Source organism: Amblyomma mixtum, chromosome 6 (assembly GCF_055824585.1).
Source record: "Amblyomma mixtum isolate Tamu chromosome 6, ASM5582458v1, whole genome shotgun sequence".
NCBI classification, from domain to species: Eukaryota; Metazoa; Arthropoda; class Arachnida; order Ixodida; family Ixodidae; genus Amblyomma; species Amblyomma mixtum.
In genome coordinates, this window is record NC_143017.1 from 61,451,069 (window position 1) to 61,503,272 (window position 52,204).

The following is a 52,204-nucleotide window of genomic DNA, read 5'->3' on the forward strand; positions in this document are numbered from 1 at the left end:
GTTCACATTCGCAAATTTATCTGACCAGTTTCCACCTTCTTCCCTTTCAGTTATTTCGCAATGCAGTTTACGCTCATAACGTTGCTCTATATACAAACACGTAGACTAGTACTCACTGCACAACACAGAGAATCACGTGGCCACAGAGAATCTTTCATCCCAAACGCAGGTTCCACACTGAGAAAATTTTGTACTGCTCGCGCCGTCTGTTATGGTAGCGGTGTACTTCAGATTACGGGAGTTTTCCAGTGGCGGCCGCATGCCAGTGCCACTATGCCAATTAAAGGATATGAAACACCAGCATGCACTTTTCTGCTCGCTTATTTAGTATTTCGGTAATTAGAAAACCTCCATTCGCACACATAATCCTTATCATGGACTCGTAGATACCGCTTCAAGTGTAGGACCACAACGCATACATATAAAACCTGGCTTGTGCCTGTAACCGCAGTAGCATTACTTTCGAAATAATGTATATGTCTCTTTCCTTCATATAAAGGCATGTAATAAATACCATGCCGAAAAAAAAGCGCCTGTGCACTCCCAGAACTCCTATACAAGGGTAATTGTTAATCAGGAGGTAACGAAACCAATTCCACTAGAAGCATTTGTTCGTCAAGGATGACCACTGTCTCCATTGTTGTTTGCCCTATATCTGGAACCCCTCTGTCTCAGTATAATTAACACCGCAGCTATCCGCGGTTTCTCTCTGGCTCAATGTGAAGTTAAAGTTTTAGCCTACGCTGATGATGTCGCCCTCTTTTGTTCTGACAAAAAGAGTGTACTTGAGGCTTTACACTTGACTAAACAGTTCTGTGATGTATCAGGCGCGGCTCTTAATTTAGGGAAATCCAAAGGCTTTTGGGTGGGTCATTGGGGAACTAGGCCAAGCCAGTTCGGTGGCATATGCTGGGTTTGTAGGCCTCTTGAGTACCTAGGCGTTCCGCTGCACCAAGTTTGCAACAGTACAGCCTACTGGGATTCACAAATTGTAACTCTACGGCGGCAAACACAGGCTTGGATGGGTAGGGAACTCTCAGTGTTTGCGAGGGCACAGGCCTGCAACATATTTTTGTTTGCAGAGCTCGCGTATGTCCTTCAAGTCCTGCATTGTGCGAGGAAGAAGGTGCAAGCAATACACAGAGTATTTGCAACATTCGTGTGGCGCTCTCAATGGGAGGCCATGAGGCGTGACAACTTGTTCCTTCCCTTAGAGGGTGGTGGAGTGGGTCTTGTTCACCTGTTCGTGCATCAACTTGTTTCCCGTTTTTCTTTTTCAAATCGGCAAACCACCCGTTTCTGGTAGCTGTGCTCATTAGGCGGCTTAGTTTTCATTTGCCTTACTTATTCGCACCGACTGTGCAGGCTCGTGAGGGGACTTTACGGGGATTCCTTAAGGAGGTTGCTGACACTTTCAATATCCTCACTGTGCGCTTCTCTTTAGATTACCTCTATAGGCTCTCGAGGAAACAGATGACTCAGGCTCTCACTGAGTCTTTGTTCCCTACACCATTGTATCGGCAGCCTTATCTGGGGTCTTCGGACATCAGTGTTCTAAAGCGTGTTAGGCGGATGTGCATTCAGGCAGCCGCTAAAACGTTCTTTTTCAAACTACACACAGCGACGCTGCCTGTCAAGACATTTCTTAATGACAAGGGGCTGTTTGTACCCTGGAATGTGAATTGCCGTCTGTGTAACGTGCCTGAGACAATTGATCATTGCTTCATCTTGTGCCGTGATGCCATGTTCTTTTGGGACATACTACAACGAATTCTTAAGAAGGATATTGAAATTACACCATACACTATTAGATTTCTGCCTATTGGCAAAAACTCTGTTGTGCCTTATGACCTGTTCGTGTTGATGGGACTATTCAGTCTTTGGAAAAGCCGTATGATGGACAGACATGCCGAGCCACCAAGATCGTCCAAATCTGTGTTTCGTGAACAGTGTGCTTTGGTGAGGAGTGTATATGCTGCACGCGAAGAACCTCCAAACTGGCTGCCGTGCTAGATGCATGTGTGTGCCTCCCTCAATTTTGACGTTTTGATGGGGATGCAGTGTTGAGTTAGGGCTATGGCGGGCTCCTATTAAGCAGCCCGGTAACTTCAGACGCGAACTAGTTTCCTTGAAGTTTTCCCCCTTTTTACGGAAGTTGTTCCAAGCTATAAAGAAAAAAGAAAGCGCCTGCCCTGCACTCCCAGAACTCCTATACAAGGGTAATTGTTAATCAGGAGGTAACGAACCCAATTCCACTAGAAGCATCTGTTCGTCAAGGATGACCACTGTCTCCATTGTTGTTTGCCCTATATCTGGAACCCCTCTGTCTCAGTATAATTAACACCGCAGCTATCCGCGGTTTCTCTCTGGCTCAATGTGAAGTTAAAGTTTTAGCCTACGCTGATGATGTCGCCCTCTTTTGTTCTGACAAAAAGAGTGTACTTGAGGCTTTACACTTGACTAAACAGTTCTGTGATGTATCAGGCGCGGCTCTTAATTTAGGGAAATCCAAAGGCTTTTGGGTGGGTCATTGGGGAACTAGGCCAAGCCAGTTCGGTGGCATATGCTGGGTCTGTAGGCCTCTTGAGTACCTAGGCGTTCCGCTGCACCAAGTTTGCAACAGTACAGCCTACTGGGATTCACAAATTGTAACTCTACGGCGGCAAACACAGGCTTGGATGGGTAGGGAACTCTCAGTGTTTGCGAGGGCACAGGCCTGCAACATATTTTTGTTTGCAGAGCTCGCGTATGTCCTTCAAGTCCTGCATTGTGCGAGGAAGAAGGTGCAAGCAATACACAGAGTATTTGCAACATTCGTGTGGCGCTCTCAATGGGAGGCCATGAGGCGTGACAACTTGTTCCTTCCCTTAGAGGGTGGTGGAGTGGGTCTTGTTCACCTGTTCGTGCATCAACTTGTTTCCCATTTTTCTTTTTCAAATCGGCAAACCACCCGTTTCTGGTAGCTGTGCTCATTAGGCGGCTTAGTTTTCATTTGCCTTACTTATTCGCACCGACTGTGCAGGCTCGTGAGGGGACTTTATGGGGATTCCTTAAGGAGGTTGCTGACACTTTCAATATCCTCACTGTGCGCTTCTCTTTAGATTACCTCTATAGGCTCTCGAGGAAACAGATGACTCAGGCTCTCACTGAGTCTTTGTTCCCTACATCATTGTATGGCAGCCTTTTCTGGGGTCTTCGGACATCAGTGTTCTAAAGCGTGTTAGGCGGATGTGCATTCAGGCAGCCGCTAAAACATTCTTTTTCAAACTACACACAGCGACGCTGCCTGTCAAGACATTTCTTAATGACAAGGGGCTATTTGTACCCTGGAATGTGAATTGCCGTCTGTGTAACGTGCCTGAGACAATTGATCATTGCTTCATCCTGTGCCGTGATGCCATGTTCTTTTGGGACATACTACAACGAATTCTTAAGAAGGATATTGAAATTACACCATACACTTTTAGATTTCTGCCTATTGGCAAAAACTCTGTTGTGCCTTATGACCGGTTCGTGTTGATGGGACTATTCAGTCTTTGGAAAAGCCGTATGATGGACAGACATGCCGAGCCACCAAGATCGTCCAAATCTGTGTTTCGTGAACAGTGTGCTTTGGTGAGGAGTGTATATGCTGCACGCGAAGAACCTCCAAGCTGGCTGCCGTGCCTAGATGCATGTGTGTGCCTCCCTCAATTTTGACGTTTTGATGGGGATGCAGTGTTGAGTTAGGGCTATGGCGGGCTCCTATTAAGCAGCCCGGTAACTTCAGACGCGAACTAGTTTCCTTGAAGTTTTCCCCCTTTTTACGGAAGTTCTTCCAAGCAATAAAGAAAAAAAAAGCGCCTGCCCTGCCTAGTCGGCAGTGTGTCTAGCTGTTGACCGAAGGGTCGTGGGTTCGAATCCTGGAGGAAGTGTATCGCAATTTTTTTTTACGTAAAAGCAATCACCTTTAAAGGGTAAGTCCTTGTATCTATGTGCCGACCTTTCATTCATAATATAAGCACACTTCAACTATTTTCAGCCCTGGCATCCACGTGTGACTTTGGTATTTAGGAACGTGCGCAACGAGGTTTTCAACGAGAGGGGCGTGGGCTTCTCGACTAGACTTGAAAGCCGCCTTTTCCGCTGAACCGGAGCATCTAAGCTGTCGCTTTGACAATAGACAGTTCACAACAGACCACTTCACATGCGTAAAGCTCTTACGGGTGATCAGTGCGCATGCACAGAGCACAAAGGGTATGCGTGAGTCTCACGGACGTACGTGAGGTTCGGATCTTTAAGGTGTTTGCGTTGCTTGCGTATTTAGCGTTGGCAACATGGCGGTGCCCTGCGCGCCTGCTTCACAGTGGTAACAGCTTCATCGTTACTCCCTCGATGCCATACCGTGTTCTAAAATGTTGTATTCGCTTTCAAATTTCCCATTCTTACCCTCGCATAAAGTTACAAGCGACGACTAACTTCTGTTTTTCAACAGAATGCCGATTTTCAGCTGTTATGCCTCACGAAATATCGTTTGTCGTCGTTATATCAGTTCTCGACGCAGTTCGACTGGCTTGGTTTGGACTAGTATTGTATTTGAGTTGCTACAGCAGTGTGTGTGTATCTTGGTACATAGCACTAGAAACAACGCGCGGCGTGCGTCGCATACATCTACGTGTGGGCTACGCACACTTCTCAGGTTTGCGGATGTAAACTCTGTACGTACTTGAAACTAAAACTGGGTAATGATTGCTTGATACATGTTAATGGAGATTCCACTTGTGCGCTTCCGTGCAGAAGGAGCAAATCGTAATGTTTATTATGCGCAATGCAAGGGAAGGGCTGGAACGCGGAAAGGTGACTGCTATTATTCTGTTCGCGAGTGTGCGTGCATGTATCCACACCGATCAAGAGCGTCGTCTAACCGTCGCTGAAGTGCAACGCTAGGCAGTGTGGCCCCAGCCCTGGTATATGGCAAGCGCCAAAACTTACACATATGGAGGGAGTCCGAGACAAGACAGCGCCGTAGTCGTCGAAAATAAAGATGCGGAACCTTGTCTCGAGTCAGATTTTATGGAAATACTTAATACTTATACTTTTACGGAAATGCTTAAGGCAGTGGCCCATTCTTTTCATGTGTAGCACAATATTTCTTTTAAAGTGTTTCTATCAATTGCATTGAACAGCTTAGAGTGGCACGAAAAAACAATGGGGCACATTTGATGGCAGCAAAATAGTCAATAAAAAAGCGTAAAACTGCCGTCGCGTGATCTTTGGATATATTGATTGTTATAGAGATATGATACACTATATCAAAAAAAAAATTACCGACGATTACGTTACTTCCTAATGCGAAATTTGAGCGCAGCAAATAAGCTGTTTCACCTTTTCGATAGATTGAGGCAAAGAAATCGAGCAACACATGTATGCGCTATCACAGAATTTTTTTTTTATTTTTCACACGTATTCCTTTAACAAAGACTCCACTAACAGTTCTTGACAGTCATGAAGGAAGCTTTGTGGTCGGAGAAATAGACTGATATATGTTCGACTTGGTACACCAATACTTGATTCTCAAAGACGAGATGTATACAAGTGCCTCGCGAGGTTGTCACAGCCGTGGGACGCGTTACGAGCGAGAGGAACGGGATGGTCTCCCGCATAAGTGTTAGGAAATTGCTGTTTGTCTTTATGTCAACATTAAAGTCCCCCACTACTAACATCGGTGTGGATCGATGGACGGTTAATGCGAGTTGCAGGAAGTGCACGACGTCTTTCGTGAGTGCGGTAGGGGCGAAGTAGGCAGCTACTACCAGCAAGCCGTTGGGCAACTTTGCGGCGCACAGTTCGCCAACTTCATGTGGCGTTGCCAAACATTTCGAGCGGTATTGCAGAGAGACCTGTGCGCAAGTAGATAGCGACTCCCGCCGCTCTGTTGTGGTCTCTGCGAGCACCACAGCAGTATAGGAAATCTATGATTTCGAGAGGCTCTTCGGGATCCATCCAGGTTTCAGCAAAGCAAAGTACAGAGGAATGGCGCAGAATGTGATCGTGGTGTACGTCCTTGGCATGTGCGGCAAGGGAGCGTACGTTAAGAATGTGGTTGTGAATGATGAATCAAGTGCTGCCAGCGAATGACGCGTCCATTGGCTGTCTGCGTGTGTTACTGATATGTGGTTAACATGTTAAGCTTCGCCTGTAAGAGTGGAACGCGACAGCGTCTTGCAACGCTGCCAGGGAGTCCACAGAATGCCATCGCCAATTCGGCTGTACGCCTTGCTGGACGGTAAATTTATTTTTTGAGGAAAGGAAATGTATCTCTCTCGCATATCTGGGTGGACACCTGCACCTCGCCGTAAGGGAAAGGGGGAAGATGGGAGTGAACGAAGACGCCGTATTAGCTAGACGCGCCTTTGTTCATTCGAAACCATTCAGCTGGCATTACGGAGTGGCTAGCGTGCTCGTATCGCACTCCGGAGACCCTGGTTCGATTCCCCAACTCGACCAATTTCGTTCTCGGTTTTCTTGATTTATGCGGTCTAACTAGAAAGGTTAATTAGGCTATTTCATATTTATATTATTGTATTTCTGTCCATCGTGTTCTGTCATTAACCTGTCAATTGTTGGAACTGTCTAGAATGTTCGACACAACGTATATGAAACGAGCAACGTCTTACTGAGTGGGGAAGTGCGTGGTGGTGGAGGGAACGCGGCTTCGTACTTATGTTTTTTTTTCAGCAGCGTCTCCTTTCGCGGACGCTGTTGTCGCTGCGGCGCGCGTCTTTCTTTTCTTTTCTTTTCTTCTGACCTCTTCATTCTACTCTATATTTATTAGGGTAATTGATTAATTAAGCAATTAACTAAACTCAGTCCAACTTAGTTGCAGCATCACTATACGATCCCTTTGATTGGTTGCATGGTTACTAGCCAAAGTACAATTGGCCCCATTTGAAATTCGCGCACTGTGACGTCACGAGCATTTCGACCAATTGAAAAGCGTGACATTGGGGGCGGAGCTGGTTACGAGGCCGACGCCGACGCCGACGACGACGCGAAACCCAGGAACGGACGCCAAAGACCTGCGCTCTAAAAATTCTGATAAAAGGTTTCCCCCTCAAAAATGTTTCTGTCCAGAATTGCTGGGCATGCAGTCGAGATGGATGATACTCAGATCAGCGCGGAAATAAATTTACCGACCGAAATCTTGAAAGAATCCATGCATTTTGTTTTACCTCGGCTACTGATCGTTCATTAACACAAAGCACGCTTCTGTATCCATGAGGGGTTAAGGATTGTATTTATCCAACGTGTTCTAAGGCATACGCACTCAGAGGTGGCGACGTTACTTTTTCACGCCACCAGAGCTATCTTTAGCAGCTTTTCTGTCCATCCCAAGAGGTTTTGTTTGGATTAATAGGTTTTAACGTCCCAAAGCGACTCACTTTATGAGGTACGCCGTAGCGAAGGGCTCCGGAAATTTCGGACACGTGGAGTTCTTAACGTGCACGGACATCGCACAGTACACGTGCCTCAGAATTTCGCCTCCATGAAAAATTTGACCGCCGGAGCTGGGATTGAACTGGCGTCTTTCGGATCAGCAGCCGTGCGCCATAACCACTGAGTCACCGCGGCGGCTCATACCAAAAGGATACAAATGTGCCTCGTGCTGCGGCAAAAATAGTCGAAGGGCTTGCGGGCTGTTCTTTTTTGTATGGATAGAATAAAGGCGCGAAAACACAGGCACGCTTACTTGTGCCAGCCAGTGTGTATGGCCGGCGAGCACACCTAGCTTTCAAAACGTGCCGTGCGCAGCGCGCACACCAAGCGACCAAGGAAAATCGTGGAGAAAACAAGGGGCCCGGAGGAAAGTGTCGTTAGTTTAAGTGTCAAGGGCCATTACAAGCACCTGGAAAGCTGCTCCTGGGTACCGTTACTTTTTGCAGCAGAGTTTCTCAAAGCATATGATCTAACATCTCCCAAATCTTGTTATCTCTTCTATATAAAGACGAAGGAGACGCACTCGACAACGCGTTCAAGGGCGGGAGACTCCAGCGCCATATCTTTGTTCTCTATAGGCGGCGACAGGCGCCTTAATGCGCTGCATCTAGTACATAGCAAATATGGGCGACGAAAACTTCAGCCGCGCTGGAGCCACACCTCCAAGCCGTTTCGCGCATCTGTTCCTGCGACTTTCTTACTGAATAATGTGTGTAGAAAGGGCCTGCTAACAAGTCTCCACCACCGTTGCAACCACACCCATGCCTGATTGCTACCCCGCAGTGCTATATACAAGTCCTGGAACTGAGTACCCTCAAGTCCATGAGCGCAGGGACCCGTGCATGCATACACATATGATACTTCTATCTGAGATTTATTTTCGCTTTTTAGTTCCTTAAAGACGCCAGAAACGCTTTTAAATTCAGCAATAAAAAATATTCTCAATATTCACGAGTTCAGGGAACCGTGCATGGCTCAGTGGTTATGGTACTCGGCTGCTGACTCGAAAGACGCGGGTTCGACCCCGGCCGCGGCAGTCGAATTTCTTTGGAGGAGAAATTCTATAGGCCCGTGTGCTGTGCGATGTCAGTGCACGTTAAAGAGCCCCAGGTGGTCGAAATTTCCGGAGCCCTTCATTACGGCGTCTCTTATAGCCTGAGTCGCTTTGGGACATTAAACCCCATAAACTAAACTAAACTAAACTAAACTAAACTAAACTAAACTAAACTAAACTAAACTACATATAATACTTCTATTAGAGATTTATTTTCGCTTCTTAGTTTCCTAAAGACGCCAGAAACGTTTTTAAATTCAGCAATAAAATATATTCTCAAGTCCCAAGTACTAATCACATGTATACAGGCCATCCGTCATGAAGCGCTTCTAATTAACATGAGGGTGCCTTATGTGTACCCTGTAAAGAAAAAGGCTATTTCGGGAGTGAGGACCTCTATGCTGTAGACGGTGTGGCACCTTATGCACCATCTCATTTCAGTGTGGTCAACGCTGTCCGAAAAGGCGTCGTTCTGAGCTGGCACTGCTTTTATGAAAGGTGCAGCGAGCCTCGGTCTGAATAGAAAGAGAAAAAAAGAAAAAAAAAACAAAAACGAAAACATTCTTTTTCGGTTCCACGTCGCTGCCGCTGCGTATGCACCGGCTGGTTCGCCGACGTGCCTGCAGTGTCATAGCTGTAGCGCCGACGCCAGAAACTCGAGTCTACGGCCACGACGGCGCCTTACCTGCTACCCGGGGACACGCTCTTCTCCCTCGCTTGACGTGACACGACCGGCTTCTCGCCGCTAATGTTCTGCCCTGTTTTGTTTGGGGTGGCTGGAAGCAAGGAAAAGGCGGTGCTATCCGCTGGTGATCTGTTATGAACAGTGCAGGAGCGGGGCGAGTGGCTGTTTTGTTTCCTGCAAGTTAACGTAGCTACTATGAGGCGCCTAGTTGTCTTTTACCATGACCGTAGTGTATAGCCACTCTGTTTATTTTTGTTTTTCTGTAGAAAAAATGACTAGGAAATGTGTACAAAACACTTCAATAAAGCGCGGCGTAGCGAGGTCAACGAACCCCATAAAGACGGTTAATATTTTCGGAACCTAATTTGCAGAAACGCAGCCCCAACAAAGAGCTAAGAAGTATAAAATAGAAAAAATATAAAATATACAACATGCTGCAGCGAAACCTAGAAAAATCAGAAATTTTGGCCTGCACTCTGTGATATTAAAAGCGTCGCTGGTCCCCTGCCTTTGTGATTTCGATATTTTGCGGTGAAGCAAGTCTCGAGAGCGGTGCCCATTTTTGAGATGCGCGGAGGACCATCAGACTTAATAACCCTTTCACATTTTGCGCAAACATGGAGGGAAAGACACAGGCACACCACTTTCCAGAAAATCTAGGGAGCGTATGAAAACTCTGGCGCCAAAGAGGGCGGCAAAAGGGATTGCTACACTGCATGAAGAACTAAACAAAAGCGTCAACCTGTATGAGTTATGATAACAATTTGCCTCTTCAACGCCACATTCTCGTCTCCCCACAACTTATGAAGCAGCTGGACACAGAATAAAATAATTTGTTCATGGCTCTGGAAACCCGCATTTTAATGAAAGAAAACGACAGAACTGATATTGCAGATTCACTCGAGTTTTTCCCGCCACTTGTTTGGCTATCAACTAATAAAATTGGGTGGAATCTCTGTTTAAAATACAATTCACTGCCATAGGCTCATCTCCAAGTGTTGTATGTTATTTGTGGTCAGGTTGGCTTGAGAAATGCTTTAGCGTCTTCGTCTCAGACAATGAATCCCCATTTTTTCAACGCTGGTATATTGCCAATGCTGCACGTCTTTCAGGCGCATATTTTTCAACGAAATGAAGTTAACAAAAGCATGACTAAAATGATACGAAAATTTATTAGTTGCGATTTTAGTTAAAAATCCGACGCTAAGCCTCTTGCTGCTCTTGTTAACGAGGCTTGTTTCTATCCAGTTTGGGCTACTTGTAAAACCAACCTTGCGCTATAATTTATATCGACATAGAGAGTTTCAAAATATTGAAATTACCGAATTATATAGAAGCTTGCTTTTTTGCCCGTAAAGTGCCCAACACTATCGCAGAGAAAGTCTGTTCTTAGAAATTTCTTTGATTAATGCAACCAATTTTACGCCTTCAGGCAATTGTACGACGAAGAGTGAGATCTCGGATTTTTTCATGTTGGAATAAGAAAATATATGTTTAAAATGTGTGTTTAACAACTAACAAGCTGCTATTGCGGAAGGAAATCTGCGTGGCGAAAAGCGCAGTTTTCTGTCTTCTTACTGACATTGATTCCTTACGGCTTTCAGTTGTCAAAGGAAAGATTGCATTGGACACCATTTCTCTTCGACAGTGTTGATAACCCTGAGTGTTAGCCATAATGAAGTTGATAAGGTACTTCAGGACAGGCGACAGAATACATACATGTGCACAGATGTTTGCCGCCAAAATTAAGGTCTTTGTATATAAAGAATAGTCTTATCTTACATAGTGTAAAATTGCACTTACATTGTTGCGTGTATCCGTGACAATTACGTGAAGGAGAAGTCTGATCGGCATCAGCAATCTAGAGGTCTTTCTAAAGGTGGAAGGCTGTAATGCAACCCAAGATTCTCTCTGGCATAACCTATTACACTGCATTTCACCAGTAACAGGTCGTGAGTCTATTGTTTCTTTGATGGTTCTGGTCATTCTATCGTAGGGTGGAAGGTGACAACTGCCAACTTTTTACATCAAAAAACCATTTTCTTCATCGTCTACCCGAAGTGGCACAGTGGTTATGGTGGTCGGCTACTGACCAAAAAGACGCGGGTTCGATCTCGGCTGTGGCGGTTGAATTTCGATGTAGGCGAAATTCTAGAGGCGCGTGTACTGTGTTATGTCAGAGCACGTTAAAAAACCCCAGGTGGTCGAAATTTCCGGAGCCCTCCACTACGGCGTATCTCATAGCCTGAGTCGCTGTGGGACGTTAAACCTCATAAACCAAACCAAACCAAACCATCTTCATCGTCTACTTCGATAAACAACAGCGGTACAGGCCATTGTCTACTGTCCCAAAATATTGGCGTTCGATTCCTGCCACGGCGGTAGAATTTCGATGGAGGCGAAATTCTAAAGGCCCACCTATTGTGCGCTGTCAGTGCACGTTAAAGATCTTCAGGTGGTCGAAATTTCCTGAGCCCTCCACTACGGCATCCTTCATAGAATGAGTCGCTTTGGGACGTTAAACACCCATAAACAACAGTGGTTTTTCGCGTACGCAATTTATTTCAATCGGGGATAAAAGTAAGCAACACGGCTTCTTGGTAAAAAATTATTTAGAGCATTTAAAGCTGCACCTTAAACTGCACCCTACTGGCTGCCGAGAGGATGCACCGTCATGAACGAATGAAATGCGATATTTTTAAGGCGTGGTTCTTGCATTGATGGTGCGTTGTCAACATTGTCTCTATGGTTTCAAACAAAAGCCTTTTCAATGAACAATTTGGCAGGCTTGTGCTACGTGCGCGTTCTTCAGTGTTTTCCACAGCGTGTATACTTGACCGTGAGGCAGAATGGCTCGAAAGGCACGGGACTGCACTATCACGTATCCTTCATTAACTACATTACCGAATGTAGCGCATCCCTAATGTTGGTCGTAGCTCTAATGTGAAGTATTACTTCATTGCTCAACAAGAAAGCTTGTGTAAGTCACCAGTGTTCAAGGCATGTGGAGCAGCTCCTTTCTTGAGCTCGTGTTTGGTCACCTGAACGTGAGTTAAATGGAAACTCGTTAATGGAATCTATCTCGGTTTCTTGTCATTCGCCTTTTTTCTCTTCGTGTTCAATTTGAAACCATATTCTAAACTGTTGAACACCCAGGCCATCAGGCTGTGCATTTCTGTTTTCGGCTGACAAGAATCCACAAGAGCCACGTCTTCAAATCTCTTAAATTATGCAGAGCGCTAATATCTTTTTCCATTAGAACCCTCCGATGCCACTAGAAATGTACTCCTACTGAGCATTAAAAAAAATATTGCGAAAACGGTATTTTTAACAGGATAAATAAACTCTTTTTTGCGCCACCACTTTATTTACGACTGACAAAAAGGTTCCCGTAAAAAAAAAAGAGAACGCTTGGTTCGGCACATGTAAATAGCAGCGACAAAGCCACATTGCAGGATTTCGCATCTCAGCGATATTCTGCGCTGTGCTCATGAAGTACCGTACAAACGGGTGCTGCAACAATGAAAAAACGAGCTTTCAAACGCTACCAGCTCACCGTGAACAGTATTTGGTATATATTGCGGCAACATGAGACATTGTCTGCCGCCCGTAAAGCCGCAATACATTCACTTTCTTCTCAGTGAAGCCAATTTGTCTGCACTTTGAAATTCGGTCAGTACGCTGTTGCGCTGTGTCCATATCTTTTTCATCATACTTGATGCTTTCAAACCAGTGAAAAATTTGCTTTTTGCATTTGGAGAGCGTCATTGTTGCGCAGAGTCCACCTGTGGTTGTTTTTCTTTTTGTTCCAAGTTTGTTAAACTTCTATCAATACACCAGTGGTGGTCTGATACTGTACAGTGGAAAATCATTAAAGCGACTGCACCCTTGCAACTACCTGAGGCCTCCTTGTTTTTTACTTCCGTGGGCACTTTATATAAGTCCTGTGCTTCAGGTGCATCACGAAGGTGGTATAAATTTATAGCAGGTGGAGAATGACTTGTTAGCACCCATCCAAGACCAGCCATGCGGCTAAAAAGAAAAGCTGTACAGCTTTCACAAAAACTTCATACTTAATGAAAATACGTTCTCATGCGAGGTTCAAACCCAGGACCACCGCCTACCCAGGGCGGTCGCTCTACTAAGTGAGCTAAACCACGACATCCAGCAGGCCAGATGGTTGGATGGGAACGAACTGATCAACGCCTTTAAAGTGGAAATGGTCTTTTTTCTAATCCTTTCTAGGATTCCCACAAGGTGGAGTAGGTTTGTAACACGGAAGAAATTACTTGCTCGCATCCACCAAAGAGCAGCCTTACGGCTGGAAAGGATAGCTATACAGCTTTCGCGTAAACTTCGTATGTAAAGAAAAATTCCTGCGGGTTCTGGATCACCGATTGGCATATCCTATTAAAAGCGTTAGACGGCTAAAACATCATGCAGAGGGAGTACGCACCTCAGGGGGAAAAAAAACGCTCTTTTTTTAGTGTAGAGAAAATACGACTGTCACACCCCTGCATGTAAAATTCAACCGGCCTTTAACCGTCCGGAGCACAGTGGTTTCACGCAGCGCTTCGGTCCGCTTGCTACGTTTCTGCCCGACAGCGCCATATCCTGGACACTTAAGGATGTGCGCTCCCCATCGTCGCGAGCGTCAGCAGCAGAGTTGCCGAACGCCGTATTTTAATTTTATAACGCCTGATAAGCACTTGTGAGAGAGGGATGGCGAAGTTAGTCGTCAATGGGTGCATTCCCGAGTCGCGGTGCGGTCGCCAGGCGCTCCTGCCGCTAGAGCCGTGGTTCTATTTACTTCTCCGGCCGACAGTACCCGCAATAGTTCTCGGAATACAAAAATTACAACAAATTTTAATTTCTGAGCAGTTTCAGCATGCATCCGAGAACTGAGTGATAAACTCTGTATTTTCCTGAACGAAGAGCACGATGCACTTCTTCATGCCTCGCTGTGTCTTTAGGTAGCGATAAAATTCAGGACATTTTGGTTTCGGCGTTCCGAAACTTTTGTGGGCACCTCTACATTATAGTTACGTTCAAAGCTGAACCACAGTGGACAAACTGCGGAAGAAAATATAAGGAAAGAGAAACGGAAAATATAAAAATTAAAGATAAAAAGAAAAGGGAAACGTGGATGCTGCTTCGTTCAGAGAGCAGGCTTCCTCTCAGGCATCGTTCACTCATGTGCAGGAAAAAAAGTAAGCAACATGAGAGTAACAGATCTTATGATTCGCATCGGAAAAAGTCCACATAAGAGCAATTCAGTTCGTTGGCGATGTAAAGTGAAAAACAAACAGAATAATATCCGACTCTGGGACGCGTCCAGTAGCTGCGGGGACGTAAAATATAAGGCATCCATTTAGCATAATTCCCTTTGATGAGCGCTTTGCAGTTTGACATGCATCGGCGACAATGGGGATTGCAGATAGTCTAATACTCTTGAAGCTCGCACCCTCCCTTTTTAATCCTCTTTTCTTGGAATTTTCGGTGTGGGTTGAACACGAGAAGATACAGCAATTGAGACACACACAAAAGCGGTTTTGCGGTGTACTTGTCCTCATTGTATGTTTATTCAAATCGTGGCCATATAGCGTACCACGCGTGGCCACGAAACGACCGCTGTGTTTCATGGCTGCAGTCTGCCGCGTTTTAGTCAGCTTCGTGAAAAACAGAACAGCTCGTTAAAAAAAATTCTGGCGCACCGTAATTGATGCTACGCCAGAGATAAGCATACCTCCTAGCTCTTGCGCTCTTTGAAATATTGCCGTGTAGTGTTTGAGTGCACTAGCAAAGCAATGAGAGCATAGATATCCTCCGAGAAAAACCATATATGTCGCTTGTACTACTCGTTGCAAATGGACGGCGAAGAGGAAGAGCATCCAGTGGAATCGTTCGTGGGCTCCGTCACGACCTCTCCGCCTGGTACTAGATTCTGTTCGTTACACCTCTGGCACCGGTCATGCTGTTTTATTGCGAAAGCAATACTACTCGCACTTTCAAGCCTTCGCGTGACCCGGCCGCAGTTACGTTTGACCTTTAGCGGAGTGAATGTGGGCGACCAACTCGCTCCTTCAGATAGCCCGGCTGCAGCTACGCCACGTCGGGCACCTCTGGCGCGCCGCGCACCTGTGGCGCTGCTGCCGCTGTGACGTCATACCCGCTGTAGATTCTTTCAGTTGCACCAACATCAAAAACAAAACATAAAAAAACAATTACCGAAGACGCTTTGAGTCGTTGCGCAGCGGCGGCCGGTAGCCACGCGTGACCTGTAGACGCGGCGCACTGCGTTCCTTCAGTTGGAGGCGCTTTTGCTTTCGTAACCCACCAGGCTTAACCAAAGCTAAGCTCCCGCCAATTTTTTCTGGTTGTCTCACCAACCCGTGACAATAATATTTGATGCGCTGATTGCCCGTAAATTGTCCTAATTACAGCCAAATGCGTAACTGCAATGGCGAAGATAAACAGCAGGTGTTTCTCAGCTGAAATTAAAATTTACATACAAAACCTCTTTTATGACGCCTACCGAACCCACCAGCGAGCGCAAAGGGCGGCATCTTTAGGAGACAAGTTGCAAAGTAAAAAAATGCATTCGCAGTATGGGCTTGATGGTGTTGCTGCAAGTACGGGCACCTTACAGCTACATACAGTGTTTCTACTAACTCCACTCTTTTTGAACTGCTGGGCTTTCCTCTCGGTTGAAGTCCACAGGCAGAAGCATGGGCAGGGTGAATCTTTATGTGGTTACGAAAATGAAGGGCACCGAAAGTGACATCTGCTACAGCTCGACAACGAAGAAAAACAAGCAAAAAGGATGCTTTTTTCTTTTTATTTTTTTTATCCATAAAAAAGCGATCATTTGTTATCAAACCACTTATTCTTCGGCTAATGAGAAAACTCCATTGCACTACGAAGGTGACAGTTGAGCATGAAAACTATGCGCCCTCTGGGATATATGTGAAGTTGAATCCCTGCAAGTTGTTGTCCTTGAGAAAGCCGGAGAGATATCTGGGCCACGTCGGGGCCATGCGGCCGCCCTCGGTCAGTCTTGCAATGGCAAGCTTGGGATGCTTCTGGGAACTGTCGAGGAGGACAGGGCGCTCGCCGGCGCTTGCCTGCGCGAGTGAACAACACACGCTGCAGCGAAGAATACACTCTTACTAGCTCTACCACCCATTCCACATAACTCATCACTCACCGACAGCTTCAAAGTTACTGAAGCTCATTTCCTTTTAACTAAAAATCACTAATTCCAGATAATTCAGAATCACTCAGTAACTTATCCTAAACAGCTCAGAATCCAAATCCAGCTAATTCTAAATAAATTCAAATACGTCACTAACTTTTTCTAGTAAGTGAAAATTTAGCAAGTCAATCCTATTAACCCCAAATCGCTAGCTCACTGATTCCCCTGAACTCAAATACCTCCCCAACTTGGTCAAATTAACAGAAAATCACTGAAACTCATTTCACTTGACTAAAAAACACCTATTACCTCATTCCAATTAACTCAAAATCACTCACTGATTCCAATTATTTCAAAACCACTCACTAATTGATTTACTCTCTTACTCAAACTCAAATTACCTGGTTCGCTCGCTCACTAACTGACACGCTCACGCCCTCACTCACTGACTCAGTCGTTACGCCCTCCCTCCCTCCCTCCCTCCCTCCCTCCCTCCCTCCTTCCCTCCTGTATATTCTCCCTCTCACTCACTCATTTCCTTTATATTATCGGTAATACTAGCCTAAATAATGCTAATATAACGAGTGTTTCTCCACAAAACTTTCTACAATCAGTTGTACCCTGCTGAAAAAAAGTTCTATGATGCAATAACCTCATAGATCATTCATCATAGAATATCATACAATCTGTATGACATATCATACAATCTGTATGATATATCATATGAATTGTATGATATATCATACAGATTGTTTGATATGTCATACAGATTGTATGATATTTTATGATGAATGATCTCTGAGGTTATTGCATCATGGAACTTTTTTTCACCAGGGTACGCACTAACTACGGTAAACAGACATCTGGATCTGGAGCAATCAGCCAGTGGAATAGCCTACCCTTCACCATTAAATGCTCTCAGTGTCTTGTATTATTTAAACGGTCATCGTTACGTTCCTGCACTTCTACCCAGACATTTTTTTTCTAAGAAAGAATATCGTTGAAGGAGGGCAGAAAGTTGGGCAAGTTGGTAAACATTCATGATTGGTTTCAAAGCGCGACAAGACGGAGACGAAAGGAAGAAACAAGCGCTTGTCGTGTTTGTTTCTTCCTTTCGTCTCCGTCTTGTCGCGCTTTGAAACCAATCATGAAGAATATAGTTAGGTGTATATTTTCTCGCTACGATATTATTCCTGTGTTCTTGATGTTCTTGCTGCCGTTGTATTGAACTTTTGTAATTGTTATTGTGTTATTTTTTCTTCTTTCACTGTATTTCATGTTTATTCCTTCCGAAGTTAACCTGCACTTATTACTAGTACTTTCTCTCAAAAGGTGCCACAGAAGTTTTCCATTTCGGGACCTCTTTCTGTAATATAGTATATTCTGATGCATTATTTTTTTACGTGACAATCAACTTAGGCTTAAACACGAAACTCACTCACTCACTTCAACCCACTGATCATTTTTTTTTGCTTCTGCTCATCGGCTAAAAATGTCGTTCATAGAATGATTCTGATGTACTGTGCTCAGCAGAGGGTGACTGACATATCCCTTTTGTATATCAGTTAATTTATCTCTTCCTTCTTTGAATCTCGAAATTTAATGAAGCAGCCCGCAAGTATACTATTTTCAAATAAGAATTTCATGCTCCTCTTTCGTTTCGCTGCATCACTAAAAAATAATTTTTTACCTTTATCCAAATGAGCGTTACTACACTTTTAGAAAAAATTTTCCTCGCTTTGTATAGCATTCATTAAGCTGATGTTTCTCCCATATTTGATGTTAACTGTTGTTTCAGGGTTAGCAAGGAGGGAACCAGAAAAAAAAGCATTTAGTAAGCTCTCGCGGCTCAAAATCATTGAGAAAATCTTCGTCAAGAAAAACCACTGAGGGCGTTATTACTTGCCGGAAATCACGCCAGTTCAAAATTTTGAAAGTAGAAGCTGATGATTACACGCTGAATGTCCAGCTCGCGCGGTTAGATCACCACAGCGTGCTCGCGCAGCGCTCAGGCTCACATGCGAGACAAACTCAGGCCAATGTTGTCCACGCCATGCAGACCTTCAGACGCCCCTACCCTTGAATTGTGAACCTTCTCAATAGTATGTTAAAAGTGCCGTGTTTTCCGGAATTCATCTTACTGCAGAGAGTACGGAAAAAGCGGAATGACGGTGAAGCGGCGCCGCTGAAGTCACCATCCCTCCCTGGATACCTGTTCAACGTGCCTGACCTGAAACTGCGCCATCGCTGCAGTCCTCTCGATCACGATAAGTTTCGTGGTAGCACCAGAAGCGGTAAGGGGGTAACTTTTAGAAAAAACATTACTGCCTTTGCTGTTGGTAATACATTATGATTGTCCATTAATTCTAGCGGGAGGTAGTACGTTCGGTAGAGCGAGATCGAAGGCGACGGATATCAAAGCAGTTTGCTATTATTGCTCATACGCCGGCATACGGTTATCGCTTGCCATGGACAATCGTTCTAAGAGAGAAGCACAACGTTGTACTGATGACTTCCGTTCTCCAACAGATACACGTTTTCACCAGCACGCTGCCGCGAACTTTTTTCGGTTCAATGCACAAGGCTATTAATTCATTGCAGTTTCGGTAGGAGTGGCGAAAAGTGAAACCACCGCTTGCCGTTTTCCTTAGACCAAAAAGAAGTAATGCGGGCTGCGTTCCTTAAAGATATTGCACAGATCTTAATGCACCGCAGTGAGAGCTTGATTTTTTTTAGGTTTAAGCCGCTGACTATCCTTCCTGACTCATATATTTAGGTTGCATATATACGTGCAACACAATTTTGAAATAGAGTATGAGCATGCCCTCCCTGCTAAGGATTAGTGCTTTTTGAGTAAGGAGCATAACAAGCCTAGCAGAGCTAGCTGCGTACTGTATAAATGATCTCAGTATGATTATGGCTCCATAGCACGAGCTTAGACAACTGCACACTGCTTTAAAATAAGATGCCAACAGAGAGATAACAGATGCTTGCGATTTTAGCCGGAAACCGAAGACAGTTGGTTCGGAAGCATAACTGCCTAAAATATTGCTGTTTTCGTTCATCACTTAGATGTAGATGGAGCAGGTTTCATGACCAAATGCAACAAAATTAATTGGCATTCCGTATATAGTCAGCAACAGAAAGAGAGACAGCGTAAGCTGTGCACACATCATGCCCACTGTGAAGATGAAACGTGTAATTAATGTGCGGGGAAGGTCTTTTTATTGGCCCCTCAAACAAGACCACGAGAGCGAAGGCTCTAAACTTCAGTTGATCTCCTTAACCTGAATGCTTATTTATTTTAGCTTGTGACGACGGAACTACGCGGCAAGCGCTATTTGTCCGTAGGCGTCCCGTTTGCCCAAATAGCATCGAGCCCGAGCCGGCCCGCAATTCTGAACAGCTAGTTAGTGTCTAACGTGCCTAATATATTAAGCGAAGTTCCATTTTTCAAGCCTAAAGTTACGCTTATGCATGAACGCTTTCGTGCACGAACTCTTCTAAGATCGCGTGAGATAATGAATGCGAGGCTTCTCTAGCCTAAAAGGAGAACGATGGGCTTAAAAGGAGTTGAAGGCCAATACCACACTGACACTATTTTAGAAAAATAGCCGCACAGGTCTCCCGCCCTTTGACGAAATTTTTCTATGTTGGCCTTTAACACCCACGTATGGTCACCTGCAGCGCATACGAACTCTGGGTGCTTTGGTACCCTGTACGCGGTATTTCGCTCGGAGTAAGCTTGTTTCCTGACTTATCGCATAGCCGCACCTCGCGGACGACAGCCTGGTATCGAAAGGAGGTGAAAATGGACTTATATACCTGTACATTTTACGGTTCTTCGCTATTCCATAGGTCGTAAGGCATCGAAATAGGAGCACTAGGATGAAATCTAACGGAGATGTGAGCTCGAGGAGCTAATACGGAAGCTTAGTCCTCGAATTAGTGAAGAAAATAATTCTGAGGGCACATAAGTTTGCTTACGTGGAGGAATGCGAAAGCACGTTTTTTGAGGGAAGGAAAGGTTTTAGACGAAGGAAAGACGCAGTAGCTCTCAATTGTCGACATCTCGGTGGACACCTCTACCACGCCCTAAAGCATGCAACTGAAAGTGCAGATGTTGTTTGTTATGAACCCCGGTCGCAACTTGTCTCAAACTTCAGATCCCGACATCTCGGTCTAAGAAAGCATGCAAATTAAGTTCCATATGTCCTTCGTCGGAACCCCTGTCGCAAGCTAGCTTCCAACTTGCCTAAAGATGCAAGATCTATGCACAGAGAAACGCCGACAGCCTATGGCTTCAGCGCCGTCTTTCTGGCACAATGTTGTCAATGCCAGCGCATGCAGCGCTTACCTGTCACTACCGCCACTTAGCTTAAAGCACGGTTGAGGCGTCTACTGTTCCAAGAGGGCAGTTATGTGCCTTCCCCCAGGTTCAGGTGTCCACCGAGATGTGGACACCTCGCCCTCACCTCACGCTACATATATCTTGGCATAGCAGTGCTAAGCCATTGTTAGTTTTTTTCCGGAGACCTCCACTACGGAACCTCTTTCTCTCTTTCTTCTTTGACTCCCATCTTCCTCTCTTCTCTTACGGCGCGGTTCAGGTGTCCACCGACATACGTGAGACAGATACTACGCCATATCCTTTCCTAAAAAAAACCTATTTACAAATGACTCGGGTTTGACGTTATCACAGTCAGTTTTTCATCCTGTGTCACATCTCACACGCCGGCCGCCCGGGTTCCATTCCCTCCTAGACCTCAATTTTGTTTCCTTATTTTTATTTCTATGTCTCATGAATTACATGACTCATGGCGTCATATGACCGACGACGTCACATGCCTAGTGACGTCACAAGGGAGCATATTGGCGACACATTTTGCGGACACTCAGCGTCAAGCAATCTAATGTTTTCGCATTAATAAATCAATTCGGATAGAATAGGCTTCGATCGGTGCTTGCGGCTGACTACATTCTCTATTATGGTGCGGCTGGTAGGCCTTCCTAACTAAGTACAAGTGTGAGACGGACCAGCTGAAATGCTTGTTTTTCCTGGCAATGCTCTCACCGTTGAAGTACGTGTTGCTACCACTGCTAGCTTGACTCAATAAGGCAGCCACGCAGGAGCGGCATGTAATTTGAAGCCGACGTTCGCTTTGAATTGACTTGCTAAGGCAAGCTGCACGACGGCGGCCGTGCGTCGCCTCCAAAATACGAGATAGTCTGTAATAGGCTGTGCTAACCTCCATACGCTGCGGCTCGACGCGGCTGCCCTTCAAAGAGGTGGCGTCACCGCGTGGATTCTGCATGGTGTCATTGGCGGCCTGCGCGGAGAGAGCGTCCCACACACGGCAGGCTTCACCATATGGCAGGCCCGACAGCATCACCAGTGTCGTGGCATTCTCCACCACCAGGGTTTGGAAGTCGTCCTCCGATAGTTTCGTCCACCGCACAGGCAGCGACCGCCGGCACCTGACCGGATCGCTGCAGGATGAGCGTTCATCGTTCAGCATCCATTACACACAAATATAATATGGTATATTGGACGTACCTAGTAGTTAAATTTCTTTGGGTTGAAGCAAGTATATATATAATTGTGATGGAAAGGGTGCTGAATGTGCCTACAACTTTTGCGACAAAAGTTGCGATGGAAACAGGGCTTCATATCAAACTTCAGAAAAACCGAGTCGAAGCTCTTTGTGCGCTAGTTTTCGGTATCAACTTTGCAATGTGCCATCAGTTCTTATACATGTGCGCACTTTGTATAAATCCTGGGCGCCGATGTCCTTGATATCTTTCATTGTCCATATCTGTCGCTTAATTTTGATAATGGCGTTTGGTTGTTGCTCTCCTGCCTTTTTCGACACTCTTCATGTGTTTGCGCTGCATCTCGCCTTCCAATTTCGCAATCCATGGTACTGAGGAGACCCACAGATATGCGCAAAAGGGACACATAACCTTATTTATCACAAAGTTTTGTCTTCTAAATTATGCGAAAAAGTCCACTACCAGACTTTTATGTTATCTTTACAAGATATTTTTGATTCAGTGGCTGAAAAATACTTAATGAGCTAACGCTTTCTGTAAGTGAACTATGCTGTGGTATTACGGACGATGGTTTAGTTCTATCCAAAACCGTACCCCAATTGAAATTAGATCCGACAAGCAGAAGGAAAGTAAGCCGTACTTCTGATTTTGCGAAATTACAAGCTAATCAGGCCTGCAAGTGAACCTTAAAGCAAAATTCTATAGGCGCTCATGTGTTTCAAGTAATACGGCGCGCGACTGTTTGTTGAGGGCTGTGCATTGTTTAGTAACGTTCTTTACTTGCACGCTACGCAACCTGAACAGGTGTTGTAGAAACTGAAGCTCACTACCTTACGACAATGACACTCATTCATAGGCTACGGAATAGAAGTGCGACAACACGGAGTCAAAGGAACAGAAGCACATTCAAAAGTTTACCCTTTGGCAGCGAAGCAGGATAACAAGCTGGCCATCTTCTTGGACAGCAGTATCTCGGTGTCGGCGACACTGATTTTCCCCAGGCGCAGATTCTGGACGTTGCCCGACACGTACAACCAGTCGAGCATCTGCGGCGCGCCCATCCATTTCGGCCACCAGCGAAAGTCGGGAACGTGGCGGAAGTGGTAGACATAGACGTCGCCGCCTCCACCAGGGGCAGTGCGTGTGTAGCTCTCCAAAAACCGTCTCACGGGGCAGTGCACCGCGAAGTCGCCGATGGCACGCACAAGAGCGCCTATGGCACTCTGGCTCTCGTTGTTCTGCATGTACGCCCCCAGAATGTCTTCGCCAATTGTCACGCCATGGTGTTTCAGGTAGGCCTCTAAAATGTGGACGGCAGTCTCAGTGTCGAGCTCATTCTCGTGCTCGACGCCGTAGTAGTTTAGCAGCGCACTGGTGTAGGCGCTACCTTCGTTCTCGGTTGTGCCGACGAGGACACTCTTGCGTCGATTTTCGAAAAGAGGTTTATTTGCCTGACCGGAGTTTTCGTACAAGGTGGACCCGTTGTGAACGGAAGTTATGCCTCCAAGGGAAGGACTGAACGCTGCTACTGCCCCGTTGAGAGTCGCATCTCGTTGACTGAGGACTAGGCTGTGCAGGGACTTGCTTCTGAGACAACTGGTGATGTGTTCGGTGGTGTCATGGCCGTTATGATATACACTGCAGAGAAGCCCGTGGGAGATGTCGCGAATCACCGTATTGGCATGTCGGGGAAGAAGTCGGTACGGAGAGCCGCTCAGCAGGATGGCCCTAACAAACAGCGGCGAGCTTTCCGGGGAGAGCAGGTGAAAGCCCACGGCAGTAGCGCCAGCCTCGTGCCCCAAAAGAGTGACCTTGTTGGGGTCGCCGCCGTAGACAGAGATGTGTGACTGCACCCACTGAAGCACAAGGACCTGGTCTGCGAAGCCAGCGTTGCTCGATGTATTTTCGCCCCGTAGTGTGTAGAACCCGAGTAGGCCGACACGATAGTTGGGAATAACGATCACCTGAGAAACAAAAAAAAATATAACTATTTTTTGTCTAGGCGCACACTAGGGTAAAATTCAGCGCTTTCAGCGGAAACGTTTTTTTTACGCACGAGTCCAACACGAGTGCCGAACTTTTATGATGAACAAACAAGCCCATTTGGCTATTTTTCTAGGTTAGAATCAAGTTAAAGTCCAAAGAGCTCAAGAAAACATCACTGTATAGGTTCTACTTATGCGTCTCCGCCGTAACTAATGTTGGCAGAGAGAAACCAGCGCTTCACATTTATAGTTCTTGCAACGACGCCCTATGAAAACTGCAGAACACATATACGATACACATGGTCAAAGGATGATACGGTGTTGTGATCGACTATCGGCACTGCGAATCGTTGTTCACTAGTCGTGAGAAGCTAAGATCTGTCTGAAGGTAAAGAAAAACTTTCAGGCCACTGTAACTAACCGCCTGCTAAAGTGTCGGCAATAGCACATCAATGATGCCTGGTATCTCCATACCTGATTCCAGAGGGACGCCATAACGGCTCCGTCAAAGAATTCGTGGTGGCTGCTTCCGCCGGACACGAAGTTCCCGCCCACCAGCACAACGACGACGGGCTTGAGGGTGCTACTGTCGTCTTCATCGCGGTCGAACGGAGACCAGACGCTGAGAAAGAGGCAGTCTTCGAACTCCTCAGCTGCGGGGAACGGGTGCGACGGAAACGCGCTGTACGAGCTTTGCGCACAAGGCCTCGGGTGCCTGTGCGCTTCATCCTCGGTGTGCTTGGCCGCGTATGGTTCGGCCATGCTGAAACGCTCCGGAACCTGCGACCGAAACCGTACAGCACATTGATTAGGAAGACTCCAGGAAATGGCTTAGTTCAAGGCGCGCCAAGAAAACTCACCATGACGATGAAGGTTCTTTACTATAGGTAATCTTTGCGGCGAGCAATCCCGTGACCTCAGGAAAACCTAGTGCGATGACTGTGTGCGATGAGTGAGTACTGCTCATGGCAGGAAGAAACGGAGCTAAGACGGAGATAAGTGCCCACAGAAGCTTCCCTAAAGGAGCGATAGCCAGAGGTCTTATACAGTGGAATCTACAAAGCTCTAAACGCTTCAATTTATAAATCTCTGCGTCGTTGTAGGCAGAGAGGATACGAGGTGTAGAAGAGCGAAAGTGAGGGTGGATTGGGAGCGAAGGCAAGGCAGGCTGTGGAGAGAGGGAGAAAGTGGCGTGAGAGTGCTGCAGCAAGCGCGATATGTCGACAGAGGGAGCTACAACTTAGAGCGTTGCTCTGTTCGACAGTCGACAGCAGTTATTGGCTATGAACATTGAATCATCGAATGTTTCCTTGGGTGAATGTACAGATGAAACACATGATGTCCGCCGTTGTGAACGCTTTCAGGCCGCAGATGAAGTCGGAAACGAACTACGCGCCAGTTTTAAAACGACAGCTCCTATAACCCCGAGCGCGAAAGCCTTCGCAGCAGGAAAATACGGAAACAGGCAAGCAGATTAAATAGCTTGCCTGTGGCTGCGCGACGAATGGTAGAAACGAGGTAAAAAAAATTTGCAGCAGACAAACAGTAGACAAGTGATACTGTGTTTCTCCTAGCGTATATGTGCTAGCGTTGATAGCAACTAATCCAACCCCTATCTAGAAGAATACGAAGTTAAGGCCATGGCATAATTGGCAAACGTTGAATGCTCCTTTAAAATCTTCGCATCAGTGATGGCGAAATTACGCTCATTCGTTTCAAGAACTTCCAACGATTAATTCCTGACAACGGTTTGAGAGAGGTAACTCTCAGGTAGACGCGAAAATAAATTATGCACACAGACTGCAGCACAGATTTTTTGTAGCCAAATGCTCTGGACAAGAATATACGCGTAGGTCTTGAACAAGAATAAATGCAAACCGCAGTAGCTGAAACGTGGTGCGTGAAAAAAAAAACGCATTGTGCGTTTTAAGACCTTTCTCACTAAATAGCGTGTAATCTGTACCAGCGTTAGCACACTGGAGACCACTTCCCTCCAAATCCTTTTCGCTGTGTTCATAATGGCCCGTCCTTTTAGAATGTGATAACTAAAAAAAAAAAAAACATTGGCCACCAGCATAGCTTTGTACACTTTAAATGTTCTATTGATCATATTTTTTAACACCTTAGATTACACATGTCGATCAAATAAACGATCAGCTTTAAGGGCCGGCCGTCTAGCTCTCTCAAAAATTTCCTCCCGTTCCAGTGGTGGATCCAACCCTTCTTTGTACTTTACAATAAAAACCACTTGTCCGCCGACTTACCGTTGTTTTCTTATTGTTTTCACATTGCGCTAACAAAGCAGCACAATAGATTTGACAGACACTTCCTTTCATACGACTTAACCGTTTCTGTTAGTCTCTAAAAAAAGCGCACTGCTGAAAACATTTTTTTTTTTTGCCTGGTGACTCCAGATAAGAGCGTCGCAGTGTTTAAACCAGACCCCAGGCTGCAGCACCTGTAGCAGGCTTACCTCAGCGTAACGGAGGTTCAGGTACTGCACCACGTCGCGGTCCATGACGCTGAGCAATGTCCCGCCATGAAGGAGCGTCGACTTGTAGTTCAGGTACGATCGCCTGTGCTTACCGGCATTCAACTTCACCACAATTTGAGTGAGCGCGTACGCCAGCAAGGCAAATACCACCAGCGCGGTAGTGGCCGCTGCGGTAGAGGGCGGAACACAAAACCACACCAATCTTCGGTCAGATGGGATGAGTTTTCATGCCTAAATTTTTTTACTGTGTTTATCAGTCGGCTTGTCTCGGTCCTGTCCAGTTTTTTTCATTGCGGGATAGATCATGCGCCCAAACTTTATTGAGGAAGTTACACCTCCAGCGATCATTTCTTACTTAGTGCAAAGAGGCACTACTACTGCTTGTATTGCAACATGGGTTTCTTTGCCGCGATACCAACCAAAGAGATTTAATTTGATGGTTTGCAGCGACTTCACAGATTTTATCACAGCAGATGTTTAATCGTACAATGGTGCCAGTGCTTTCGGATATACATGTCTTTCATGCTTTATCTGCCACATTAAGCCAGAGCGCTTAAGATGATATCGCAAAAAGACGAAGCTGGTTTCTATGGTTTGCGATTAGAACAGTTAAAAAAAAAACAGAATCGTCGCATAGTAGCTCCACGATCAGAGGCCGCACTAGGGAATGTTCAGCTTCTAACTGTAGCCTCTTTCCTAAATGGGCTTCGCTCGTTTCATTACAGAATTTCCGTGACATGTTCTAAGTGAATCTCACACGAACTAGGGAGCTAACCCCGCGCTGACGCGCGAACAACGGTAAGAGCTCCGGCGTATAACATTTCTTGTCTGTACTCCGTCTTACAACATGTTTGTAAGATTAGGTCTGGAAGGAAGTCGCATCTTTTCTAGATATCCTCAGGGAACTGAATGCGCCAGGCATTACGAATTGTAGCATCAAATAACTACATAAACAAGTACCAGGCACTAGTGCCTACGCAGTTTTGTAGCTCATAGTTTCTGAGTTCAGGATGTCTTTTGCTTTGAATTTAACGTCTCTATTTTCAGACTGCTTTCATCTGATGCAAGCAACCTCACGATGAACTTTTGGCTGGAAGCGTACGTTTTAAAGAACAAAGAATACATTCAACGGTCGCGCACGCCCCTCCTATTAAGACGAGAAAAAAAGGCGACACTTTTACAGTAAATTGCAGGGCCCTGCTGGCAAAAAATGTGTGCAGATATATTCGCGGGGCAGGGTACATATTTCTTGGAATCCAACCGCAAAGAAAAGATTTTAATGGAAGAACAGCTTTCATGTATAGAACTCCAACTGTTCACTGAGCGACATCGATCCAACGACAGCTGGAAGTTATTGACACGTGGCCATGGCCGACCCCGTAGTCTTTCATGAGCTGTAAAGTACTAACGCTTAAAGGCCGTGCACAGTGAAGCAACATTGAAAACTAAAATTTCACTTCTAACACAATGAGGTTTACTCTGCGGCAATGCACAACTATGGTTCTAAGTTGCGGTGGTGCAACGCAACACCCCTGAAAAGAACTGACTCGTTGACAGAACTCACAGCTACCTTCGTGAAAACGGTTGACAAAGACAGTTAAGAAGCGAACGCTTACTCGAGTTATAGTCACCTTCGTGCTCGTACGCGCTTTAGGAGTGAAAATTCATGCCACCTTCATTCTACCAGTTAACGCGAATGCTGGCACGAAACTGTCAAGGCAAATATTCGGAGGAAACAAGAATGTCAGTTTCCAAAAATCTGTTTGGCGGCTTGAGTTTAGCATTGCCTTAGGTGAATGTATTTGCTTAGAAATAGCAGCACAATGGTCGCAGGTTCATTCCTCCATGAAAAGAACTGTGGGAATTCACTTGCAAAGCTTAAGATGACAACGGGCGCATCGTGATGTCGCTAGCCTCTTTGGAAAGCTACGCTTCAAACCAAGCGAAGTGCCTGATATAAGTGAACAATTTGTGAATGCTTACCAGGCCCCGTGTGCCGACAAGCGAATGCAAATGACAAACATGACTTGGAGATACTTTTAGGCGTTTCAATGGAGGCGATTTCAGAATAAGCCGCGTGGGTAGGTGAAAGGACTGTTTTTTTCTTTCTTTGGCAAATAAAAGAACACAAAGGCAGTTCAGTACTGCTGCGATTGCGCTTCGATGGTGCGTTTTTCTAATGTTTCGAGTGCGACACACTAGGATTTTCGTAACCACAGTCTCAAGCGCTTAGACAACGCTAGCAAAAAAAAAACAGAAAATAGACCAGCACACTGGGCGAATTAGTAGACTTTAAAAAAAAAACTGAGCCAATGCACGAAAGAACAGACTGAAAAGAAGTGTAGAGGAGAGCGAAAATGCTAGAACTGGATTTCTTTAGAGTGGTACGAAAGTGTTGCACACAAAGGCCTGCCCTCTTCATTTTTTTTTTCCTCTACATTTGTGCGCTGGCTGAAAATGGCAGATGCATGACATAAATGTGGCTTCGAGAATGCAGCGCGTTCCAAATATCTACAAGTGATATGTGAGGATATTTGCATTTGTCGATGCGCGCACTTATTTGAACGTTGCTGGCACGAAGCCACGCGCTTTGTGCTCGCCAGCAGTGAACCCAGACAAAGGCATTGAGGAACATTTGTGCCTGCTCTGAGTAGTGCGCGTAGGTGCTACTAGCATGATGGCCTTTGCCGAGACACGTACAGTCTTTGTCAAAAGTAGCCAGGCTGCATGGTTTTGCTTCTCAGTCGTATATTTAAACTATTATGCCAGCCCTCAAGCTCTAAATCTCAGTATGGTAAGGCAGATAAGGCGGAAGGCAGATAATTCCAAAGTCATACATCTTGCATGCGAGGATGATCTTGCAAAAATTGTCTAGTGACGCATTCTTAGGCACAGCCACCTCAGGGCAGAAATATGGCGGTCACGAAGACAAAGAACGATACCTTGCACATATTTCACAGCAACATACGTAGCATAAGAAAAAACTTGAACTTGCTCCTTGCCTATCTTTCCCAGCACCAAAAACCTTATGACGTCATCGCAATATCCGAAACTTGGCTCAGAAAAGGCGAAAATGTTCTCATTCCTGATTACCTAACACATTCACATCCACGTGATTCACTTTCGCGTGGTGGTGGCGTAGCGCTTTTTGTTCACAACAGTCGCACCTACTCAGCATTGCCAAACGTTTCTTGCAACACACCTTATATCGAAGCATTATTTATCAGACTGGACAACTCTGTTATCGTGGGTGTCGTGTATAGGCCCCCCAATTCAGCTGTAGCCTTATTTCTTCAAAAACTTGAATCAGTACTTTCCACCCTCATGTCAGAACACAAATACTCGGTTATAATTAGCGGAGACATTAACATAGATACCCGTAACGTACACCATGGTGACTATGCGCATCTGCTGAATTCCTTTTATTTTCGGAATTTGATTACCATCCCCACTTGAATAACCAGCCCATCTGCAATGGTCATTGATCATATCTTAACAAATATAACTTCGAATATAAGTGCAGGGGTATACAACCAACCTATTTATGATCACCTACCTACCTATATAACGGTTCAAGACGTCATTAAACCGAAATCAATACCCACCAAGGTAATTACGAGAATCGATTACATTTTGCTCAGATCCAAAATTCAGTCTATTGACACTAGTACCATATACCATGAAGACGTTGAAACTGAATTCTCCAATCTTATTCACACTCTACCGTGCGCTACAACAAACAGCAGTACGAAGTTATCTGCTCGCTCGTATAAGCAGCCCATTTCGCCCTGGATGACAAAACAAATTTTAGCAGTGCTACAACAGAAGGATTTCTGGTATCACAAATGGAAACAGCATAAGGATAACAACTATTACTTGGGTCAGTACAAAACAATGCGCAATACATCTGTTGCAGCTATACGCACACGGAAAAAGTAATATTACACACGCCTCATTGAACATAGCGCTGGGAACTTTAAAAAACTGTGGGGAATTGTGAACAGTGTTGTTGGTAAACCGCGCCAACAGACGCTTCCAGCAGTTATTGATCAGAACGTTGTCGACCACTTTAATTCATATTTTACTACAGTAGGGATTTCTTCACCCACCTCTGCAAATAACACAGTTCGTTACCCAGTCCACTACCAAATACCTTTTTTCTAGACGACATTGAACTTAGCGAAATACATTCTACATTGGAAACTATGGCTAGCAATAAAGCCGCTGGATTGGATGGAATAACTGTACGTATGTTGAAAGACAACATTGATATTTTCGGACCTATATTATGCCACGTTCTAAATCACGCACTGCAAACCGCCAAGTACCCAACGCCGCTAAAAACCGCCCGAGTAGTTCCAATATACAAGGATGGAGACAGCTCAAACCCTTCTAGTTATCGACCTATATCAGTGCTCAATGCTGTTAATATCCTTTTCGAAAAAATTCTTGCAAATCGAATCAATAGATTTCTAGAAAAATACCATATAATTTGCCCACAGCAACACGGATTTCGGCAGCATCATTCAACATCAACTGCAGTCAAGTTATTAGCCGAAAAAATAATCTCTGCTTTAAATAACAACGAACTTGTGGCTGTGGTCTTTCTTGACTTAAGAAAGGCTTTCGATACCGTTGACCATTCCATCCTCTTGCACAAGCTAAAACACTACAGCTTTAGAGAACGGATTTTCGAGCTGTTTTCTAGTTACTTCGATCAACGTCATCAGGTAGTCGTAATGAATAATGTATCATCCTCACCACAACGTATACACACGGGCGTACCCCAAGGGTCTGTTTTGGGACCCCTGCTTTTTTCCTTATATGTTTCCGATCTTCCACTTGCACTACATTTCGGAGATATGCTGATGTACGCCGATGACACCGCTATAATTATTACAGGAAACAAAATCAAGGAAATTGAGTCCAAAACGAACTTAGATTTAGCAAGCATCTCTTACTGGTTTTCAGCTAACAAGCTGTCTGTTAATGTTGACAAAACAAAATATACTGTATTTCACTCCCGTAGTAACCAAGTAAGATATTAACTGTATGAACATTTCCATTAACAACTCTGTACTGCAACATACACCTTTTTTTAAATATCTTGGGGTAATATTTGATAGGCACCTGCACTGGCAAAATCACATATCTGCAGTGGGGGCGAAACTGGCATCCAGGTGCTATCAACTGCTACAGGCACGTGACTTCTTTGACACAAATATTTTACGCATTTTATATTTCTCCTTTATCCACAGTCACCTTTCTTACTGCCTAGATTCTTGGGGATGGACCTACAACAGTTATATCGAGCCAATCCGAAGATTACAAAAACGGTCATTAAGAGTCATAACTTATTCTAAACAGGATAATCCCAGCAAATCATTATTCGAAGACTTACAGATACTACCTTTCGATTCACTACGCCTACTGAAAACAGCTACTACCGTAAACAGCATCGTAAGATACAACCATCCTTTCCATATATCCCTATTTCACACCTCATCACGTCCCACCAGGAATGTAACGCTTGGAAATTTTAATCTGCCACCCACTCACAACGTATATGGAGAACGGCAGCTCGCTTTTATTGGTGCAAAAATGTGGAATACCCTTCCCCACGAAGTAAAATACGCTCAAAATTTCACTCCTACAGCAACAAAATTCTTTCGGCACATACATACTAACAACTAACGCTTACTCAACCTGCTGCGCGTATTCGTTTTTATTACTATTATTATTTCTTTTTTGGACATAGACGATGTTTTTCATATTATAGAGTTGTTCCGTGTAATGTTTTTTTTTTTGTCAAATTTCTACACTTTTATTCATACACATGTATCTACCCCGCTGTTAAAAGTTCTAATTGCATTGTACTGGAGTGTCTGTATGATTGTATTTCGTTTTTTGGACCCATGACTAGCCTACGGCTACGGGTCCAGACAGTGTTGGACACATTTTTGTGTATTTTTAAACGTAAATAAAGAATTTGAATTTGAGAACCCCTGTCCTCACCTTCAAATTACTTTTCGACCTTAAAGAAACCCGTAAAGGCTCTACTATACTAATGAGAAGCAAACCATGCAGCCTGGTTACTTTTGACAAAGACTGTACCTGCTCGGTAGTCGCCGTCAATGGGTACACTCCGAAGAACATATATCTCGTTCCACTGTGCAAACAACACATGCACTGCTCGTGCCGTGCGTTTTTGTTCTCACACGATCGTGGCGCTGCCTCTTGGTGGCGCGACGTGAACGACTGAATGAAAACGAAACTAGCAAGAACTAGCAAATGAAAACAGCACTGTAACAGTAGGAGTTTGTACCACGCTGTCCAGAGGTATTCGTTTCGAGGCCTCAGTATACAAATTCCTAAAATTTGAGTACGCGATGACTAGCCGAATATAATTATTGCAGAAACTCAAGTCCGTTCAAACAGTGCAGTAGAACGACGAAAAGAATTTAGACTTTCCATAAGCGCTGCGGTACATCTCTCAAAGAGAACCCTAGAAACGGAGGGACCAAACTGCAGACCTCAATTGCACCTCACGTGTAGGCTTCTCTCCTTCGGTCCCAGTAAAGCGTGGTACTGCAGCACTCAGTTCTTCTTTAACTGAAGCGTGCGACGCTTGCCTGCAGCCTGCCCGCTATTGCTTTTTGTTCCTTCGTAGTGCTATCAATCAGCTAGCTAGAATTGGCACAGAAGAAGAGGCGAGAGGAGATTTTTATGCTCACCAACAATGTTGTAGGTTTTTCGGGGAGCTCCACTGGGAGGGATGACGGCGTGATGGTCCCTGTCGCTGGAATGCTCCATTTAGCCCTGAAATACTGATACAGCCTTAAATAAACTGATTGTCCACAATCAAGCAGGTCCAACTATGGCGAAGCGTTCGGAAAATGCGCGTGTACGAACAAGCCCTTCTTCTTTCTCAACATTTGAAAACGCAGAACGGGCGCTCCGCGTGATGAATTATGATTGCAGATGCGCCTCGAAAGGCAGAAGAGAAGAATGCCCCTCTTCTATTTCGTCAAGCCAACATAATAAAATTTAGTGCAGCTATTTTTCGAGAAGATAATTGTAAGAGATACAGAAAGGTGAATTCAAAGGGACTAGAATGCCACAGTTCGTAGATTTTGGAAACAGTATGCTTTTCTGTATAGAATAAAAATGCACGGTGTTCAGTTGCCACCATCGAGCACCAGACATTCGCATGCACGAAAATAAGAAAATATTTGTGCGAACGGCTATGTGCGATAATAAACGCCGTCATCCTCGTTGCTGCTTTGGAGCAGCTACACGCGTAAGACAGCGGTTTGAGTCCAATCTATACTAGTCCTTTCAATTTCCTTCTTTTGTTTGGAGGGAATACAAGCTCAAAATTATTTATCTCTTACCTAGATTTTGGTTCCATTTCAGGTTGGATTCTGAGATGCTTTCAAGCGAAAACAGCCGTTTAATCAACTTACTTAGAAATCATTTTTCAGCGTTTTTTTTTTCTTTAATCAAGAATAACCTTCACACAAATAATTTAGAATTCATCTCTGAATGTGAGGTTCTTTTAAAGTTGAATTTTTAGACGTCCCGAAGCCAAATTCACCCTTTAAAAAGCTTTCACACCAGCCAAAAAGAGGAACAAGAAGTTGGTGGACTGCACGGTAGCGCATGCGCACAAGGCGAGATAGCGCGTCAGCGAATGTCAGCGTCATAGCGTCATCACTGACGAATTTTTCTTCAAGTAGAGAAAAAGGTTTGAAGGTTTGAAGGTTTGAAGGTTTATTAAAAAGAAATACAAATGAGTTGTTTCATAAAAAAGTTAGTACAGTAGGAGGTCCCAAAGTGAAAACTGTCTGGGGGACCTCCCATCAGGAATACATAAGGAAAGTGCATAAGTTTGGCAGAGGAGCTATAAAAGTATACAATCAAGTTAAAACCTATTAGTGTAATTTGCGGCAATGAACAAGTTATACAATAGTTAGCGGGCATAATTTAACAAAAAAGGCATAAAATAGCAAAACATAAGAGCAATAGAAAGAACACAAAAAGACATCAGATAACAATGGGCATTGAATAAATGCAGATATAATACACAGGCGGAGAAAGAAAAAAAAAAAGAGGTTCCAGAAGATTAACAATATGACCGTTTGCTGTCAGAGTGGGGAACATAAAATAAGATGAAGGCAACCTTAAGCATGGCATGAAGCTGAATGGGTTGATAGGAGATGTTTTTTTAGTAAAGTGTAGAAAGCGGGCTGCGAACGTGCGGATTTGATTGCTAGTGGTAATGAATTCCAGGTTTTGATGGCGGAGAAAAAAGCAGTTTGTTTTCCATAATTTGTGTTCACTTTTGGTAGAAGCATATTATTTTGTTCAGAGAATCTAGTGTTATTGCTATTAGAAAGGAAAGATACGGAAAAACAGAGAAGTTGATTGTTATTATTGCGAGCGCGGTAGATTAGAAGACCTAACCTAAGATTAAGGAGGCATTTCAATGGCAGAATGTTTAGGTCAGAGTAAAGAGGTGAAGCAGTGGCTGTGTATGGGCTGAAAGATAAAATTCGAAGCGCTTGATTTTGAAGATGAGAAATACATGACATATGGCATGGATAGGTATTACCCCATGATGATAGGCAATAATTAAGGTGACTGTTAATGAAAGCATAGTACAGGGATAAGAGAACATGGCGTTGAAAGAAAAGTCTAGTTTTTATTAACACCCTTATTCCAAATGAAATTTTTTTACTGATAGATTTGGTGTGTAGATGAAATTTTAGATGACAGTCAAGCGTGATGCCGAGAAATGTAACGGATTCGGAGGCAGTGATAATATGATGTCCCAGATAAATGGCTGGGCTCGGGATGACATGCTTTTGATGAGAGCGGAATATCATGAAAGTGGTTTTTGTAGGATTAAGTTGTAGTAAGTTATTTTCACACCATAAAACAATATTCTGTAAGTCCATGTTTAATTTGTTTATTAGGCTTGTGAAATTGCTATCCCGAGTGAATAATGTCGTATCATCCGCGTAAAGTATACATCTTGTGTGAATTAAGGACAAAGGTAAGTCATTGATGAAAATGAGAAAAAGAAGCGGACCTAAAATGGAACCTTGTGGCACTCCTAAATTAATAGTTAAAGCGGAAGACAATGTTTCTTGTAGCTGGACAACTTGTATACGGTTAGTGAGATAACTGCGTAAAAGAGCTAAAGCAGGCCCACAGATGCCTAGAGATTCTAATTTAGTGTACAGTATAGTGTGGTTAATTGTGTCAAATGCTTTGGTGAAATCTAAGAAAACAGCACCGGCAAACAACCCATTATCAATATATTGCTTAATACTGTCTGTGAATTCAATTAAAGCTAGTTCTGTGGAGTAATTAGGCCGGAATCCAAATTGCTGATCTGCTAACAGCTGGAATTTAATGAGGTAGTTCATTATGCGATTAACAATTAACTTTTCTATTATTTTACTAAAGAAAGGCAATATAGTTATTGGACGGTAGTTACTTAGGCATTCTTTGTCGCCTTTCTTGAATATCGGCGTCACCTTACCTTTTTTAAGTTCAGTTGGAAAAACACCAGTCCTAAATACTAAATTAATAATGTGACTAAGAACATTAGACAGCTCACGACCCACCAGCTTTACTTTGAAAGAAGGAATTTCATCGATCCCAGGAGCGGTATTTTTTAGGCTAGAAATTATTTGGAAGACTTCGTCTGGTGAAGTAGGGCGCAAGTAAAAAGAGTGAGGGCATCGACGAGGGCCACAGTAACTACTTGGAGGCGGGGAACCGCGGCGCGAGAAGAAGGAATTAAATGCATTAGCAATGTCAGTTTGATCAGTTAAAGTACACTCACCGTCAGAGACTTTCGTTATGCTCGTTTTGTTTTCAGCTATATTCAGAAATTCCTTAATTGTTACCCAATACCCCCACATCGATGGTAAAGTTCTGCTTCACGTGCTGCAGAGAAAAAGTATTGAAGAAGAAAGACGACTGATTTTAATTAATGTTCGGTTAGGTGTTCACTGTCTCCTTTTTCTTCTTTCAAGCATCGTCACGAGCATGGTTTATGTAATCCTATGTGACTGTTTTTCAAGTAATGGCCGAATTTGAGATGTTTTCCTGAGGCAAACGACAATTGCAAACGCTGTTAAGCGCCCACGATTACAAGGAATCAGGTTGCTTGCTTTGTTGTTTTTGATAATACTGAAATATTTGGGGGAGACATGGTAGTACTGGCAATAGAATATCACCTTATACGAAGATACCGAACGTTAGCATCATGTTGCAATCATTAGATTTATTAGCGGACCTGGCAATGTCGGTCGATACTACTGCTGCTTTTTCTTGCAAACCAACACCCTGCAGTCTTTGTTGCGGTGTCTACGAGCCTGCAACTTAAAACAAAAGAGGAAAACATACTGCCTTCTTTCATTACACGCGCAGCGATGTGGGTAAGGTACCTTCGTTGCAAAAATAAAGCGAAACACAGATGGTATAGGCTTGCAACATAGCGGTGAGAACTCGCCCACGCCGCTTCTCGCAATCATATCAATGTAACAGCATCGCGCAGAAGCAGTGACGCGCTCATTTTGCTTGGCAAAGTAACGGTTACCTCATCGTAATTGCACATGCCTATGAGAAGGTTCGTATTACTGGAAACCAATTAAGGGAGCTAGCTCCAAGGAGCGTGTGGAAGTGAAACACAGCCACAGAACGGCTGCGCACAGCGTGGCTGAGCCAGCACCCTGTAGCATTCGGTTGCGGTAAAAACAGTGCGGACAAGGAACGTTTATCTCATCGCTATGGAAACTTAAAAAACAAAAAAGCTTCAAGTTTTGGATGGAACAGCAGGCAGCATTTGAGGGGTCAGAATCTCGTTTTCCCAGATAACGCGCGTTCGCTTATCTCAGGTTCTGCACCGCCGACACTACTGGCTGACCTCCCGGTTGAAAGCTGCACTGGAACAACAATACTAAAAACAAAAACTCTCTTTCTTAGAGCATTGAAATGTCGAGTGCTAACAAGCGCTGCTGCACGGGCTTCATCGTTGGCTGAACGAATAATGCTGGAAGGATAGAGAACGACGCGTGATGCGTTTTCTATAGCGTTCACGGAAGACAATGGACGAAGAAAAGGCACATGCAACATGCGCTAGACAAGAATTGAATTTACTTCAGAAAAGATGTATGTTTGTAATACCAATTTTCTGCACATCTACTCCCAGATTGATCCAGTGAAGAAATGTAACAACACCAAGCGAGGCTGACGGATAAAAGTGGTTGGAATAACAGAAGTGGACAGAACAGAACAACATCGACTGCCCAACATCATCATGAATATTTTATTAACAGCAGTAAGGAATTCGGCGCACGCTCCCTCCCGGGCCCCCGCACTGCCCCACTGTGTGCCTCACTGCATTGCCCCAGTGCACTTAAGCGTCTCTGTTCCTCCGGTCTATAATGCTGGCAGCCCGGTCGGTTCAATGGTCTGCACGACCGGGTCCTAACAAGCGCTGCCTGTGAAAACACAAGTTTTAAAGCCTACAGCATCGCGCGTGTCTGTTCAAAAAGCCTACGACTTTGCCCTGTTATTGATGCTGACGGCTTGCTAATATATTCGTTTATTGCCTCACTAATAAAAAAGGCTTCGAATATCTCCCTCGTGGTTTTCAACCTAGCTCTACCTATGACACCACTTGACGCAAAACGTGGAGTGCAGTCGTCACAACACTTACAATAATCGGGCAGTCGTCCTGAAGCTGCAATTGCTAAACTCTGGGGTGGCGCTTCCCAAGCCCGTCGTTGAGAGAGCTTCTTATCTGGGCGCTGGAACTCTTCCCATAGCTAAAGGGGATTCTGCGAAGCACTTACGTGGAGCAGCCCTTTAGGATTTAGCACTGAACTTGCCCTCTTGACGCAGAAAGAACACATTTTAAGTGGTTTGGAGAAAGGTAAGCTAGTATTGGGCCTTTACGTTGACTTCTCGAAAGCATTCGACACTATCAGCCACGCAATACTTATTAGGAAGTTAGAACATTATGGCATTCGCGGAAAGGCCGGTATTCTTATCGAATCCTACCTTAAACATCGTACCCAAATTGTAGCCATTGGTGATTCTTTATCAGATGCACTTCATGTTACCCAGGGTGCGCCGCAAGGCAGCATCCTGGGCCCCTTTTTGTTCAATTTGTACGTGAACGATGTTTACGGTATCGCTCCATCCGCTACTTTTGTGAATTATGCGGATGATACAAGCGTGTTTTTCACAGGAGAATCAAGTGATCACCTAATAGCTGCAGCAAATGTAGCGCTTGCTAAGCTTGATGAATGGACCCCAAAAAATAGCTTGAAGATTAATGCTGATAAAACTAAAGCAGTTTTGTATCATACTGGGAACAAAAACACATACACACAAAACACAATTAAACTACGGTCAACTCCTGTAGAGATTGTGTCTAGTTTTAAAACTCTGGGTGTCATTTTTCAAAACACAATGTCATGGGATGCCCACATAGATTATATTACAAAAAACTATCACAAATAGTAGGCATTGTTTTGCGAAATCGCCATGCATTCCCTCGCCACATTCTGATTCTGATTTATAATGGTCTTTTCTCCCTTAGACTTAATTATTGTCACTTGGTATGGACATCGACTACTAAATCTAATATAGACAGAGTGCTCATTCTCCAAAAAAAAGTTTTTAAGAGCTGTAGAAAACGTACCAATGCACTACCACACACATGAATTATTTAAAAAATACAATGTAATTCCAGTTACAAAATCCTATGACTACCGGCTTTGCAAGTTGTCCAAACAAGAAACTAAATGTAACAATTGTACTATTCAGAACATAGCTCAGCTAGAAAATAATGTAGTTTCATACCAGACGCGTCATTTTGAACCATGAAAGGTTAACACAAGTAGAACTACATGCGGTCTACAAACGCTGCAAAACAAGTTACCCCGATTACTAAACAGTTTGCAAGCTAAAAATATACAACTCGACAATATAACTTTCAAAGCACTGCGCGATCTTTTCAAAACGAAGTAAAACGAGATTTTGTGTCTATAATATTTCCCCATGAATGTATTAAAAATTGTGAGTACGTGTTACACTGAAATGTGGTAACAGTATATATGTTTTAGCGTTTTTCTTGTAATATGTTGTTTTTTTCACTTTTTTTTCTTTACATGTTGCGATAAAATATGCTGTGTATAAACTTTTTTTTTACGACATTACGCCAACTGCCAATGAAAGGGGGCCTGCGGCCCTGTCAAGCTGGCTTCTGGCAGCTTTTTCTGCAGGCTTCCTGCATCATGTAATGTGATGTGAATAAACTTCTTCTTCTTCTTCTTCTTCTTCTTCTTAAACTGACGCCCTGAACCTTCCAGCAGGGCCGCCGCAGGGGCTCAATGGCTACGGCACTCGGCTACTGACCTGAAAGACGCGGTGTCGATTTCGGCGATTGCATTTCGATGGAGGCGAAATGCTAGAGGCCCGTGTACTGTGCGATGTCAATGCACGCTAAAGAAACCCAGGTGGTCGAAATTATGCGGAGCCCTCCACTACGGCGTCCCACATGCTGAAACGCTTTGGGACGTTAAACCAATAAAACGAAACAAACCTTCTAGCAGGCATCCTTTCCTGATGCTTAATAGGGACAACACGCGGTGGCGTTCCTGCTGCTGTTCCAGTCTTGTATAATCACCGCAGCTTGACGGGGCCGGTACTCGCGACCTTCTTCGCACTGAAGGAACTCGAAGAGTAGTGATGAACGGCAGTGATCCTCAGTAAATTCAGTGCGTTACGTTTAAACGATAATAAAGAGCATTTACTACTCTAACGAAAGCGACTGCAACGCTAGAAGTACAACACTGTTGCTAGATACAGCACAATGTTGACAAGACAACAACGCTATTTGGTGTCCAAATGAAGAGGCGCACATCTTGCAGTCAGCCGGTCAAGAGCTTCACCCTTCATCCCTTGGGCACGACGTTATAGGAACGTCCTATTTCAAGGCAACCGGCAGCGGCTTCGGCTAGTGAACTGCAAATGAGCCAGTAGCAGCCGCAGAACAGCTCACGGTGTATGCTTATGCTTGTGGGGGCAGTCTTTTCCTCTAGAATTCGCCCTTTCGGGGTTGCTGGGCACGGAAGGAAGGCAAAAGGCTGCGAAACAAAGGCACGGAAACATAGGAGCCTCCCGGGTGTGGAGGCCAGGGATCGGGGTGGGTTGCTCAGAATACAGGTGCGGAGACACGCGGGTGTGGCCGATGCCAAGATTGCACATAATTTATAGCAATAGCCTGTGTCGAGGAGTCGGTTGGTGCGTCGTCCGTCCACTGTCGTTTGTCGTTCGAACCTGGCAGTTCGCGCGTCAGACGCGCGTAACGCTAGGGCGGGAGCACGCCTGTGACGGGACCTAACTTCCGGCGCGAGTAAGCTCGCTGAAACATATTTTCGTTGCAAAAAAAGCCGCAACGCCACATTTTCTTTAGACTCTTATCATGCGGCGAGATACACTGCCAGTACCACACCGCTGCACGCCTTTTCACCTAGCTCACAACGCCGCCTCTTCCATCGCCTGGGCTGCCTTGACATCTTTATGGGGCTTTTTGCGACCAACGTAAATGTTTTATTCGATTAACCTGCTTTTTCTATACTCCCCACTTCGTGTAAAATTGTCTGGAACTTGTATGGGCAGCACAATCCGAGAGCATCGTGCATACAGTTTACAGGAATTCCTCTTTTTACCAATTTTGTTCAAAGTCATTTACCCCTCCGTATCGAAGCAGCCGGCTATCACCCCACCAGGCGTTAGTATTTAGCGCTGGCTGGGCGAAGGATTCAGCTCCTTCATCGGAGAAGCAATAGTAGCTACGAGAGCGCCACCTAGACGGCTACGCGCCATTCCGCGGACCAGGTGAAAGCTCGGTATCTTGCCAGCGTAGCAAGCGGCGTTGGCCCCTTGCTTTTGTCGCTTCGCGCAGTAAGCGCTCCTGCTGCCGTATACTCGTTCAGGCCAGTGAAGCAAGGTTTTGTTCCAAGAATGCTGCGCGTGGGAAGAGCTGGCCGCCATTCTTGGCGTGTGCAAACGTTCCCCGTCTACACCGCCGAAATCGTGCCGCTGCCTCTGCCGTTATTTCGGCCGCCATTATTACGTAGCTTTCTACTTCTGGGGAATGCCGCGTTGACGTTTTGCAGCTAGCTGTGCAAATTAAAGTTTTATTTGCAAGTGTAATAAGCAGCATCTTAGTGCACACACCTTGGTGTTGTTCTTTTTGGTTCCTTAAGCACGAGCCACTCGCCAGTTACAGGGTGTAGAAGCTCCATCCTCGGAATGGGAGTGCGAGGCGAAAGTCTGCGTTCACATCCCCGCAATGGCAAGCAACATGGGTCAAGCGCTTGGGTTCAAAGAACCACAGTCAGTTCGGTGTACGGAATGCCCGCAAGGACTAGAACAGCTTTATTCCTGACCCGAATTCGGAGTGATAGCTGCTATCAAGGCTGGTATACCTTCTTGACAGCGAGGTGAGCGGAGCAGCAAGAAGGAATTGCCGTGTTGCACCACAAACGACATGATGAAGAGCCTACGGAGTAGGAAAATTAGGGCTCTTACAAAGTATACAAATGAACATCTGCGGTCCAAGGGTGTGCTTCCGAAAGCATGGAAACACACCGAGATAGCAACAAAGAAACCAGGAAAGAAACCAAGCCTGGAAATCCTGAGTCCAATTTCCCTCATTTCATGCCTGGGCAACACTGCTAGTAGGCAGTCCTCCATCGATTGCAGAACTGCACAGAGGACCACAAATTGACGCCACCAGCAATGTGGGCTTTCGAGTGGGGCTCTCTACACAGGACGTAATCCTATTCCTAAAGGAAGAAGTTCTAACATTTCTTCCGTTGTACCAAGAAATGGAGAGTACATCTGTCAGCACCTGTCAGCACCTGTCAGCACCTGCGCACCTGTCAGCCGCACTAGACACCCATGGGGACTGCGACGACATAGCCTGTTCTGTTCTAAGCAGCAGACAGACGCTTCTGTGGCAGCAACGCAAAAAGCTCTTTATTCGAGGCAGCAGGGTACTTTTATAGATAACGCTGCATGCTGGTCAGGCACACGTCATTGGTGGTACAATCTTATCAGACCGACTGGCCGATACAGAACATAGCCCATGACGTCATTATGAGGGGTGTGAATGGTCAACATTCAAGAACGCATTTTCAGTTATGTCCGGGACTTCCTGCCAGCAAGTATGGCCATCATCTGCAAAAGGGAATCGGCGGTCAGTCTCCATACAAATGCTTAAGAAGGGGAAACTACAGGGGGTAATTACCTCGCCCTTACTCTTCAACATTGCGATGCGAAACCTCACAAGACTTTTAGACGCTGTCTCCAATATCGAATATGCTTTATATGCCGATGATATCATAACTTGGGCTCTCTCAAGGAAAAGAAGAACTACAAGAAGCAGCCTCGTGCGTCTAGCTCTTCGCAGCGAAGCGCGCTCTCGGCTATTCGCAGGAAAAGTCTACACTGCTGCGAGTGCACAAACTTCATTGCACCAACGCCGCCAATCTATGCTTAATACTAGTCCAGATTCAAGATGTGCTAAGAGTCAGAATTCTGGGTACGTGGATCCAGAGCAACCTAAGGGCGGACACACATTCCGGCTGCTCAGTACGACCACGGCACAAGTGACACGAATGACCCGCGCGTCACAGAATAAAGGTTATGCGGAAAGAGGAAACCATCGACCTGCTGGGTGCCGCGGTGGCTCAGTGGTTATGGTGCTCGGCTGCTGACCCGAAAGAAGCGGTTTCGATCCCGGCCGCGGCAGTGAAATTTTGATATAGGCGAAATTCCAGAGGCCCGTGTACTGTGCGATGTCAGTGCCCGTTGAAGAACCCCACGTGGTCGAAATTTCCAGAGCCCTTCAATACGGCGTCTCTCATAGCCTGAGTCGCTTTGGGACGTTAAGCTCCATAAACCAAACCAAAGCACCCATCGGACTGGTGAGCACCTTGGTGATTAGCCGGGTCACCTACAGACTTCCGTATTATTCCCACAACAAACGAAAAGAAAAGCATATTCAGATTTCCCTACGTAAGGCATACAAAGTCTCCTAGGCCTCACTCAAAGAGCCACAGAGAAACTCGAGCGATGGGGGTCACAGACAGATACAGTATCAAGAGACATTCCTGATAGGCCAAAACAAACCCCTGCAGCTTCCCAGCGCAGGCAGAGCGCTTCTCACCCTTGTTTGAAGCCTGGCAGATCTCGAGGTTATCAATAGGTGGGTGTAACAACGCCGGTCAGGTAACGCCTGAATGTGCCCCCATGCCTAGCACGTGCAACTGAAGATCCACCAAGGAGAAAGAACAGCCCGGGCACATAATATCGACTCTCGATAAGGAAGCAAATCCATTACAGTGTAAGTTGATGCTGTCTTCTACACAAATGGCAAAGATGCCGCACTAGTGGCCATCAGCCGCAGACGCAGGGAACTGCTGAGCGCGTCGGTTAGAAACTGCACCTGTCATGAAGCTGTGACCACTGCGATCGCACTGAAAGGGGCCGAAGGAAACCGAAAAAAAAAACATCATGGAGCCTTATCTTTTATTCACAAGAAGCATGTAGAAATTGACAGGTGGCCGAATCAACCACCCAGCCGTTTAACTTCTGGCATATCTTCCGCCAGGTGACGACAGTTACCACACCACCATACGGGTCCTTGTACATGAGGGCTTAGCAGCGAATGGTAAGGCTCACCGAGTTGATCGAGAATACACCGACCGAACCAGTTCGCTCATGCTCACACCCATGTCTGGGTTTGAATGAAAGAATAGAATATCTATGACAAATTAGAATATATACCCCCCACCCCCCCCCTCCCCCCAAACACACACCACACAGCACTAAGGAGGAGTCCGTTGCCTGAAGACGACTGCAAACGAACACCTTTGCGAACTTGCTTATATGCTCGAAAATTTAGCCGGACATGTTTAGAGATTCTTGTCCATAGTGCAACCAAACTCTTTTTTTTTGTCATGTCACGTAGAAATGCCCTGGACTAAGGGCTATTGATATCGTGCGCAAGGCAAATCGGGAGCAGTGGGAGACGCAATTGTCCACCTCCAACATTGATGCTCAGCATATGCTAGTCAACAGAACCCAGCTGATAGCTCACATTACGTGTGTCCTGGATTAAGGATTCTTCCCTGACGACTCCATTGTCATCCTGTTATGAGAATTAAGTTTACCCTCTCTCCCTTTGCCATGCAGGCTAGGCTTTTGATGATCATCTCTTCAAGAAACCCTTGGAAGGTTCAGCCACGAGGTCCGCACATGTAGAGTGAAACCTACGTCAATGGAGAACCGCAATCCAAAAGCGAGTGAGTGTGGAAGCAGGAAGGGCGGCTCGATTGTTCTTATATATAGCTGTCAATATTCTCTATTTCTATTCTGCCTTTCGGGCTCTGGGATGAAGGTGCCGTAATGCACTGACTTCCTTAAGAGCAGCACTGAGGCGCCGCTTCAGTGCGGAACGCGGCGGGCGCCGTTCGCTCAGCAGTGCCTTGTATGCACCTGTCTAATAAACAATGCCGACTCCGACAAACAGCCACTGGGCTACACTTATTCAGAACGATGTGCTACAATCCGCCATATAGCCCGGCCCCCAAGCTAACAGTCCTTACTCTTCGCCTACAAAAAAACCTAGAGCTAAAACTACTCCCTTAAAATGCACACAGGCGACCACGAAAGTCGCCGGAAAGCATGCACATCCCACCTTAAAAAAACTATATAATACAAAGAAAGACATCCTATATACAGACGCCATACCGCACGTTAAATTCCCAGGCGCCCAACCAACAGTGTTACTGGACACAGGCACGACCGGTGGAGCGGCAACCCTCAGGACAGCAAACACCACTGACGCAGAATGCCTGGCGATATCTGTTTCTTTAGCGTACATCTACATCGTGCTCCCGGACCACACGAATATATTTGCAAACTCGCCGTTTTTCATCTTCAACCCACGCTACGAGCATTAAAGAAACAAATGACCATTATATGGGACCCGCTGCTTGAGTGCAGCGTTCGGGCGCTGGTGCATGGTATCCCTAACCGCCAACCAGATGCTTGCACACAAAGCGAGCCCCTTGAATACCATGCATTTATACAACACTACATGCAAAACCGCATCACCTCCCTCCCCATTCCAGCCTACAATACTTACAAAGCATTCACTGGCGACAACCTCATACTCATTCCCGTCCTCTCAGTTTGCCCATTTATTCTATCCACGCTGTTCCCTTTATATACTGTACCAGCTTGGAGCCAGCCACCACTCTATCGCTACATTTAGGAAGACCCACAACGAAGATTTTTTCCCACACATTCACGCTCCCATACCAACCACTGGGCAACTGCCCTTCTGGCCACACCAGCCGGTGAACAGCTACAGCTGATTCACCCGGCTCGGCTGGTGCGACTTCGCAAAAGCGAATGGTCCTTCATTTCGGAACAAAAAGTACGAGCGTGAACACGATTATCATGCTGGCATGAGTTGTTGCCGTTTCAATAATACATTGAATCGATCACCGGGGAAGTGATCATCAGCAGGAGAGGTTTGTGTTGGCAGGTTGCTAATGTTGGTCTTCCAATTCACATATTTCGCACAAAAAAAACATCGAAAAGGGATTATCTGGAGCCTACTTATCCACGAAGCCCACGCCGATATAAAAAGGTCACGTACGCTACCTCATTGGCGTTATTATTGACTTAGGAAGCTCGCGCCATAGCCCAGAAGCAGTAACGACAGCCGTCCAGAGCGATTAAGCGAGGCGCAACTTTCTAGTTGTTGCCCGAAAGCCACCGCCGTTCACTGGCATCAAGCGGAGGTTTCGTAACTAGGATGAGACGACAACACATTTGCGCGTGTGTATGTGGAGCCGTTAAGCGGAGACCCTAATGGTGGACGTCAAGGGGCCGCCTGTTTTTACGCGTATAGTTGAGCAGAAGCTCTGGCTCTGGCTGGGGCAAGCATGCCCTGTAGGCGACAACGCTGGAACCGAGCAAGCAAGCACTTCGCAGTGAGATGAAGGGGAGGCGGAAAAACAGCCGCTTTTCCTAACTAAATTGCGCGAAAGCCTAGGTCCATGTCTAGCAAGGCGCTGCGGACGACCGGAGCACTTAGGCTGCAGTGATGCAACGTGACTGTGAAATGCGCTGAAACGCATTTAGGCGCATGCGACGTCGCAGCTTTAGCACCGACGCCACTTTAGCATAGGCATTTTTGGTTGTCGAAGCAACGCTGTTCGGCTTTTTTTTCAGAATTGGGTGCGGCCTGTAGGGCACTGAACTGGAGCGCCATTGAACGGAAAATGTCCTGTTTTCGATCAAATGTCACGAGCGCTTTTGAAACACAGGACGTTTTCTAATATTCTGCTTTGTAGCAAGAATTAGCAAGAATATTGTAGCAAGAATTAGCAAGAATATATCTTTACTACAGATGCAACATTAAGTAGAATCCGCAGCGAGCTAGAAAAACTTAAGGAGCTTTTGAGAGTATCAGGACTATTTCCATGAGCATCTCCGGGCTCAACAAGTTATCCTAGGCCGGATCTTTGAGTTGCTTCAGTGAGCTCCTCACGTGGTTGGGGGGGGGGGGGGGGAGAGGGGATATAGAATATGCTTCATGCACTTGCTGCTGCTTTAGATTTTCTGTTGTTGTTTTTCTGTGAGGAAACTCACAGGACAGATAATTACGTCTCTGTAGTCTGCTTTTGCAGCTGCTATCTTCAGCTGTTAGAATTCTGCAATAGGTCGAAATAAAGAAAACCATTACGGGAGGTCGACTAGGCTGCTATTAAAATTTGGGCTTTGCGCTCATAGGAATTAAGAAATAATAGGGATGAGTGATCTTCCGCTAATAAGGAAGCCCCGGAAGTTAACACTGTGACACATACGCAGGAAAAAGAAATGTTCTTAGTTGAGTCGGATCAAACATTGTGGCAACATGCACGTATTTTAAAAGCACGTGCATGCAGCAAAGATGGCGCTAAAAAAATTTGTTTTCTATATATAATCATATCCATCGACTGTAACTAAGCGAGTTTCCAAGGTAAGAAAGGTAATCTTAGAATAGAACTGAAAACGCCATGCAAACAACAGAGAGATATACAATACTCAGCTCCATTAGACGAGTCTGGTGTACTGAAGATCAGACTTCATTCACCCCGTAGTATGATGCATTTTTTTTATAGAGGGAGGGGAGGGGGCTGCAACAAGCTAAATGAAACTAACGCTATTTCATCTCAGTTATCAGTAATATATGAGCAGTTTTTGTATGATGGGCCTTCCACTCTTACTTGTTGTTTGATGCTTAGCCGCCTATTTTCTTTCGTTGCTTATAATCCCTTGTATTCTGTTTGACTGCGCGCAATACGATGCTCATTTTCTTGACTGTATACAGTTGTATTTTGAGCCTGACTGTTATACTGAAAAATGTCCTTAACAGTTATGTTTCTCGTCCATGTCACTGCCGTCTGAACAGGAGGTGAGAAATCTGTCAAGCGGAATGCCGCTTCTCTCTCCCCTCACCTATCAAATTGTATTTCATCGGATAGAAATACACTTATTATTTTATTATCATTATCATCATCATCATCATCATCATCATCATCATCATCATCATAAGAGCAAAGTTCGAGCGATCCTCGCTTACATATTCTTATCTTGGAAAGCGAAACGCTTCGTAAGTACAGAAAATTACTACATTTTTCAAGTAACTCTAGCAACGTTCATGAACTTCACGTTGTAGAACTAAGATACGGCACAAGGGACACTAGTGTGAGCGGGCATAAAGGTATGTGCGAATACCATTAGTCAAACTTCTTGTAATAGGACGCAAATAATTTGCGGTTCAAACTCTTGTAAAAATGATGTAAACATTGTTCTGTTACAATAACATCACACGAGCGACTACCAGCATTTTGTTTACATCTTAGGCCACAGAAGTAGCACGGAACGACTGTAAGGCAGACTAAACCCGCGTAAGACCGACACATATCAGGTTTGCTTAGATTTTATGACCACGGACAACAATCTCTTCTGAGCGACCACTTTCTAGCGCCTCTGAAAAATGTTTTGATTGACCGCGATGCGGAGGCGCAAGTTGTCCGAGGTTTTCTTTGTTCGGAAGACTTCCGCTGCGCCTTCAAGGAAACCCCGTTCGCTTCCTTAATGCGTCATAATAAGTCTGCTTACCTTGCCACTGGGGTTTTGAATACGCTGTAACAAGCGTCTAAAAGGAAAGGGCATTCGTTGCACCAAGAGGCTGCGCCTACCAACATACCCTCGGCGCTTTATTTCCAGTCCTTTTTAAAGCCCACGAAATGAAAGGAGGGAAGTGGAACGGGAGATGAAAGATGGGGCATGACGTCTACTTTCGTGGTGATAAGCCGCAATCAGGTACAGACGGGCAGACGGCCCAGATAGACATGCTTCGTGCACAGACTGGATGGTGCCGTATACCTACATCCGACTGCACGTGTGTCCGGCGTGGACCCGCGTTTCATTGGTCAAAAAAATTGGCCAACCCTGGCGTCGCAGCTCCGCTACCTGACGCGAGTACCGGCGGCGACAGTGCACAGTGTGCGTCGCTTCGATCAGCAGTGCATTCTGTGCGCATTTCTTGTGCGGGAATTCAGTTTTCTTCAGCATCCTTGTATCGTCGCTGCGGGCCCATTTGGAAGCGTGTCGTCTTCTCTGCAACGCTGCTCCACCTTGGCGATAGTTGGTGCTTCCCCTCTATGGAAGAAGTTGTGCTCCACCCTACGCAACACGCAGGTCAAATTCGTCCTGCTTCTTCGTACGCTCATAGCCTTTTTCACAAAAACGCTTTTTGGGTGAAAACATTGTCCGCCTTCTCCGTCTGCGCTGTCGACATGTGGAGCGTTTTTTCGCAAACCTGGGTGAGTTTTGCTGCCCTATTGATGAGGGAGTTCAGACTTGAATTTGCACTCGACGCGAAGCGCTTCAAGAACGTTTAAAGCTAACTGCTTCGCCAGCTTGGGGAAACCGCGCACATTCGATGGACGACATACAGGCGACACACCCGACACAATCGACTGGGGCGACGACATGTTCCCTAAACACGGCGGATCACCACCTCGCAACAGGACTCCGCAGACCTTTGTCCCTGCGGGCTTTCTCCATTAATTTAACTACTGACTGAAACGCTACTAAACTTTAAGAATGTCAGTCCAAACTGTTTTTTAAATTTCTGTTTTGGTGGTTTGAAAAACAGTCCAAGATTGCTCAAATATTTTAGGGACTATTGATTGTGCTCCTGAGAGCTGTACACCTGAAAGTGCTGCGAACACCTTGAGAGGCGGAGCATAAAGAGGCAGCTGTTGCTAGCATACCCTTTAAGAACTGCGTTATATTGTCTCAAAACGTCTTTTGTTTGCTTTGCTCGTTGGCAATGTTCTTCTGTTATCACTGGCAGCGCGTAGCCTTATCTTGTGTTCCGGCGAAAAGAAACAAGACCTCTTCAGAATTAGTGTAGTCGAGCACTTCCACGATGATCGAGGTGACTGTCAATGTTTTATGCTACGTCGATTCTTAGCTGCTGTTCTTAAAGAGAAGGCTGCCGCGAGTTAGGAGCATTCTAATATTTCACGTCTTGGAGTTGTTCAGTTCTTTCTGGGTGCAAGTGAGCCCGATAAGCACTTAGTGTGTGAGCCACATCAGCGTGGCCTCCTTTGTGAATTATGTCTTCCCCAACTGACTTCACAGTACCTTTAGCAATATGTTCGCATTGACCTTGTGCGGCCGATACTGGCACACACAATCTTTTACAGATGTGCCAACAAGTCGTATCCACTGTGTACCGTGTTTGGGATACGTGCGAGTCAATCCAAAGTAGTGGCTACGAACGCAGCATCAGTGCTAATTCTGGAGTTTAATCGATTGTAATTTACGCCATTCGGCCTGACCTGCAGCCCTCCGTTTGCAGCAAATGAATTCACAGCATACATGCGTACGGCCATACACTCGCGGGATAGCAAATGAGAGCAAATTATAAACCAAAAACTTAAGCATGGATTGATGATGACCTAGCTTTCATGTAATGGCCTGGGAATTAAATGCGGTTAGCGCTATATTGAAACGCGGCAGTCCTGTTAAGCCGAAACCGTGGTTGGAAAAGTGCGAAATGCAATCCTACATGGAATCTTACTTTGGCCGCAGTGCCTTTTCAGCACGCTAGTGAGCGCTAGGGCGTGCGATTCACAGCGACGGAATCAGATTTCTAGCAATGAGAACCAGTGCTGCGCACTGTCGATGTTTGTTTGCAGACTCTCGCCAAATGCGCTGCGCGGAGAACTAAGTCGGCAAGGAACGAACGCTGGCAGAGTATCATGTTGTAAGCTGTATTGCAAATAGTACAGCACATAGCTCGATGCTGAACTGAAAGAACTCTTTTCATTTTACGTCAGCGTCAAGACTCTTCCACTGAGCGCCCAAGAAAATTGGCGCCTTGTAATCCGATCTCGCTGTATAAAGAGTTGGAACATCCAAGCTGCATACGCTCAAGGCGCTTGTAAAACTGGGATTCTTAGGGATTACACACAGTCGAACACGCCAATGCAAAAGCTAAGGTCGCTTCGCGAAATGGAAAGATGAACCGAGTGAATTGGAATTCCTATCCAACCAACGGAGACAGACCGGCGTCCCAAGGGGCAGCGGAGCTCGGTAATAGACTTGAGCTGATTTCTATCAGCGCCTACACGGATACAGCAAAGTAAAAACCGTGGGAGCCAACAAAAAGCATGGAAGAAAATTTTTGTCTGCACCTAATCTTCCTGCAAAGTGGACGTCAGGCGATCGCGGAGAGTTTATGTAAAAAACTGCAGGCGACAGCTACCCGCTACCTGCAGAGAATAAATTCATAGCGTAAATGGGTAGATTCCCATATATGCGGATTAGTTAATTCTGTACTTACATTCATAGAGAGCTGGTAGTCCTGGTACTACGGAACAGTAATGCAGCGGTTAAGCCATGCGCAATGGCCCTGCAATGACAGACGCTGCACCTATGGGGCTTGTGCATCCCATATTGGTCTCCCCGAGCGACGTATACGACAATCATTTATATAACTGCCGCTTCCCACAGTAGGTTGTTTGTGAGGGAGTTTTTCGTGGATTTTTCGCCCACTGTCAAAGATGCCGGTTTTTTTCGACCCGAGCTTGTTAACGCGGTCACTTTGAAAGTTGTGTATAGTGGTTGTAAGCCACTTGCAATAAGGCATCTGTACCGTATTTTAATTTTTTTGTGATTAAGCAATGTTTCTCCAAAGGTGATTGAACAGCCAGTATATATGTACACTCGCTGTCATGAGTAAATGGAAGGCGGCTTTGTAAAAAAAATTTAATTTTTTAAAGTCTAAAGCATAATGGTCCATGTTTGTTTGTGCACAGTGGAATTCGCACAATCACAACTAGGCTGGGCATATGTATTCAAGGACTCATGAATTAGGGGGGGGGGGGGGGGGGCAAAGATTAAATTTTTTCGTTAATATTACCTTCCATTTACTTGTGACGGCACCTGTACACTACGAAAAGTTGGTATGGGAAAGAGTGAGAAAATAAATTTATTTTGTTCTCATCTCGGTATCATTCTCATAGGGCGTGACACTTTCATCAGGGCCCTATTGGCTCGCGCCACGGGCATGCCCACTGGATGA

General features: G+C 45.3%; 1 protein-coding gene across 1 annotated transcript; it reads right to left on the reverse strand.

Moving 5' to 3' along the window:
* Positions 1-16,159: 16,159 nt before the first annotated feature.
* On the reverse strand, positions 16,160-33,255 carry LOC149339227 (cholinesterase-like). The gene is made up of 6 exons (XM_089550899.1): positions 33,177-33,255; positions 26,422-26,609; positions 24,423-24,728; positions 22,882-23,927; positions 21,660-21,900; positions 16,160-16,339 (listed from the first exon to the last, which is right to left on the reverse strand). Exons 1-6 carry the CDS (start codon positions 33,253-33,255, stop codon positions 16,160-16,162), a joined length of 2,040 nt encoding a protein of 679 aa, XP_089407025.1.
* Positions 33,256-52,204: the final 18,949 nt, after the last annotated feature.

Bases quoted from the DNA above. Each gene is read 5' to 3' on its own strand.
- LOC149339227 (XM_089550899.1), bottom strand. From the start codon at position 33,255: ATGGAGCATTCCAGCGACAGGGACCATCACGCCGTCATCCCTCCCAGT. The intron at 23,928-24,422 runs GTATGGAGATAC...TTTGTTTCTCAG, and splicing joins TGGCGTCCCTCTGGAATCAG to GTGATCGTTATTCCCAACTA. The intron at 21,901-22,881 runs GTAAACTTTTGA...CTCATCCTGCAG, and splicing joins TCCTGCTTCGCTGCCAAAGG to CGATCCGGTCAGGTGCCGGC.